This window comes from Hippopotamus amphibius, chromosome X (assembly GCF_030028045.1).
Source record: "Hippopotamus amphibius kiboko isolate mHipAmp2 chromosome X, mHipAmp2.hap2, whole genome shotgun sequence".
Taxonomy (NCBI): Eukaryota; Metazoa; Chordata; class Mammalia; order Artiodactyla; family Hippopotamidae; genus Hippopotamus; species Hippopotamus amphibius.
The window spans coordinates 52,293,127-52,365,215 of record NC_080203.1 but is presented as its reverse complement, the minus strand read 5'-3'; positions in this window follow the sequence as shown (position 1 = coordinate 52,365,215).

Below are 72,089 nucleotides of genomic sequence, written 5' to 3'. Positions count from 1 at the left end.
TTCAATATTCCCTGATGTATAGAAAATAATATCTTGCTCATAGAAGGAGTATATTCTTTCTTAACTTCTCCCTTTCCACCCTCTATATGCCCTTTTTAAAAATCTCCCTTTTTATCTCCCTCTATCCTACCAAAGTGCCAAGTCCCAAATGCAAACTCCGGTCCCAGATTACATATTCATCACATCCAGTGCTCTCCATAGCCTAATACAATAAAATCAATGCAACAATGTCACTTGTCAGTCTCTTTGTGCATAAGATAAAATGATGCCATCTGTGAGACAAAGTAATGTAGGGTAATGACTCATCTCCAGCTCCTGTAAAATAGCCTAGTCAGTCTGGGCTTGCAGAGAAAATGATGAAGAGAGGGCAATCAGAGAATCAGTGCAGTAGTGATTCATTTCTTAATTTATAGAAATGTGAAGTTCTTTTAAGCTGATATGAGCATATCAACTGACAAACCTGCTATGCACATCTGCACTTTTATTATACTTTTATTATACCTGCTAAGCACACCTGCATTTTTATGATAGCGTTTGCCTGAGGCCATCAGAGCAGCAGGGCCAGGAATACATTAGTAAAATTAGAAGAAATATCATCAGGCAACTTCCGTTGCATGTAAACAATTAACAGCTCATTAAGGAGAATTTCGCTCTTCTGGGAGTCTATTCTTTCCTTGACCGAATTCAAGTTGGCTAATGAATTGAGGCCTCCATCGTGAGGGTCAAGAGGCTGTGTCACTGTCTGACTCAGTTATCTTTTAGCATACTTATTGTAGGATAATCATCTACTGAGTTATCCATATTTATTATGGCAGGCCAACCAGAAAAAATTTACTTTTCTAAATTCTTTTCACAGTCCTGCTTCTGTAATAGCCTGATCTCATCCTGGGGTATACGTTAAATATACTGGATGTAGACATATTTTAGCCTCTGGAAAGAGTTTTAGCAGAAGTGTTAGTGGTAAAACTGACAAGCAAAAGGGATGATGAAGCAGTAAACTGGATGCCTATTAAAAGCAATTAACCCCCTTCCTCCCCTCCCCAAAAGAAAGATAATCATGGTGGAAATTTTTCAAACCCATCACCACAGTCCCAATCAAGTTTAGATTTAGCAACATCACAATCTGCTGAATACATTCGCTGAAGACACTCGGGATTTATTTGGCATTTTAAAGCTTTGCTCCCAAACCAACAATTAAGTGAACTTGAGTCTCTAATGCAAAGTTGCTGATTTTCTAAATATCCTTAAATATTTTTTGATTTATAGATTTCTAACTGAGCTTCAAACGCATACTTTGAAACTGAGCATAGAGTTAAAAAGAAAGGAACTTACGACGTTTTGTTCTATAATAAAACAGTACCATTGGACATACAGGAAGAAGAGGACGTAATTGAGATAAAGAGGTCTTGTGGTTCTGCACTATTGTGGAAAAAAGGCTGGCTCAGGATATAATTTTAAGCTGGACTATAATTTTAAGCAGTAGGATCTATTTAGTCTTCCGGCTAACATTTATTGAACCCTTATCGTGTGCCAAGCACTGGGCTGGGGATACAAGGCTGGGATGAATGAGTGTCTCTCCAAGCGCTCTCATTCTACTCGCAGAGACAGATGTATAAATGGCTAATTACACCGATATCAGTAAGCGTCATAAATTAAGCATGACTTGAGTGTTGTGAGGGCCCAAATAAAGAAGCAGCCCATTGAGGGTCACTTCACCAAGGCCTGTAGCAGCAACTGGCTGGTGTCTCTAGGTACAGTGGAGAATACACAGAACACACAAAGGACACACATCATGTTATTCTCATAGCACCTCTTCTTTTTCTTTGGAACAGTTAGGTTAATAGATAGTTCTGCATATGATTATTACATTAATGTCTGTCTCTCAGCCTCAACCATGAGGACCTTGAAGAGAGGGATTTGTCTGTTTTGGTTCACCATCTCCAGGGTCTATTAGGTTGCTGCCACACAAGAGATGGTCAGTTATTATTCGGTAAATAATGAATAAATGTTTTCAAGCTACAGGAAGAGATTTATTATGAGCAGTTTCACACAAGTCCCTAGAACTTGGCCCTTCTGACAAGCTACTTCTTAGGTTTTCATTCAAATAGTTCACCAGGGAACCCTCTTACACTGTTGGTAGGAATGTAAATTGGTGGAGCCACTATTGAAAACAGTATGAAGTTTCTTCAAACAACTAAAAATAGAGTTTGTTTGGTTCAGCAACACCCCAATGTTCATAGCAGCACTATTTACCATAAGCAAGACATGGAAAAAACGTAAATGTCCATTAACAGATGAATGGATAAAGATGTGGTACATATATGCAATGGAATACTACTCAGTCATAAAAAAGAATTAAATAATGCCATTTGCAGCAACATGGATGGACCTAGAGATTAGCATACTAGGCGAAGTAAGAAAGACAGACACCATATGATATCATTCATATGTGGAACCTAAAATATGACACAAATGAACCTACCTAAAAAAACAGAAATACACTTGCAGACAGAGAGAACTGACTGGTGATTGCCAAGGGGGAGGCTGGGGTGGGTGAGGGGTGGACTGAGAGTTTGGGATTAGCAGATGCAAACTATTAAATATAGGATGGATAAACAACAAGGTCCTACTGTATAGCACAGGGGACTATATTCAATATCCTGTGATAAACCATAATGGAAAAGAACATGAGAAAGTAACAGAGTCACTTTGCTGTATAGCAGAAATTAACACTGTAAATCAACCATACTTCAATAAAATATATCAACAATAGTTCACCCATTCCCAACACAGCCAGCCATCCTCTGACCTAAGTAGATAAAACTAACAAAAGCATTGCCAGATACACGTCTCCACCACATAGGTTACACAACATATATCATAAACATACTATACCATGTCGCTACATGCAACCCAGCTCTTTTTTGAACACCATATGTGCTAGCACAGTACATGTATCCTATCCACAGCTTATCCCATAAGCACACCAATGTGTCCTTACTCATCCTGACCCCATGTTCTCTTTTCCTTAGTACTTTTTATTTCCAGCCTGTGACAGTCAGTGAAAGTTTCACAGAATATGTTACGTATGTTTGAATCTTGGATTGATTGGACTCCCATGAAACCAAAGCTTAGATAATTTGGTATTTTCATCAGAACCTCCTGCTTTGGAAGCATCTAATTCCCTAGCAAATCACATCACAAGGAAATCAGCCCACTCAAAATAATCCATTTAAAACTTTCATGAGGTGTTCTTAAAACTGAAGTTAACTTACTGAAATTCAAATACATATGCCTCTTACTTTACATGGAAATGCATAAAAATTGGCCGTTATTTGTTAGGGAGAATATAGGACAAAAACTCACCAAACTTTGGTACAGATATTTTTAAAATGGGTTTCAGTGGAATGATTCAATGCCTATATTTGGCACACAATTGAGATAAACTGATCTCAACACGGTTACTGAAGTAGCCACATACAATGCAGCTTTGGGGCCTTTTTTTCACATTACCCTCTCTCATCTTCATGTGTCTAAGAACCAGTGCAAGAATGACTTCATCCATTAAACCCTGCCCAATCACTTGGCCCTCAATTAATATTCCCTCTCTGAACTCCTATAACCCTCATTGCCTGAGTTACTTACTAGGCACTTAATGTATACAATATCATATTATTATTTAACATTTTATGCATGTAGAAAGGCCAGCATCCAGGAGATTAAAACCATGACTTTGCACAGAATGAATTTCCGAGAAATCTAAGGATGTTTATCTTGGAGAAGAGAAGCTATTGCAAGAGGCGATAGGCTAATTATTTTTGACTAAGTACTCCTGTACAGTGAGCAAATAGAATGGTTCTATAAGGCTCCAAAAGACAGAACCAGGGCCAATGGTCAAAAACTTCTGGAGATCACTTTCAACTCAAGTTGAAAAAGAAATTTCTAGTAGTCAGAACTGATTAACACAAAATCAGCTGCTACCTCAGGAGATAATGAAGTCCCTGCTATTGGAAATATTGAGTAAGAGATGGTGTGACTATTTTATGGGGTTGTAGAGAGGACTTAAGGATCAGGTAAGCAAAATAAACATAACGGACTATTATGAGCTAAATGTTTGTGTCCCTTGAAAATGCATATGTTGAAGGCCTATCCCCCAATGTGATGGTATTCGGTGGGGCCTTTGGGAATGTAATGAAGATTAGATTAGGCCATGAGGGTAGGAGCCTCATGATGGGGTGAGTACCCGTAAAAGAAGAGGAAGACAGGTCTCTCTCTCTCCCTCTCTCCTTCCCCCCCACCCCACCATGAGCACATGCCTAGGAAAGACCCTGTTGGCCCCCAGTGAGAAGGCTGGCTGTCCACAGACCAGGAAGTAGGCCATCTCCTGACACCAAATCTGCAGGCTCTTGGTCTTGGACTTCCCAGCTTCCAGAACTCTGAGAAATAAATGTAGGTTGTTTAATCACTCACTCTGTGGTATTTTATTAAAGTAACTTGTATACAAGACAGGGACTTTTTCCACCCAGGGATTTTCTGAATTTTAATGTGCTTTGTCTTCCCAACTAGACTACAAGTTCCTCAAAGGCCTAAAGTTTCATATAACCACATACCATTGGTATCTAGCTCTGGACCTTAAACATAGTAGATGCTCAATAAACATTTATCGATCAAGACTGACCATAAAATTTATACTAGAATAAAACCGTTAATGTTTGAAACAATTTTCAGAAAAAAGTAACTACATTCACAATATGATTAAAATCAACACTTTGAGTTTTTCACACCATAAGGTATCATGCATTATTAACAATAACATTACAGGCATACCTCAGAAATATTGCAGACTTAGTTCCAGACCACCACAATAAAGCAAATATCTCAATAAAGTAAGTCACATGAATTTTTTGGTTTCTCAGTGTATATAAAAGCTCGGTTTACACTATACTGCAATCTATTGTGTGGAATAGCACAATGTATAAAAAATGTTCGTACCTTAATTAAAAAATAGGTTATTGCTAAAAAATGCTGTCATTTGAGCCTTCAGCAAGTCATAATCTTTTTCCAACAGTAACATCAAAGATCACTGATCACAGATCACCACAACAAGTATAATAATAATGAAAAGTTTGAAATATTGTGAGAATTAGCAAAATGTGACACAGACACAAAGTGAGCACATGCTGTTGGAAAAATGGCACTGACAGACTTGTGATAGACACAGGGTTGCCACAAACCTTCAATCTGCAAACACTGCAGTATCTGTGAATCACGATAAAGCGAAGCACAATAAAACAAGGCATGCCTGTATATTAATTATAGTGTTCATGATTAGCAATAATGCAATAGCAATTGCATTAGTATTGATAGTATTAGTGATGTTTACACTGGTGATTTATTAAGCCTTGATAAATTTTGAACAGATACACCATAATAATTGTAAATTGAATGATAACTTATAACAATCAGAAATAAAATGAAACTGAGTGAGTTATATGTGTAAGTGACTATGGAAAATGAAAAATGTGACTTTGAGTTTGCCAGAAAATAGGACAAGTGTGTGAAAAGTTTTAACACTACTTACAGGAATAAGTCAAAGAGAGCTAAGAAAAATGAGTCCACCTAGCCATTCTGGACCTAATGAATACCCAACTGATGAGATTTCAGAACCATTCACAGAAGGTTAAATGTCAAAGTAGAAACCAGACATTCAACCCTAAGAAAAAAAGTATAGTTTTTTTTTTTTTTTTATCTGTATTGGAGTATAGTTGCTTTACAATGTTGTGTTACTTTCTGTTGTACAGAAAAGTGAATCAGCTATATGCATACATATATCCTCTCTCCTTCCTTTTTTGGATTTCCTTCCCATTTCGGTCACCACAGACCACTGAGTAGAGTTCCCTGAGCTATACAGTAGGTTCTCATTAGTTATCTATTTTATACATAGTAGTGTATACATGTCAATCCCCATCTCCCAATTCATCCCACCCCACATCCCCCCGTGGTATCCATGGTTTGTTCTCTACGTCTGTGTCTCTATTTCTGCTTTGCAAATAAGTTCATCTGTACCATTTTTCTAGATTCCACATATATGCATTAATATATGATATTTGTTTTTCTCTTTCTGACTCACTTCACTTTGTATGACAGTCTCTAGGTCCATCCACATCTCTGCATATGGCACAATTTCATTCCTTTTTATGGCTGAGTAATATTCCATTGTATATATGCACCACATCTTCTTTACCCATTCCTCTGTTGATGGATGTTTAGGTTGCTCCTTTTCCTGGCTATTGTAAATAGTGCTGCAATGAACATTGGGGTACATGTGTCTTTTGGAATTATGGTGTTCTCTGGGTATATGCCCAGGAGTGGGATTGCTGGGTCATATGGTAGTTCTATTTTTAGTTTTTCAAGGAACCTCCATACCCTTCTCCACAGAGGCTGTATCAATTTTCATTCCCACCAACAGTGCAGGAGGGTCCCCTTTTCTCCACACCCACTCCAGAATTTACTGCTTGTAGATTTTTTTAACTACTAGAGCTAATCAATGAATTTGGTAAAGTTGCAGGATACAAAATTAATACATAGAAATCTCTTGCATTCCTATACACTAACAATGAAAAATCAGAAAAAGGAATTAAGGAAACAATCCATTGCAACAAAAAGAATAACACACCTAGGAATAAACCTCCTTAAGGAGGCAAAAGACCTGTATGCAGAAAACTATAAGATACTGATGAAAGAAATCAAAGACAACGCAAGCAGATAAAGAAATATACCATGTTCTTGGATTGGAAGAATCAATATTGTGAAAATGACTATACTACTCAAAGCAATCTACAGATTCAATGCAATCCCTATCAAATTACCAATGGCTTTTTTTACAGAAAAAAAGTACAGTTTTAACTCAGAACACCTCGACATGTGAAGGGTACCTGCGAACTAACCCTGTATTGTATAAAATCTATCCAAGGAAATGGAACTCCTAGGAAACAAACACCAACACACAAGGCTGGAATTCCCCTACCCTTCCTCTCTACTGAGTGTGTCATTCTAGTATAATATAAACAGGATGCATGATGGAATAATTTTGTGGATGTGCAGGGCATTTTGTGTGGGGATCTCTATGTGCAACCAGAGACTAAAATATTTGACTAATAAATCTGTTCAAATTCATTCCAATATTTTTATTGGCAGGTCTAAAGCAATCTGGTTCTCTCTCCAAGGACTGGGGTAAACCCAAGGACTGTCATAGGATTAGCCTGAGTTAGAACTGCGGTGTTTTGGGGATTGCAAGGAAGCTTAAGGCAACTTAGCTGGAGGGAGCATTCCAATTCTTATCCAAAACAAAGAAACAAAACCAAAACCAAAATGATGTGAGGTTATAACCAAGAAAATAAGAAGTCTATGAAGTCCAAAAGGTTAGGTGCTAATTGTATGGTCAGGCCACTCAAGATAGTTGTTCCCTTGCTCTCTGTACATCCCCTGCTGATCAGTGCCTGCTTCACCTACACCCTACTCACATGATCGACCTTCCTACATATTGCCTCAGGTCCCAGCTAATGATTGTTCTTATCAAAGGGGTGATGAGGGGCATGTCCCTCTACTGGTTTCCCCGGTAACTAATGAGTCCACATGAGCTCAATTCGCCTATAAGTGCTAATCTCCCTCCCACCACTATTTATTGAATTTCTCCCATGTGTCATGTGCTTTTCAAGCGTTATTTTGTTTTTGGAATCCTCCCAGTTTTTAGCCCCATTTTACAGACGATGAAATCCAAGAGTTAAAGTAATCACAGACTTGAAGTAACTTGCACATGATCAATGATCTCGGCTAAGTTTTGTGGGTTTTTTGGCTTTTGAGATCTTTTTGGTTTTTTGGTCTTTTTTTGCCTCTGAGGTCTGGGCTCTTGCCTCAATGACCTTGCTACGGAAATATTCCGGATCTGCACTTTAACACGATTCCCAGGTGTTTCACTTGCACATTAAATTGGAGAAACACTGCATTAGGCTACACATCATGCTGCTTTCCTTCTGTTTCTCTCATTAGTCAAACAAACACACACAGAATAGGGGATGGGGGAGAGGAAGCAATGTAAGTAACTACTAAAAAAGTCAGAAGTAGCAATACACCTTTCTTTTCTAACAACCTATGTAAATATTGGATGCATTTGTAAACTGGGATCTTTAACATTGCGTATATATTCTATCACCTATTTGGATTCTTAAGTGTTTACTAAATAAAATATTGGGGAAATATTTGGAAAAAATGAAATATATTACATTTGGTAACAGCTTACAGACGAGCATAAAAAGAGAAAGAATAGAGGCATAAATCATACAAAAAAAACCGGAGTCTGGACTTGCTGTGCTTCACACTTTGGTAATAAGTACATGAGCAATTACAAATGATTCTTGAATGGCCGTGGCGTTAGAAAAACTCACCAGCTGTAATAATTACAATCCAAGCTTTTGTACAAGCTATTTTCCCTGAAACTGCAGAAAGGAGGGCACCGTGGGAATTCCTGACATTTACATAAGTTGACCATTACTTTTGGTTGGCAGCAAACTTTATTTCCAGGTGCTGAACCACTGCAATCCAAAGGGATGTTAGTGAGAAAGAAAGCCAACTGAGAAATAAGTTGCATTTGGTTTCATTTTCCCTCCTTAATAAATCTTCTCTACTATAGATTCTTTAATTTCCTTTACCTATACATCATATGCATAGGTAACATGTAAATTAAGTAGAGTGACTCAGTTTGAAAATTCTACTTGCAGTAGAGTCTATCTGAATGCGATATCTCAGATAGGAATTTAACATTTTAGCATGGATGATTCTCTTTCCTAAGGCTAATGAGACTCATGCACTACGTCAATACTTCTCCAAAAGTTTTGTGCACAGACATTACCTGGGCATCTCGTAAAATTAAAGATTCTGATTCAGTAGGACTTGGGTGCATTTCTAACAGTCCTAGTGATGTCGTTGCTACTGGTCCAAGACCACACTACACTAGAGAAGGCACTGCATCTAATTTAGCAATAGCGAAATGTGTACCTTTTCAGTGCCCTTTTTCATTAAGTAACCTAAGGCATCTTATAAAATTATATCGTAAAAGTAACACCTAGTCATACATTTTTATTATAGATAACTTGGAAAACCAGACAAGTAGAGATTAAATTAACATAATCTGACCATCCAAACACAGCTATTACTCACATCTGGCTATATTTCCTTCCAGTCTTTTTTGAGTGCACATACATCTACTTTTACAAAATGGATATCTTATCATCCATTTCATTTTGATGTAACAGCCAAATCTAGACCAATTCACACTGTTGCAACTCAGTTTTCTATCAAATCTTCAAATAATGTATTTCAACCCAGATATACCCATCATGCAGAACTTTGAGTATAATACCAGCTATCGGCCACACAGCAAACTCACAGCTGGTTATCTATACACTGTAATACAGAACAGTGACAATTCTATAAAACCTTGAAATGTGGTATACCACAAGTATTATAATGATGTTACAGCTACATATGCAGTGGGAACAGAGGCAGGATCTCCTCTCCTCAAAAATACATTTCCTGTCTTCAGAGTGCTACACTTCTTTTTAAACCCACTCTCCAGAGATAGCTCTCGGGCCTTTTTACAGTCATTCTCTCATATCCAGTGGGACCAGCTTACTTAGAGGAGCATAAGTTGCGTCCTCTTTTTAATCTTTTTTCTTTCTTACAAAGCTTGCTTGCCCTTCTTGCCCTTTTCGTGGCAGGTTGTAGATCACAGCTGTTTCAACTGACGGGGCAAGAGGCGGAGACGCTGCTCTGCCCAGGTGTTCCTTTTCATTAACACTGGGTCTATTCGGGCTGTCAGACATGCTGTTATACCCGTGACAACTAAACAGCTGGTAGACAACAGATACAGGTGGGCTACCAGTGACTTGCATATGATTTGAAAGGGCTATACTTGTCACTCATCTGTAACGGTAAATGGTACGAAAGAAATGGGCTATGTGCAATATTCTACATTATTTAATGTTGATGAAATGCATGTGACAAATTGGAAAAACCAAAACTGTACTTCGGACGAAAGTTTAAATGAAAGTACTTGGCCAAAATGTAAACATGACAATAGATGTGTTTTCCTATGAAAGCACTGATGATACAAAATAATTTTTCATAATGTTTAGCTTAAGTAATGAACAAGGTTCGGAAAACGGAGTGAAATCCTTTAGTGTCAGCAACACAAACACGGGTCTGGTTAAGCTAATAAGCTGATATTAGCCATTTCTGGGTACATTGCCTAGACTTGTGGTTCTCAGGTTAGTGTGCATGAGATTCATCCAGCGGGCTTGCTAAAACAGATTGCCTAGCCCCACCTCTAGAGTTTCACATCCAGTGGGTCTGGAATAACACCCAAGAATGTGCGTTTCCTAATGCCATTTGCAGCAACATGGATGGACCTAGAGATGAGCATACTAAGCGAAGTAAGTCAGACAAAGACAAATACCATATAGTATCACTTATATGTGGAATCTAAAATACAACACAAATGAACATATCTACGAAACAGAAACAAACTCAGACATAGAGAACAGATTTGTGGTTGCCAAGGGGGAGGGGTGGAGGAGGGAAGGATTGGGAGTTTGAGATTAACAGATGCAAACTATTATATATAGGCTGGATAAACAACACGGTCCTACTGTATAGCACAGGGAACTATATTCAATATCCCGTGATAAACCATAATGGGAAAGAATATAAAAAAGAATACATATAACTGAATTACTTTGCTGTACAAAAGAAATTAACACATCATTGGAAATCAACTACACTTCAATAAAATTAAAAAAAAACAAAAACAAAAAAATAATGTGCATTTCTAAGTTCCCCGGTGATACTAATGCAGCTGGTGAGATGAAAACTGCTTAAGCAGTGTTCTCCAATCTCAGCATAAGAATCACTTCAGGTGGGGGCAGGGGGATTTAATAAAATGTAGATTCCATGGCCTCAACTTCTAGAGCTTCAGTAAATGATTTTGCTGCAGGTGATCCTGGTCAACCACATTCTGATAAACACTGCTCTTAAAGAAACTGGTTTCCACATCTGGAAGATCATCAGAATTACTTAAGCCAGAGCGTCCCAAACTTTCAAGTGCATGTGCATCTTCTGGGGATCTTGTAAAAATGCAGATTCTGATTCAGCAGATCTGGGGTGAGGCCTAAGATTCTGCATTTCTAATAAGCTCCCAGGTGATGCTACAAAGGGTATTAAATGATAGATTCACAAGTCCCACCCCAGAGATTCTTATATTTCCAATTTAAAAGAATGCATCTATAATACACTCAATATATCTACATTCTTTTGGTCACTCTCTGTTTCTAAATTTTTTGAGATTGATTTTTGTAGGATTGATATAGTTACCATTGATATTGTATAGTGCATCTTTAGAGAACAGCTTTTCTGGAATATTTCGGTAAAATTAAAGAGGAAATCGTTGTAAATGGTGAGAAAGGTAAAGGGTCTAAGGCAGATGCGTGGTTCCTTGAAATGAAAAAGACTTGGTGAGATAGACTGTATTTTCCCAAAATGGCTGCAACAATAATTCCCATTCCACCTGCTTTTCTACAAAATAAACTTGATTCTCCTCCTATTGAGAGGTGGAGTCTATGAACACTTCCCTTGAATCTAGGTGGGCTTTTGACTTCCTTGTAATCAAAAGAATGTTGCAGAAGAGGAGCTGCGTGACTTCCTGACTTCTGAGGCGAGGTCAGAAAAGGCAGTGCAGCCTCCGCCTTATTCTCGGAAGATTCCTGCCTGGAGTCCAGGGCCACCATAGATAAAGTCTGACTACCCAGAGTCCTCCACGCTGGGAGGAAACCAACCCACACAGACAGGCCACACATAGGTGCTCCCATTGACCATCTCAGTCTTCCAAGCTCTCCACATCAGTGCAGGACATGTGAGTGAATAGCCCTCAAATGATTCCAGTCCCCAATGTCAAGTCATAGCCAGCCTGTCAGTCTCCCCACTTGAGGTCCAGTATATTATACAGCAGAGACAAGCTGTTTTCCCTGTGTCCTTTCCTAATTCCTGCCCCACCAGTGTCCATGAACATAAAATGCTTATTGTTTTAAATCATTAAGTTTGAGGCAGGTTGTTACTCAGCAAACAGGAGCACTGAGATGATACAACTTAAGAAGACCATATAGCTCTTCATAGGAGATCAATGAGGAGCCTGGAGACAAAGAGCACTTATTTTAGGCCCACTGTATAAGAGCCGAAAAGAAATCTAGTTGCTGAAGATCCATAATAATATCAATAGCTGACGTACTCAAGTGCTTATTATGTGCCAAATCCTTTATGGATATATCAGGGAAAAACATCAAAATGCCTCTTAGGGTTTTTCTGACAGAGGGAAATCAGTGTCTACTCTCTCCCCGTTCTTCCACTTGCAAACTATTGGTACAGAAGATTTGATGTCTAAAATAATGATCTGTGAACAGCTACGCAAACATTGTATTTTTGTAACTGTTTATTTTTATATAATGTCACACTTAAAGAAAAGCATTGAACATAGTGTTAGGAATTCCTGTATATTCTTTATCCAGATTCACTGAGTGTTTACAATCTCTCTTTCTCTTTCTCTCCCCTCCTACACACACACACACACACACACACACACACACACTTCTTTATGTATTTCTTTATTTAATTTTTTAACTGTTAGAGAGCAAGTTGGAGTCATTATGGATATGGTGTACCACTTTGTCCCTAAATATTTTAGTATGTTTTTCCTAAAAACACATTCTTGTCCGTAACTATAGTATATTATGTCAATTGTCCCAGTGCAGGAACACATATATTTATATCTATTTTTCCTGGTCCAGGATCCAACTAAGATCAAACATTATATTTATTTGCCATGTATCCTTTTATCTAAAACAGTCTCACAGCGTTTCTTTACCTTTGTTGACCCTGACATTTTTCAATAGAATGGGACAATTATTTCATAGGATATTCCTAAATTGGGGTGTGTCAGATGTGTTCTCATGAATATATTCAAGTTATGTACTTTGGAAGAAATACTGCAGAGGCAATACACCTTTCGCAGCACATCAGGTCAGGAGGTACACGATGTTGATATGCTCCGTAATTGGTGATAATAACTTTGATCACCTTGTTAACTTAATGAATGCCAAGTTTCTGCGCTATAAATTTACTATTCTTTCACTTAGAATTAATGATTTGTGGAGAGATGTGTTGAAATTATGCAAATATCCTGTTCTTCATCAAAACTTTTGCCCAATAATTTTAGCATTTATTGATGATTTCCTCAATCATTCTTTCTAATGGCATTCTACTGTAAGAAAGAGCTTCTCCTTCTCACTCACTGGCTTATTAAATAATTTTTAATTTTTATCAGTATTTATTCATAGATTCTTGTTTTATTAAATAGGATAGAAACTAATAATTTCATTATGAGTTTTGATTTTCAAATCATTCTAGATTCGGCCAGTGAAAACACTTCCAGCTAGCTTCAGTGTCATTTTGAACTGTCTCCATCATTCTTGGGGTACTTCCTTACTTTACAGAACAATGAGATCTTTCGGGTCATCTTGTACCTTCTGGAATTTATAAATAAAGATCTGGGCCCTAGCTGTGCTCATTGCTATTGGTGTGGAATTGCTTCCAGGCCCATAGAGGTAACAGAGATATATATACACTAATATGTAGAAACCCAATCAAAAACTACAAGGTATGTCCTAATATCCCCCCTTTGCATATTAGTACCTCTGTTCTCTACTGTGAAAACACTGGTTCCATTATGTTCAAAATATCTATTCATTAGCTCAAGTCGAAAATATACCACCAACAATGCAAAATTACTAACTTAATCTATACTTATTTTTGAATGTGTGTAAAATTTACATCTACGTAACCTACTCTTTAACAAGATACTGAATATTTCTATATTCAGAGGGTGTTTCCTTATGCCCCTTCTATGTCAATCCCACTATCCCACCTTCACTTAAAGACAACCCTATGTCATTTTTTACATTTTTTTTAACCTGTTTTAGAACTACATATGAATCATATAGTATGGATACATCTGAATTCAGCTTTTTCCCCAACATACTATCTATGTGATTTGTTGATGTTGTTCCAAGCATCAGAAGTCGTTTTCTTTTCATTGTTGAGTAGTATTCCATTATATGAATATACCATAATCTCTTTATCCATTCTCCTGCTGATAGATATTTGAGTTGTTTCCAATTTTTGGCTATTGTTAATAAAGCTGTGAACATTCTAGAAGAACCATTCTTTTTGTAAAAACTAAGATTTTTGTGAGCATATACATAGTTTTTATTTTGAAATATAGATTTATAGGACTTTTCAAACAAATGCATGAAGCTGAGTACACTTCTCCCAGTTTCCCCCGGTAGTGACATCTTGCATAATGATAGCAGGATAATATCAAAACCAGGAAAGTGACATTGGTATTATCCACAGAGCTTATTAAGATATCACCAGTTTTACGTGCACTTGTGCATGTGTGTAGTTCTATGCAGGTTTATCACATGTGTTGATTCATGCAACCATAAACTCCGTCAACATCGAAAACAGTTCCATCACCATAAGGCTCCCTTGTGCTACCCCTTTATAGCCATACTTATCCTCCTGTCCATAATATTTATTTTCCAATTGTTTTCTGCTACTATAAAGAGATAAACTTTTTCAATTTTGATTTGTATGCTGTGAGATTGCTAATTTCACTCTATTTCAATATCCATAGGATTTTAAAGAACATTCATCCAAATTTTGGAAATGGGCAAAAGAGATTACTAGGTGTCTTTTCAATGGAGTTCTGTGTAATGTCCTGTGCAGGGGTCAGCAATTTTTTTCTGTAAAAGGTAAAATAGTAAATATTTTAGGTTTGGGGCCATACAATCTCTGTGACAACTACTAAACTATGCCACTATATTCCAAAAGCAACTATGGACAACACAGACTATGGCTGTGTAACAATAAAATTTACTTCTAAAAACAGATTTGGCCAAAGGGCTAGAGTTTGCAGATTCCTGGTCTAGCAGAACCTCTGCGGATTATCTGGTTTTTTTTTTCAATATAAGTTTATTTATTTATTGGCTGCGTTGGGTCTTCATTGCTGTGCACAGGCTTTCTCCAGTTGCAGCGAGCGGCGAGCAGGGGCTACTCATCATTGTGGTGTGCGGGCTTCTCATTGTTGCAGTGGCTTTTCTTGTTGCAGAGTACAAACTCTAGGTGCACAGGCTTCAGCAGTTGTGGCACGTGGGCTCAATAGTTGTGGCTCACAGGCTCAGTAGTTGTGGTGCATGGGTTTAGTTGCTCCGCGGCATGTGGGATCTTCCCAGACCAGGGCTCGAACCAGTGTCCCCTGCATTGGCAGGCGGATTCTTAACCACTGTGCCACCAGGAAAGTCCCTGGATTATCTGTTTAAGGTGTGAGTGTACAGGCAGACTTCAGAGATACTGCAGATTCAGCTCCAGACATCAGTAATACAGTGAATATCTCAATAAAACAAGTCACATGAATTTTTTGGTTTCCCAGTGCATGTAAAAGTTATGTTTACACTATAACATATCTATTAACATGTGCAATAGCATTATGTCTAAAAAAGTACACATTAATTAAAAAATAATCTATTAAAAAATGCTGACCATAATCTGAGCCTCCAGTGAGTTGTAATTTTTTCGTTGGTGGAGGGTCTTGCCTCCATGCTGATGGCTACTGACTGATCAGGGTGGTGGTTGCTGAAGGTTACGGTGGCTGGGGCAAATTATTTATATAAGACAACAATAAAGTTTGCCACATCAATTGACTCTTCTTTTCATGAAAGACTCCTCTGTAGCATGCAGTGCTACTGACAGCACTTTACCCACAGAAGAACTGCTTTCAAAATCGGAGTCCACCCTCTCAAACCCTGCTACTGCTTTATCAACTAAGTTTAAGTGATATTCGAAATCCTTTGCTGTCATTCAAAAATCTCCACAGCACTTTCACCACGATTGGTTCCATCTCAAGAAACCTTTTTTTGCTCATCCATATGAAGCAACTCCTTATCCTTTCAAGTTTTATCCTGAGACTGCAGCAATTCAGTCACATCTTCAGGCTCCACTTCTAATTCTAGTCCTCTTGCTATTTCCACCACATCTGCAGTTACTTCCTCCACTGAAGTCTTGAACCCCTGAAAGTCATCCATGAGGATTGGAATCAAGTTCTTCCAAACTCCTATGAACATTGATATGTTGACCTCTTCCCATGAATCACAAATGTTCTTAATGGCATCTAGGATGGTGAATCCTTTCCAGAAAGTTTTCAATTTACTTTGCCCAGATCCATCACAGGAATCACTATCTATGGCAGCTATAGCCTTATGAGATGTATTTCTTAAATAATAAGACTTTAAAGTCAAAATTACTTCTTGATCCATAGGCTGCAGAATGGCTATTGTGTTAGCAGGCATGAAAACAACATTAATCTCCTATTCATTCCCATCAGAGATCTTGGAAGACCACATGTATTGTCAATGAGCAGTAATACTTTGAAAGGAATCTTTTTTGTCTGAGCAGTAAATCTCAACTGTGGGCTTAAAATAGTTAGTAAACCATGTTATAAACAGATGTGCTGTCATCCAGGCTCTGTTGTTCCATTTATAGAGTACAGGCAGAGCAGCAGATTTAGTACAATTTTTAAAGGCCCTAGGATTTTCAAAATGGTAAATGAACACTGGCTTCAACTAAAGTCACCAGGTGCATTATCCCCTAACAAGAGAGTCAAGTCAGCCTGTCCTCTGAAGCTCTGAAGCCAGGCATTGACTTGTCCTCTCTAGCTATGAAAGTCCTAGATGACATCTACTTCCAATAGAAGGCTCTTTGTCTACATTGAAAATCTGTTGTGTAGTGTAGTCACCTTCACTAGATCTTAGCTAGATCTTCCGGAAAACTTGCTGCATCTTCAACATCAGGATTTGTTACTTCTCCTTGTACTGTCATGTTATGGAGACAGCTTCTTTCTTTAAATCCCATGAACCAATGTCTACCAGCTTCAAACTTTTATTCTGCAGTTTCCTCACCTCTCTCAGCCTTCATAGAATTGAAGAGAGTTAGGGCCTTGCTCTGGATTAGGCTTTGGCTTAAGGGAATGTTGTGGCTGGTTTGATCTTCTGTCCAGACCACTAAAACTTTCTCCATATCGGCAATAAGCCCGTTTCACTTTCTTATCATTCCTGTGTTCACTAGAGCAGCATTTTAAATTTCCTTCAAGAACTTTTCCTTTTCATTCACAACTTGGCTAACCTATCCTGGCTTTTTACATGCCTTCCTCACTAAGCTTAATCATTCTAGCTTTAGATTTAAAGTGACAGACATGTGACTCTTCCTTTCACTTGAGCACTTAAAGGCCATTGTGCGGTTATTAACTGGCCTAATTTTAATATTGTTGTGTCTCAGGGAGTAGGGAGGCCTGAGGAGAGGGAGAGAAATGGGGGAATGGCCAGTTGGTGGAGCAGTCACAACACACATATTTATCAATTAAGTTTGCCATCTTAGATGAGGACAGTTTATGACACCCCAAAATAATTATTATACATAACATAACATATAAATATATATTATATTATATATAACATTATATTGGGTTGGTCAAAAGGTGTGTTTGGGTTTTTCATCTTACGGAAAACCCAATATTATATTATACATTATATTAACATATTAATATAATGATTGAAATATCGCAAGAATTACCAAAATGTGACATTGAGATATGAAATGAGCAAAGAAGTTGGAAAAACGGCACCGATAGACTTATTTGACTGCATACAGGGTTGCCAGAAAACTTCAGTTTGTAAAAAACGCAGTATTTGTGAATCACAATAAAGTAAAGCACAAATGAGGTATGCCTGTACCTCTGATTGATTCTGTTAATTGAGTCATTTTATATCTCTGTAGAGGTAGAAGTTACCTTGTAGAAAAAATAATAACAATGAAAATAATTTGTGTCAGAGGGCAACACAAATGATTCCTGTTCATGGTATGCACATAAATTTTATCCAGCCAGATGCAATTGATTTCTATCCAGTAGAAAAGATAAACACAGTTTATTTTTATGTAGGATATTAACTATTTTGCATTTATTAGCAAATTTGTCTTACCAGGACTTTGACTATATAAATCTTTTAAATCTTTGTTCTTCAATTTTCCTTTTGCACCACTGTTAACATCTTATTGGATCCCTCTTTAATTAATGAGTTGAATAAATGTTTGACTTGTATTTATTATTTACATGAGTCATGTTTTTAACTTTAAACATTATATTTTAATAGAACTTTTACATTAAAAACTCATAATGTCTGTTAATAGTTTTACTCTTTCCTTTCACATCTTTATACTTTGTAATACTTATCCTTGCCTTATTATACTGGTTTGGTCCTCTAGTACAAAAATTTATCTCTTTGTTTTTTTCCAGTACTTTTTGAATGTGTTGGAGATTTGGGGCTGCATATATTCAGATTGGATTGTACATTTTGCTTTAAGAAAACTTCAAGATTGGCCCTTTTAGTTGAAACCTAAGCCATTCCTGACCCAGGTTGTTCCTCTGACAATAATCTGAGAGTTTTGAGACACAGACAAATATATAGTCTGTGCACTGCAGAACAATAATTTGGGATTTGTTATCAGAAAGTTGAAAGTGAAATTCAAAGAATATCAGAGAAATAATCAAAGAAAGAGGTGAGAGGTGGCTTTGGGGGTCTAGCAAAATGTCAGCAGACTTGTACCTAAGGATAGATACATTACATTTCCCAGTTGAAGGAAACTACAAATAAAATTTTTGGAACGCTGATATCTAAGTTTCATTAGAAATTTTGTCTTCTGGGCCAAAATTACCTATCATTTCTTCAAATCATCCCATACATTTTGGTAATACACAACAGCTTTTTATAAACTCATTTTGCAGGATAAAGAAGAGATTAATTAGATTAATTTCCATAATTAGAATGATATAGACCAGACACTGTAGCAGAAACAGGAGGCAAAATAACACCAGGAATCTGGAAACAAACTTTCATTAATAATTTGGAAAGATTAACAGGAGAACAGAACACTATTCCACATACACAGACCTCACATACACACACACACAGACATACACACACACATATGCACTCTTCTCAGGAATCTTTAGAAATATTGTGGCACTTGATGATAGTCCATATAAGAAATGTGAGAATAAAGTCAATTTGCTTGAGCAGGAGAGAAAAGGAAAAAAAAAGAGTGAATCCATAAAACTGGAGAACCGTAAATATTTGTTATATATATATCATCTCATACAGAACTGATATAACCTTTTAAGTAAGAGAACATAACTCTAAATTCCATACTTATAAAATGTATGCTAACAGGAATTTTATAGAATGGGAAATATCAATAGCCAGGTAACATGAGTTCAATCTGATTATTAATGATGTGAACGCGAACTAAGATGCCATATTATACTCCTCAGGTTCATAATGAATGCAAAACACCAACTACTGAGGATGTGGAAGAAGAGGAATTATCATACTCTACTTCAAGTAGTGTAAATTGTATACCTTTTGGGGGAGAAATTTGGGAATATCTACTATATTTGAAGACATATAGTGTGTGACTCTGCAAGTCTACTTTTTGGTGTATAACATAGAGAACTGTCACAAATGTGAACCATTCTCATTGTAATAACGTTTGTAATAGTGACAGAAAACAACCTAAATGCCCATCAACAGGAAAATGGTTGAATAAACAGTAGCATATTCATATAATGGAATACTGTGAAACAATAAAAAAATCAATGAACTAGAGCTATATATTTTACATGGATAAATCTCAAAATCATTATGTGTTTAAAACACAAGTTTCAGAAGGATATTTTTGTGTGTGATACACCATTTATGTAAAATGCAAAATAAAAAATAATACTTATAATAAATATTTATATATACATACATATATACATATATGATGTGTAAATACAAGGTGACATCAGCAAATTGGTGGGCTCAGAAGCTACAGGCTTCACAACCTTTACAAACATTGTAACTGATGGCATACAAATAAAAAAGATCAAAAGGAACTATTAGTAATTGTATGCCAACAAATTGGACAACTTAGAAATAAATTGATAAATTCCTAGACATATATAACCTACAAAGATTGAATCAAGAAGGAACAGAAAGCAAAAACAGACCAATAAAATATAAAAAGCTTGAATCAGTAATCAAAAATCTCCCAACAAAGAAAATCCCAGGACTGGATGCCTTCACAGGTGAATTCTACCAAATAGTCAAATAATTGATTCCAATCCTTCTTACATTCTTCCAAAAAACAGAAGATGAGGGAACACTTCCAAACTCATTTATGAGGCCAGCATCACCCTAATACCAGACCAGGCAGAGATACCACAAGAAAACTAGACCAATATCTCTGATGAACATGGATGCAAAAATCTTCAACAAAATACTAGCAAACCAAATTGAACAGCGAATTAAAAGGATCATACACCATGACCAAAAGGGATTTATCCTGGGATTTAAGGATGTTTCAACATACACAAATCAATTAATATGATATTTTATCTATTGTTAACAGGACAATAGATAAAATCATATGATCATCTCAATAGATGCAGAAAAAGCATCTGACAAAATTTAACATCCTTTCATGACAAAAACTGTCAACAAATTAAGTATGCAAGGAACGTACCTCAACACAATAAACGCAATATATGAAAATCCCACAGCTAATATACTCAACAGTGAGAAACTTAAAGATTTCCTTTTAGATCTGGAACAAGGCAAGGATGCTCACTCTTGCTGCTTCTGTTGAACATAGTACTTACTGGTAGTCTTAGCCAGAGTGAGTAGGCAAGAAAAGAAATAAAAGGCATCCAAATCTGAAAAGAAGTAAAATAATCCCTGTTTGTAGATGACATGATCTTATAAGTAGAAAACCGTAAAGACTCCACAAAAAACAGAACTAATAAACAACTTCAGCATAGTTGTATGATACAAAATCAACATATGAAAATCAGTTATGTTTCTGCACACTATCAATTAACCATCCAAAAAAGAAATTAAGAAAATTCTATTCACAAAAGCATCAAAAAATAAATAAAATACTTAGGAATAAATATAACCAAGGGGGTGAAAGACTAGTACACCGAAAACCTCAAAGCAATGCAGAAAGAAATTAAAGAAGACAAAAATAAATAGAAAAATATCTCATGTTCATGGATTGGAAGAAATAATGTTAAAATATCCATACTACTCAAAGTAATGTACAGATTCAATGCAATCCTTATCAATATCCCAATGGCATTTTTTACAGAAATTTTAAAAAATCTCAAAATTAATATGGAGTCTCAAGGGACTCCAAATAGCCAAAATAATTTGAAAAACAATAACAAAGTTGGAAAACTCATACTTCTTGATTTCAAAATATATTACTAAACTATAGTCATCAAAACAGTGTGCTGCTGAAATAAAGACAGATAAAGCAACCAATGGAATAGAATAGAAAGGCCAGAAATAAACCCTAATTTATATGGTCAAATGATCTCACCAAGGATGTCAAGACCACTCAATGGAGGAAAAGACAGTCTCTCCAACAAGTAATGTTGGGAAAACTGAACATTCACATACAAAAGTAAGAGTTGGAAGCTTTTCTTATGTGATAAAATGGGTAAAGAGTTTCAGATCTGCAAGACGAAAAATTTTAGAAATCCGTTTCATAACAATGTGGATATACTTAACACTACTAAACTATACAATTTAAAAAGTTTAAGATGGGAGGAAAAAGATGGCAGCGAAGTAGAAGGATGTGGAGTACATCTCTCTCCACAGATGCATCAGGAATACATCAAAAGATGCAATAATTCACACAGAAAACAGGCTGAACACTAGCAGAAGACCTTGGACACCAGAAAAGACTGCAAAGATCCAGACATAACTGGGTAGGATGTAGGGGGAAAAAAAAGGGAGAAAGAGGAGGAGAAGAAAGGAAAGGGATAAGTCTAACACCCTGGGGTGGAGGTAGCTGTAACAGAGGAGAGATTGACGAATTTGGAGAAACCCCCCTTATCTGATGGGGAAACCCACGCTCCAACAGGGAATTTGATTGGATCAGAAGGGAGGCATTTGGGACTGTCCAAAGAAGGTGAAGTGGCCGATCTGTGGCAGATGGGAAAGAGTGAGAAACACACAGAGGGTCCATACCACAGCTCTGCATGTCTCGGACTGAGACGTGGGTTCACAGCAGTACAGGGGGTCTGGGAGCTGGAACATGGGAACTGGAGACCTGGTTCAGGGTGAGAAACATTGTTGGCTGTGGGGAGACAGACTGAGGGGACAGGAGGGAAGAAATCCATAGTGGGGAATGCCTACCGCAGAAAGCTGGGCTGCCATGGTGGTGGCACACTACTGCTGAGTCACAAGCGGGGGGATGAGCTACTTTTGTAGCCTCTCTTTCCCCACCTGCAACGAACAAAGGGAGGCCTCCTCTGGGCCTGGCTGTTGCAGTCAACAAGGGATGGAAAAAGCCCGCTGGGGGTGGGGGGGTGCTGGCCTGATGTGCCTGCTGCCGAGAGCCAGAAGAAGTCCGCACAGTGGCCCAGCTCTGGAGACACTCTGCTTCTACCCGAGCCAGCTGGCTTCCCTGTGCGATAGGCACTGCTGCTGCTGCCAAGGCTCCTGCAACCCAGGCAGGGTGCTACTGCTCACTCACACAAAGGGGAAAGAGCCACTATCAAAGCCTCTCTCTCCCCACACACCTGCATTTGCAGATGAACAATAAAGGAAACCCTCACTGAGGCAGACCCAAACAGCTCCAAGGCAGCCTCAGGACCAGCCTTTGGTGGTTAGACCACATACAGAAGCAGGGACAAAACCAAAGCTGAACACCAGGGACAGGGGGACCAAGGAAGAGGTTCTAAAACCTTTCTATCAGATATACATGCTGCAGACTAAATCCCCTAAATCCCCTAGGTAGACCCTATGTCTTTGGAATATATGAGTAGACAACGAATTTTTCCACAAATGAAAAAGGTCTAGCTCTGGCAGCTGTGGACTTTGGGAGCAAGCACACACAGGAATTGGGACAGATCAGAACCTAAGTGGACCCCATAGGACCCACAGCAGGTCCAGAGTCCAACCCAGAGGCAGAAGACGGCCTCTTGGGGAGGTGAAGGTGGCCTGAGGCTCAAGTCATGTACAAGGACACTTACAGCTGAGACCCCAAGGAAATAGAATTATTATTATTAATTCTATTGATCTGATCCATTCTGTGGTCAGTTCTAGCTATTTTTTTTGTAATTATGAGCATAGTCCTAAGGAATCTTCACGTTTTATAACATTTTTATTCTATTTTTTATGTTTATTTTTATTTTTAGCCGTTTTACATATTTCTATTTCTAGCTAGCTTTTTTTGTAGTGCTGAGTTTAACCCCGTATCTTCTTTTCTTCATCTTTAATACATTTCTATTTTATTTTTTCCTTTTTTTTTTCTATTTCCAGTCATACGACACTCTTCTGTTGCTCTGTGTTCTATCCCTTTTTATTTTATTTTATCTATTACACTTTTAATCAATATTATTGGTCTGCTCTGTTTCCTTCCTTTATTCTTCAGGTGACACACTACTTTGGTTTTTGTTATTAGGTTTTGTCTTTATATTACTTGTAATTATAATTGTTTGATTTCATTTTGGGGATCTTCAGTCTGTCTGGTTGTTCTCTTGCTCTTTGTTATATTTGTTCCCCGTTTCTATTTACTCCCTGTTATATTTAGTCCTCATTTTCACAATTTCCCTGGTTTTGTTTTGTTTTGTTTTTTGTTTTGAATTTTTGTTGGTTTTCTCTTTGTCTGATTCCGTTCTGCAGTTTTTCTGTCAGGTTGTTCTAGTGCTTTATGTTCTGTTGGGTTCTGTATTTGTGTTTCTTCTGCATGTACATGTTTCCTTCATTCAGTATTTGTTTCTTTGACTTAACCTTATACCATTAGTCTGAGGCTTGGAGAGTCTTTTTTAATTCCCTTTATTGCTGGGATGAGTGACCTGTGGACGGTGGATTCATCACAAAATCTGGAAACAACAAATGTTGGAGAGGGTGTGGAGAAAAGGGAACTCTCCTGCGCTGTTGGTGGGAATGTAAATTGGTGCAGACACTATGGAAAACAGTTTGGAGGTTTCTCAAAAAACTAAAAATTGAGTTACCATATGATCCTACAATCCCACTCCTAGGCATATATCTGGAGAAAACTCTAATTCAAAAAGATACATGTACCCCAATGTTCATAGCAGTGCTATTTACAACAGCCAACACATGGAAGCAACCTATGTGTCTATCACCAGATTAATGGATAAAGAAGATGTGGTATATATACACAATGGAATATTAGCCATAAAAAAGAATGAAATAATGTCACTTGAAGCAACATGGATGGACCTAGAGGTTATCATATTGTCATGTAAGTCAGACAAAGACAAATATCATATGATATCACTTATATGTCAAGTCTAAAATAAATGGTATAAATGAATTTATTTACAAAATAGACTCACAGACATAGAAAACAAACATGGTTACCAAAGGGGATAGCAGAGCCTGGGAGGGAGAGATAAATTAGGAGTTTGGGGTTAACATATACACACCACTATATATAAATTAGGTAAACAACAGGACCTACTGTATAGCACAAGGAACTGTATCCAATATCTTATAATAACCTATGGTGGAAAAGAATCTAAAAATGAAAAAGAGTATATGTGTGTGTGTGTGTGTGTGCATATGTGTGTGTGTGTATGCTGTACACCTGAAACTAACACAACATTGTAAATTAACTATACTTCAATTTTAAAAATGGTTAGATTTTTTTGAAGTTATTTAATACTCTAATGCAAACACGTAAAACAAGCTGTTTACAATTAAGTATCTTTGATGTGTATTTTTTGTATGAATCACTAGGAAAGTAAAAGTACATAATGATGGGGAGATAGGTGGGAGTAAAAAGGGAAAAAAGAGAGGGTAGAGATCTTTGTTAGAAGTGAAACTAAATTAGGTATAGAGTCGAAGCAATTAGATGTATAATTCAGGCAAAAATAATTTCTCTTGATTCATTCAAGTAGTTCAGGCAGAAGTAGGATTTTAAGGCTGTTATCTGAATTATCGTGCTAGTCACTTAAATTCCCCATCTCACTTTGATACAAGATTTTAAGGGATAGTAAGTTCATTCTGAAAATGAACTACTGTCTATGTACAGCAAGTCCCAGAGCCCTATAGCACTATTCTTTGACCCTGATACCAGGGTCAATCCACAAAGGTCAAATTACAACACAGATCTCAAGGAAAAGATGTAATTATCTTCTGTTATGCCAACCAGGCCTTGAAAAACAGCTAGAGTATGGGGAAAGAAAGGAGAGGTCAGAGGTAAGCTATTAAGAGAACAAAAGCCAGCATTTACTGAAAAGCTATCTACTAACTCTAAAGTAGAAGAGGGGGCCATTGCAAGCGTGCACGTGTCTAACACTCAATATCTTTTTTTCTTTTTTTTTTCAAATGAACTCTCAAAACCTTACCCAATTATCTAAATTCTGGCATTCATACAGTTTTCCCATTGGCCTCTAGCGATGGGTTTTTGTTTTGACATGTTGCAATCAGGAGAAAAATGTGTTCCCATGACACGGGTGTTGATTGCAGCTGTTTGATGACTGTTACAAGTTCATCCCAATGTTCTCTCACAAATGTATGCAATGCTGCCAGCTCTGCAGCCCTGGTGTTCAATATACCCGATTGGTGTTTGAATGTTCCTCCATCTGACAGGGTAGTGCTGATGAAATCTGTTAGAAATGGTGACCACTCTGCCAAGTATTTGTCAGATTTCTCTGAGAAACTTCCAGGATATCCATCCAGCCTGAAATGACATCCAAGGCAGTCATGTTGCCAGTGCCTTCATCAAGCTGAAGAAGTGTGGATTTCTGACAGCACGATGATCCATAGCAGATTTCTTCTGACCAGAGAAGCCCCTCAAATAGAGATAATCAAGGTACTCTGTTGAATTAGGCCAAATCTCCAACAACGGAGGAAGAGAAAATCAAGGCAAGAACATCATTTGAAAAGAAGCTTAGGAACCTGTCCCATGTCTGAGACCTAGATATCCTAAAATAAATGATACTCAAAGTTCTAAACTTAACAAGAAAATAAGTAAACAAGATAATGTTTTCTGTGTGTTTTGAGAAATTATTCTGGCGTAATACATTTCAAATAAAAAGGATTTTCATTCTTATCTCATAAAAACTGATTCCGAAAACCTCCTTTTCTACTGTCATTTCACAAAACACACTTTTATATACAATTCTGTCTATATGTGTGTTTATGTGGCAGGGGTGCGGGTGTAGGGCATGCGCGCAGGTAGGCTTCAGATGCAAACAGATGATTGTTGCTTTTAATGTATATAAACTATGGCTTTGAAAAAGACGTGCATTTAAAAAATGCCACTATAGGAAGGAATCAATTCTTTAGAAAATGAACAAAAATGATTTAGAAATAAACCTTTTTTCATTAAATGTTAAATCTAAATATTCAGACTCTACCCCCCTTAATAAGAATCAGGACTGAAAACACAGTGACATCTCTTATCTTTGCCTCCTGGCTTTAAGTTAGCAAATCCTATGTTTCTGAGTTTTAATTGTCCATCAATGATATGTTTCCAAATTTAATCTACTTCTTGGCAGGAGAATCAGCAAAACATTTGTTCCCTTTCTTCTGGATACAGCTGCAATCAATTGGATGCACAAATGGCATGAAGGATGCTACAGGGAATCTCTGCCCCTTCATGAAATGAAACAGAAATTTGGATGATGGTAGTTTTTACACAATCAAAACAAAACAGCCAGAGCAAAATAGATAATCAAGCCAACACTCTCCAAGTACTCAATTGGAAAGGCATATCTCCCCCTAATTGTTAATGCTTTCAATATTCTCAGATATTCATAAACTCTGTTTAAGGACACGCCAAAGGGAAAGTTGCTAGTATTATGACCATTGATTAAATGAGTAGGGGAGTAGGAGCATTCAGAGGGTTTTTACATGGTCATTTATCCATTGAACACTTTCACAAAATCTGCAAGCTATTAGGATGGTAGCTGAGAGAATCATTTTGCTTAAAATTCAGATATGTAGACTTGTGATAGCTCAGACTTACTAACTATCCCAAATACTATTAGTATATCAGCCCTGGAACTAGATGAAATTCCCTTGTGTGGAATTTAAAACATGTACTCTTCACTAAGTAACACCATTTCTTTCATTAAATTAGAAAGAATTACCTCATGATCAGGAAATAGAAGATTTACTTATTTTAGAGGCCTTGGGAATTGAGTAAAAGTTTATCCAAGTTGGGTCTAAATGGCTAAACCAAATCAAATATCTCACTTGAACTGGCTGGCCAATTCAAAGAAACAGGTAAACTAATTTTTATTCTGAATTCCTCATAGTGACTGAGAAAGGATGGAAAGTAAAAAGACAAGCAAATAATACAAGAAAATCAAAAAAAGTTCCTAGAAAAGTATTTAGTACAATTAGAGGAGGAACTCAGTATCTACAGGTAAGAACAATGACAATAATCAAAGCAGGGAAGGTATTGTATATCTAAATGTGAGAAGTAAAACAATGAAACTTCTAAACCATAAACATACGAGATTATCTTCAAGATCTTGGGGTAGGAGAGAATTTCTTAAGCAGGAATCATAAAGGGTAGGTGGATAAATTATATTACATTACAATTAAGAATTTCTATTCATCAAAAGACACCATTAAGAGAATAAAAGGGTAAACCGACTGTGGGAAAAGATATTTACAACACATATGACTAACAAGAGACTCGTATTCAGGATATATTAAACACACAAACAATTAAAAAACACTAGAAAAATGGGTAAGAGTCTTGAACAGGTACTTTTCAAAAGAGTATATCTGAATGGCCAATGAATATTTGAAAAGGTGCCCAACCTTATTAGTCATCAGGGAACAAATTCAAGCTATAACAAACACATTTGCTTGGCAAAAATTAAAAGATACACAATTCCAAATGATGTTGCGGAATTTTTACATATTGCTGGTGGAAGTATAAAAACCATTTTAAAATCTACACTGGCTTTGTCTATTAAAGTTGAAGATACTCATTTCCTGTGACCCATCAATTCCCCTCCTGCAACAGGTACATGTAAAATAAAGTTAAGAGAAGCAATGTCTGAAATAGCCAAAAATTGAAAAATTTCAAATGTCCGTGAAAAGTAGAATGGATACATTACCTGTGGACTATTCATCCAACTGAATGCTATTTAGTGATGAAAATGAACTAACTACAGCTATTTGCAACATGGATGACTTTCATAAACATAATGTTGAGCAAAAAAAAAAAAGTGACACGAGCACATGTGATAACTTTCATATAAAATTTAAAACAGGCAAAACTATAAGAGCAAAGAAGTAATTGTCAGAAAAACCATAATAGTGATTACTTATTGGAGGAAGGAGGAAATTGCAACTAGGAAGGGACACATGGGAATTTTCAGGCAGAAGTGAGGTTGTTGGCAATGTTCTATTTTCTGACATTGATGGTAGTTAAAATAAAATTCACTTTATAATTGTTCATGTAACTGTGCATTGATATTTTGTGCTCTTTTAATATGTGTATCATATTTTATATTAAAATGTTTTTAAAAGATAAAAGGCAGTTTGATAAGTGGAAAAATTGCAGAGATTTAAAATGTATACCTACAAGATTATTTTTAATTGCGTTAATGTGATGCAAACAGTACTTATGCTTTGGAAAAACTGATAGCAACAAACAGATTCAGAAAGCAAAATCTCAAAACTATTTATACAGAACAGAAGAAGTGCTCTGGAGAACTTTGTTAAATGATTCAAAAAGTAGTTGTAATGATGGTAAAGACGGTTGTCAAAGATGCATATGACATACTACAATAACATTATTTCATGAAATAGAAAAAGAAACATTTTATATACTATTTTTAACATGTGACTAAACCATTATGTGTAACTGTATTAATAAATTAAATACAGTTAAAAAAAAAGTGATCAGACAACAACCAAGGAAGTTAAGAAGCAAATGGCATTATTTCATCCTTTCTTATGGCTGAGTAATATTCCACTGTATATATGTACCACATCTTCTTTATCCACACCTCTGTTGATGGATATTTAGGTTGCTTAAGGACCTACTGTATAGCCCAGGGAACTCTACTCAATACTCTGTAATGGGCTATATGGGAAAAGAATCTAAAACGAGTGGATATATGTCTATGTATAACAGATTCACTTTGCTGTACACCTGAAACTAACACAATATTGTAGATCAACTATATCCCAATAAAATTTTTTTTGAAAAAGTAGTTAAGAAGCCAGGAAACAGATTTCTGTTTTTCATCAGTCTTTCTCTCTAATCTGGTCAGACTTCACTGCAGTAAAAGCCAACTAATCTCGTTTCATTTTTATGCCATCACTACTCAATTTTTCCTTCCTGGAAATCAGCTTTAATTTTTTCACCCATTTTCCAACTTCAACTCAATTCAAACCCTGCATCCTCTACTTATTCCATTTTCTTATTTTTGCCTTTCTTTAATATTTATGTTTATATATTTTTTAGCCTTTGCTTTATATTCAGTACTGAACTTATATCCCCAACTAGGTTTTAACATGTTTTACATGATTTATTTGCTATTCTTCATGCCTTACAGGAGTTATACTCAACTCAGTTATACATAAGAAAGAAGCATCTGGGGAGTTGTATTTTTTTAAAAAAATATAGATCCCACAGTGTAAGACCCAGATTTTCTAACTGAAGAAGTCTAGGGTGGGGCTCAGGAATCCGTAGTTTTAAAATACCCCATCAGTGATTCTGATAGACAGCCAAGGTTGCAAATGATACCTTGGTTCCCAGCAGGTAGATGGAATGAATTATTATACAAGAGGCTCTAAATAAATGCTGATTGCTTGAATGATGAAGGACAGAGTATAACAGGCAGAAGTTTTATTCCTGATCAGATATAGTTCATAGAAGGAATTTATGTTTCATTTTACAGATGAGAAAACTAAGGCATGTCAAGATATTTTGTCCAGTGTCACATAATCAGTGAACGAGTGTCAAATATGGACTAGAAACTATTTTCTTAGTGCTGGTCATATGTTCTTTCTACCACAGAAGAGTCACAATGGTAATGGCAGAATTTCAGTGAAATACTGCACAAAATATTGCACTAATTCAAGAGATTCAAGAGTCTCATTTAGAAGTTTCATCACTGATCAAGTACATGAAATGTTGCTGCATTTGTTTAGAATAGTCTGTAAATTACCTAACCCCAGTCACCTATTAAACATTTTTGCTATAATTTTGTGAGACTTTGCCCTTGGAAAAATTTAATGATTAAAATTCCTCATAGAATCTTGCTACACTTGTTATAGAAGAACAGATACATAACATAAATTATACCAAATGCTCCAAAATTTAATACAGTTATCCCTCGATATTCATGGAGGATTGGTTCCAGGACCCTGTGGACACCAAAATCGACAGATGCTCAAGTCCCTTATATAAAATGACATAGTATTTGCATATAATTTATGCACATCCTCCCATATACTTTAAACCATCTCTAGATTAATTACATCACCTAATACAATGAAATGCAAATAGTTTTAAATACAACGTAAATGCTATGTAAATAGTTGCCAGCACCCGACAAATTTAAGTTTTGCTTTTTAGGACTTTCCAGAATTTTTTTCCAAATATTTTTCATCTGTGGTTGGTTGAATCCAGGGATGTAGAGCCTGTAGATATGGAGGACCAACTATACAGATTTCAAAAAATTAAAGAATATTTGAAAAATCACTTGCATTTTCTAGTTCAAGCCTTTCCATCTTGCTGAGTTCGAAGAAAAGAGGAATTCTGAATAGAGAATTTTCATTTTTATATTCATTATTACTCATTGCCCTGATACTTTGACAATCATGTTCTATTTCCTGTGCAAAACGCTCATTAATGATGCAAACTTACTACTCTGATATAACCATTCTTGAAATGAAGAAGATAATACCACAAAATTTAGATTGTGACCTAAAGCAAATTATATACCATTTTTATAAATGGAACATACATCTACCTCTCAAGATTTACATTCTCTCCTTTTATCAACTCATCCCCTACTTTAAATTCATGCCTCTCAAAATCTTCACCTTCAATAAACACTCCCCTTACCTGCTTTATAATGACCAACAAGTTGGCTTTGCCCCTAAATTGCCCAGAGAAAGTGATGCCAGAATATTTTGAGCATAGGACATAATTTCAAATAGTCCCTGATCGCTAATTAGTCAACTGAGTAAAACCAATTAAGAATAAATGCTTACAACTTCTGTAGACAAACATACTCAACTATATTTTCATGACATGAAAAACCTACATAAAAATTAAATAAGATTTTTATTTAAAACATAATTTGGTTAAATCTACTTATGTGGCAGAGAATTATGACACATCCATCTTGCTATACTTAAGAAATTTGGATTAGAACATTTGCATAAAAGATTCTCTCCAGACTGAACTTAGCTCTCAATTCATTCAGCAGCACACATTTAATGACTTTTAAAATCAAGTGGGTTGATTTCATGTTAAGAATAGGCAAGAATAAATAGTAGATTAATATATACAAAGAAGTAATCAACTAGTATGTACAAGGTACTATGCTAAGTACTATGAGGGACAAATAGCCACTTGCCTCCAAGTGGTTACATAACTAAGGAAACAATGAGAAACATTATAACGGGATGGCTGCTGCTAAGGGATTTTTACAATTATTCAGCCTTTATGTCTAGAACAGTGGTCTTCAATCAGAGCTGATTTTTGACCCTCAGGGGACATTTGGCAAAGTCTGGACACATTCTTCGTTTTCACAGCTGGAAAGTAGGTGGGTAGTACTACTACCATGTAGTGGGTAGACACCATGGGTGCCACTAAACATTCTATAATGCACAGGACAGCCTTCCTTCCAACAAAGAATTATCCAGTATAAAATGTTAATAGTGCCAAGGTTGAGAAACCCTGGCCCAGAAGACACAGAAAATAGCTTGGAATCATATTTTTGTTATTAACAAAAAAAATTCAGTTGAGCGACCTCCCTTAGTCATGTAAATATAAGGCCAGTAGGTATACAAGTAGGCTGAATATACCATGTTGCTATATCTGGAAATTTCTTTGGACCTAGTCACCACTGTAGAGGACATACTTTGGGAACAATGAAGAAACACATATGGAGGGATAAAGAGATATTATCCTGGAGTCTGAGAATAGGGCACATAACAGCACTAGCAAGCACATAGCTGAGCAGTGCTGAACTTTGAATTGGTTCTGCAGGACCAATGGACTGTGCAGTGATGTTATGTAGCTATACTTTACAGTCTACATACATTGGGGCTAGTAAAATTCCCAGTTCCATTTATGTGGCTTTTGGAAACAGGAGCCCTTTGATTAGTCCATAGTTCTGTGAATGTTTCACCAGAGAAAGAGACCTCTGGAGGGAGATGGTGAGGTTTTTTTTTAAAAAATGAAGACAAGCGAGCAACAAACAGTAAAAGTGAAAATTGAGAGAGACTATATTACCACATCAAGCTGGTGAAGCAGGCCATGCATTATTGCAAATGTTGTTATTGCCCCATTCAGATACCTTTTACCTAGCCAGTGTACCCATTCCCTGAGATGCTGTGAATGTTGACTGCTAACAGCTCATAGCTGTCTCCATTCGTGGGAGAATTGCCCTTGGCTGACAAGAGCTGCCTTTTCTCACCCTGTCCCAATATCCCTATGACTGACTGATACTAGGATATAAAACTCTAGCCCCCTTGTCTCAAAGACAGACAATTCTACAATTTGATTTATGTTCCAGACTTCCCTCTCCCAGACTCTCCACTGAGGATCAAGTCAAAGCTGGATTTTCCCTCAAACCACATCCTCACGCAGGTTCTTCCCATTACCTATCCTGGTTCTCCTTCTCCCTTTAGATTTTTCATGAAGAGCACTGACTCAATAAATTATTCTCATGCTAAATCTCTGTTTGAGACTCTGCTTTTAGGAAGCCTGACATACAACATACATGAAATCAAGAAACTAAAATAGAGTGTCGAATATGATAATATGGAAAGATACGTTCGTGTTCTAGCATCCATGCAGGAGACAGGGCTGGGGCCCAAGAGAGACAGGGAGTTAAACGTGAGATACTTATACAGAGCTGGGGCCCTCTGAGAGCTGCATCCTCAGAAAATAGGTATACTAGAAAACTACTGACATAGGGAGATAGCAGGAAGCCAGGGCTTTGGGTAACAAAAAAAAAAGTCTCTACTGATCATTGCAGCACTATTTACAATAGCCAGGACATGGAAGCAACCTAAATGTCCATCAACAGATGAATGGATAAAAAAGATGTGGTACATATATACAACGGAATATTACTCAGCTGTAAAAAGGAATGAAATTGGGACATCTGTAGAGACATGGATGGACCTAGAGACTGTCATACAGAGTGAAGTGAGTCAGAAAGAGAAAAACAAATATCATATATTAACACATACATGCGGAATATAGAAAAATGGTATTAATCAACCAGTTTGCAAGGCAGAAATAGAGACACAGATGTAGAGAACAAGCATATGGACACCAAGTGGGGAAAGCAGGGAGGGTTGGGGGGAATGAATTGGGAGATTGTGACTGCCATATATACATTACTAACAAGAAAAAAAAAAAACCAAATTGTACACTCTAAATATATGCAGTTTATTGTATGTTAACTGTATCTCAATAAAAGTTCTTAAAAAAAAAAGGTCTCTACTGACAAACCAAAACCCTAGGATTTTATGTCAGTTGGATTTAGAATCCAAATTTATATTATAGCCTAGGGACTTATCAGCTGAGAAATCAACATAGCCCAGGTTTGGGTAATACATGGCAGGTAATGATACCAGGTGGATGTAAATGCATAAAGCTCTCTGAGAGACTTTTCCTATGATGTTCCTACAGAAGAAAGTCCAAATAACAACGTGACCATAAGTAAATGAAGAAGAATAAGAAGAGGAGGAGGAAAAGGGAGTCACCTCCCCAAATATCCAAACTTACAAATGTATACAAATTTGAATTTTTTAACAATGGCCCAGAGATAGAAAAATAGAACAAAGTGGCATAATAATAAACAAAGAAACAGACTTAAGGAATCTGGCTCCAGGCCAAAAATCCTATGTGTGATTTTTCAGGTCCAACTGTAGGCACCTGCAATAGCTTTACCTGGCAGGCCTCATGAGGGAAAGCTGTCCTCCCAACCTGAGATTTGATGCACAGCCAGTGCATTAGTCTCTGAAGGAAGCTGTCCTCCATGACTCAGGACCCCTGGTCTGCCATCCCCTTACACATATCTGCATTCCTAGCCTGGGTGTCTTCATTCCAAAGATTCTTTCTAGAGGACTTTCCAGAGAGGCCTTCCTCGAGAGGTCCTTGCTGAAAGTTCTGGATGGAGGTGGGGGCACTTTTCCTCCACTTTAACACAATATCCAGTACTTTTCCATTCCTAGCTTTTTCCTCTCACCCTCCTCTGGCACCCAGGTCCAGAAAACTGCAGGAGTTTTTGTTCAGGGCTTTCTTGACAGTGAGACAAGCCCCATCTCTGTGCTGATCCACTTGACCCTCAACCAGTTCACCATTCCATGGCAAGGGAAAGAGAACAAGGAAGTTGGCACTTTCTCTGGTTTAGCCTCTTGCTTATACTATCACAGTGATTAAAGTCTTGACTGTTACTGTCACTTTGGCTTGCTGTTTTAATTGGCTACTCCAACACCTAGCAGCTCAGCTCTCTCCAGCTCAGCTAAACTGCTGACAAGATGTAGATGTGTGCATAATATACTTCTGGTGTATAACTGAGGTGGCATCACAACTCAATGAATAAAGGATGAATTGTTCATCAAATGATGCTGTGACAACTGATTCTCCATATGGGAAATAAGACAAAATTAGATCCCTACCTTCAAGTGATGTGACAGGAAATGTTTAACAACCCATTCTCTGGGATGTGGGGATCTGGAGCCTGATTTTTAGCACTTGCCAATTTCTGTGGTGTAAAGACTCCCACCATGGGTAATCCAGTTACTGCTGAGATACCATGGAATACAGAGTTGGAAAAAGAAGCACCCAATCATCTCTTGCAACCTAATTCCAGCACAACACTGCTACCCTACACAAATATTAATTCCAGATAGAGTGTAGATCTAAATGTGAAAAGCAAAACTTTAAAACTTATAGAAAAAAAAATAGATTGTATGACAAGGGGATAAGGAAGAAATTCATAGCAAAATTTGTATGGAGACACAAAAGATCCCAAATAGCCAAAGAAATCTTGAGAAAAAAAAAAAAAAAGAAATGGAGCTGGAGGAATCAGGCTCCCTGACTTCAGACTATGCTACAAAGGTAAAGTAAGCAAAACAACATGGTACTGGCACAAAACCAGAAATATAGATCAATGGAACAGGATAGAAAGCCCAGAGGTAAACCCACGCACCCATGGTCAACTAATCTATGACAAAGGAGGCAAGGGTATACAATGGAGAAAAGACAGTCTCTTCAATAAGTGGTGCTGGGAAAACTGGACAGCTACATGTAAAAGAAAGAAATTAGAATGCTCCCTAACACTAAACAAAAATAAACTCAAATGGATTAAATACCTAAATATAAGACCAGACACTATAAAACTCTTAGAGGAAAACACAGGCAGAACACTCTATGACATAAATCACAGCAAGATCCTTTTTGACCCACCTCCTAGAGTAATGGAAATAAAAACAAAAATAAACAGATGGGACCTAATGAAACTTAAAAGTTTTTGCACAGCAAAGGAAACCATAAACAAGACAAGAAGACAACCCTTAGAATGGGAGAAAATACTTGCCAAGGAAGCAACGGACAAAGGATTAATCTCAAAAACATATAGGTAGCTCATGCAGCTTAATACCAAAAAAGCAAATAAACCATCCCCAAAATAGGCGGAAGACCTAGATAGACATTGCTCCAAAGAAGACATGAAGATGGCTAACAAACACATGAAAAGATGCTCAACATCACTAATCATTAGAGAAATGCAAGTCAAAGCCACAATGAGGTATCACCTCACACCGGTCAGAATGGCCATCAACAAAAAAATCTACAAACAATAAATGTTGGAGAGGGTGTGCAGAAAAGGGAACCCTGCTGCACTGTTAGTGGGAATGTAAATTGATACAGCCACTATGGAGAACAGTATGGAGATTCCTTAAAAAACGAAAAGTAGAACTACCATATGACCCAGCAATCCCACTACTGGGCATACACTCAGAGAAAACCATAATTCAAAAAGGTACATGTACCCAATGTTCATTGCAGCACTATTTACAATAGCCAGGTCATGGAAGCAACCTAAATGCCCATCAACCGATGAATGGATAAAGCAGATGTGGCACATATATACAATGGAATATTACTCAGCCTTAAAAAGAAATGAAATTGAGTTATTTGTAGTGAGGTGGATGGACCTAGAGTCTGTCTCACAGAGTGAAGTAAGCCAGAAACAGAAAGACAAATACCGTATGCTAACACATATATATGGAATCTGGAAAAATGGTACTGATGAATCTAGTGGCAGGGCAGGAATAAAGATGCAGATGCAGAGAATGGACTTGAGGACACAGGGGCGGAAGAGGAAGCTGAGACAAAGTCAGAGAGTAGCACTGACATATATACACTACCAAATGTAAAACAGATAGCTAGTGGGAAGCTGCTGCATACCTTGGTGCCTTGTGACGACCTGGAGGGGTGGGATAGGTAAGGTTGGGGGGAGGCTCAAGAAGGAGTGGGTATGGGGATATATGTGTGTATATATATATAGCTGATTCACTTTGTTGTACAGCAGAAACTAACACAGCATTGTAAAGCAATTATACTCCAATAAGGATGAAAAAAAAAAAGACTATATGACAAGAGGATAAGGAAGAAATTCATAGCAATACCAAAAGAAATACATATTTCTTGCATACTATTAAGGCACACTGATAACAGTGAAAATTTGCTTGTGTTTTCCAGTTCTGAGTTGTTCTATATTACTTTAAATCATCAAAGGAAAATCTTAGCACTTAAAATTGTATAATGACATGAATGAATGAAGACAGAGTTTTTTATGCACAGCTTTAGCTTCACACAGGTAGGAGTAGGCTAGTGTTCAGAAGATGATCTTCAAAAGCCAAGAAAAATACCTCACTATAAAAGTCTTACTCTTGCTACATGTCATTAAATATACATTTATATCCTCAAGCTCATTTCCCATCACATTCTCAAGAACTGCAATTCATGCCCATCCTGCAATCAGCAAATGCACTTCTTAAATTTCAAATAATAGAGGAAGTGCACAGAACGAGCTACGAAAAAAAAATTTCTGTAACTAATGAAATGATAATGTTCAGTGCAGGGTGCTAATATTATTTTAAGAATTATTTCAACAATTAGCAAATTTTATACATTTAAAAAGAAGTGTTATGTATTAAATACATTTTATTATCACATTATGTGACTTTAGTTAATAAGGAAAACAAAGGGTGAGATGCATTAATAATTAATCAATTAATTATGAACATTAGTCATAATAACAACACATAACTAACATAACTGATAAACATAATAGCCCTATGAACAAAATAGTTGGGTTCTGAACTTCCTCAAAAAGGTTCCCTCTTTTGCTTTACTTACTATAAGCAATTAAACATTACTTAATTATACAATTATTACCATACATAAAGTATTTCATGGTGAGTCAGTTGGTAGTATCAATAGTTAGTCAAAGAATGAAGAAAAGGGTTGAGGTTGCTATAAGAGAGAATGGAAAATTATAAATCAGGCCATAATTTTAGATGTACTCTGTTTGTGGTTCTGTTTGATTCTCCCCTCACAGCTATATAGAGCATAACCATAAATGAGAGAAAACACTTTATCCAGTGTCTTCTTTCTTGCTTTCCTCTTGTGGTCACATACTAAGTGGATATCAGAAGTCCTGGGTCAATATAGAGTTCACTACCTTGGTTCACAAACCTGTCTGTGCATAAATATCTGGGGTACTTTAAAAAGTAGCTTCCTGGGCTCCACACAAGTAATGCATCCAGGAATATGTATTTTCAGTACATACCTCCCTCCAAAATTATTCCGATTCAGCCCGTTTGTAGGTAGACTAGCAATTGGAAATCACTGCTAAAATTTCCTAGTAAATTTGTGTTTTGAGTAGGGGAGCGAAGGCAGGATGTGTTCACGTACTCATGTCAAGAAGTGGGAGCAAAAGAGTATATGGTCACAAATGAACTTATTTACAACATAGAAACAGACTCACAGACATAGAAAACAAACTTATGGGTACCAAAGGGGAGAGTGGGGGTGGGGGAGATAAATTAGGAGTTTAGGATTAACAGATACAAACTAGTATAAATAAAATAGATAAGCAACAAGGACCTACTGTACAGCACAGGGAACTATATTCACTGCCTTGTAATAATCTATGCAAGAAAAGAATCTGAAAAAGAATATATATATACACACACACATATGAATCACATTGTTGTACGTCTGAAACCAACACAACATTGTAAATCAACTATACTTCAATTAAAAAAAAAAGAATATATAGCAGATATCCCTTGTTTTCTTGTATGGTTTGTTTCTTTGTTTTCTTCTAGGGTAGATATCGTTTTCTTGTATAGTATACATCCTTTGTTTTCTTGTAATTAGCCTTATGGGACAAAGAACAACGTTAAAGATAAATATGCTTTTGCCCTTATAGTATTCCATCCACCATCGTCCAAGGGAATGGCCTGACCATTCCATCCACCCAATCATTTAATTAGTCCTAAGTATTATCTATTTTACCTTCTAAATGAACTCTTAAACCTGTTTTTCTGAATTTCCACTCCCAATATCCCAATCCACGCCACTGTCAGCTCCTGTCTGGACTCCTGTAACAATCACCCAACTGATCTCCCTTCCCCCTACATTCTCCTTGCTCTCCTGACACAGTACAAACTCTTTCCTGTTTCTTGGTTTTTGCTTTTGGGGTTTTTTGGGATTTTTTTTTAACAAGATCCTTAAAGTGTTGGTTCACCTCCCCAACATCTTACATCTTCTCTTCTTCCTAACTGCTCTTTGTGCTCCACACATACTTAGTTTCCTTTAATTCTTCTAGTGTTCATAGCTTTCCCAGGAACACTCTCCTGAATTCCCAGCCCTATATATCTATTCACCTGGTGATTTCTGCTCATCCCTCAGGTCAACTTTTCATGTGTGTACTAATACCTGCATATTTTCTATTTCAAAACTTCTGGATGAAGGTTTTAGCGTTTAACATTTTTATGTAGATAAGGGGTTGATAAGTAAATAGTTCAGAGGAAAAGAAGACTGCTCAGAAACAGCAGGCTTGTTGCTAATGCCCAATTATTCATGTCCTAAACTCCTCTCAAAGGCCTGGTCCCAATAATACCCAAGTCAGATTAAAAAAAAATTCTTATTCTGAATAACTTTTCTTCTTATATGTCATAACACGTCAAAAACACATTTTGAAAAATTAAACTGTATTCTTTCAGACTACTTTATGTTATTGTATCTGCAAAATGTCTTCTCTATAATGTGGAATTCAACCCAAGGAGTTAATATCTACCTCTATGGTATTTTCTTATCTCTCAAGACCTTTGTGTGTGTGTGTGTGTGTGTGTGTGTGTGAGAGACAGCAGAAAAAAGTATGCCATATCAGAAAGTAATGTCTTTCCTTTTTAGCCAAGGTAAAACTACACATCTATCTCGGACAGTTTGAAATTTGCTAACCCATCTGTTCAAGTAGAAAATTTCAACAAAGCTATTTTTAAATAAAATCAATCTATAAAATGACTTACACTAGTATCAACAGAAAACTTCAACATCCAATATGGATATATTGGCATCCTGTAAACTCAGCATGGAAAAATATATATATAAGTACTATGATAATTGTTGAAAATCAGCATCACCATATTGAAATATTGTGATGACTGGGGTGATTGATCCTGATTATCAATGGGAAATAGAATTGCTGCTTCTTAAAACAGAGATGTCTGGAAACTAGAGGATTTTATAGAGTGCTTCTTAGTACTTCCATGCCCAGTGGGATAAGTTAATGGAAGATGCCCCAAAATCCAGTACCAGTAGCACCACTAAGTGCTGAGACTTCTCAGGAATGAAGTCTTAGCTTACAGTACCACCAAGTAACCATGGCCAGCAAAAGATTTTGCTGACTACAAATGACCAAAAAATGGGTACTAAAGAAATTCTTAATTTGAACTATTGCAGAAATGAGGGGTGCGGTAGACAGTCTCACCCTTGCTTTCTTTGTAAATATATATTTGTGTAATTGACAAACATCGGTCTTTTATTTTGTCTCTCTCCTTCCCCTATTAAATGAAGAAGTATTAGTGGTGTTAACCTTATAGTTTAGTCTTTAGGCTACAGGATATCAAAAGTGCCATGTGGCTCCTCTAGAAGAGGAGTTAACACCCTGCAGAAACGGATTCATTGACCAATAGGGCTTTGGGTCTCCCTTTGTTTGTATGAGGGATAGCTACAATTGCTTAGGTGGAATGGATGCTTGCTATCCTTGGTGCTTAAGAATTTAAACAAAAACGTGTACATGGATGCTATTGCTAAAGGAGAGGACTGTGATGGATATTGTATGATGATTTGTGGCAACCTTTCCATTATCTTCTATGCTATCCCCTCCATTGCAAGAGCTTGAAACACTGCAACATTTCCCAGATTACCAACCCTTCACCTTTTTCTATTATCTAATCTATATTTTATAAATGAGATGCTTTCACATGAAATTTGGAAGAATAGAAGCAAAAACCATCTTATTCCACTGACAGCAGTGGCAGGCATGTGTTTGGGCTTCCCAGATTTGAGTTTTTGAAGTTATTTCTGTGTTCTCTGCCTATTCACCCTTCTCAAGATTGAAGAGGAGCTGTGAGGTATTCAGAGGATTCCTTTAGGTTCCTAATTCTGCACAGTAGCAACTCTCTGATTCCCTGCGGCAATGAGCCTGAACACTAGTAACATCACCCCTGACATTCAGTTCACCACCTTTCTGACGATTTTGTAAGCACCTCATTTCTTGTGCTAAATCACTTTCTGCTTGATATAACTAGTGTGATTTCCTTCTTTCCAGATTGAATACTGACTAATTTTTTTTCCAGCTCTTTACTGGAGTATAATTGCTTTATACTGTTGTGCCAGTTTCTGCTGTACAACAAAGGGAATCAGCTGTATTTGTACATATATCCCCATATCCCCTCCCTCTCGCGACTCCCTCCTACCCTCCCTGTCCTGGCCCTCTAAGGCATCACCCATCATCGAGTTGATCTCCCTTTGTTATTCAGCAACTTCCCACTAGCTATCTATTTTACAGTTGGTAGTGTATATATGTCTATGCTACTCTCTCACTTCGTTCATCAATAAGAAAGCACAAAATAATAGGCAATATTTGACATTATTAATGACACCAACCTAATGAGGTGTGAATGATGAAAATATCAAAGCAGAGATTAAAACATATCTTTTGTGGAAATAGTCAACTAAAATATGTCAAAACTTTCTGGTTCCAGGGACTTCCCTGGTGGTCCAATGGTAAAGAATCCATCCTGCAATGCAGGGGATGTGGGTTCAATCCCTCGTCGGGGAACTAAGATCCCACATGCCATGAGGCAACTAAGCCCGCACAGCACAACTACTGAGTCCACGCCTCTCAACTAGAGAGCCCGCATACTGCAAACTACAGAGCTCACGTGCTCTGGAACCCGCGTGCCACAACTATAGAGCCCGCTCACCCTGGAGCCTGCACGACAACTAGAGAGAAGCCCTCACGCCACAACGAAAGATGCCACTACTAAGACCTGATGCAGCCAAAAATAAAAATAAACAAACAAGTGAACAAACAGAACAAACAAACAAACCTTTCTGGTTCCATAATGACATCATAAGTAAAAAACTTACATCCCAAGAAAATCTATTTTATCTGCTGTGGATTTTCAACAGTCATATAATGACCAGGGCACAACCACTGTCAATAATATGAGTTTCTCCTTTCCTTCCACCAGTTTGGAATTAATGTTATGATCCTGTACATAGTCCTCTTGAGTCCCACGTTCTTTCTTTTCCTATGTTAAGAAAATTCATAAACCTTCGGGATGCTTAAGAGATGCTGGACAAAGAGTAATGGCATTTTTTAAAAAGTTGAAAATAACTGCACTGAGCATAATACTCTAGTTCTCATTTGAGTTGTTCCCAAATTATCAGGTGGGAGTTGAAAAGTTATTACAGCATAATATTTCTTTTGTCTAGTACCATACTTCTATTTAATCATTTATTTTGTAATTAAGGTTCTCTAGGGTACAATTTCATGGTGAATGGTAGTTATAACATACTATACAACAGATTTAAATAAATCTAACTGCATAACTTTACCTCGAATCTTTAGACCCTTATTGTACGGATGCTTACACTGTTATTTAATTGATGACTGCCATATTCACAGTCTTATTACTTCATTAAATGTGAGTAATGTTGTGCCTTGTCAACAACATACACATAATGCACAACTATGACCTTTTCCCTTATTTTCTTTTTCACATAATTTCTGTTTCAGGATAAATATAAATCCTAGCAGGCAACAGATTTTTAAAGATCACTAGGCTACTCTTGGGAGGTTTAAGGCACTGAGCCTTTAGTTTCCTTTCACCAACAACCTAGCTGGGGTTCAAAGAACTAAACTGATGGGTTTGTCATTACCATACAAAGTCTCTCCAAATTGGTAATTTTCCACAGCCATTCTCAGCAAACAAATTTTTTTAAATTATATGTAAAAGAATTAAATAGCCATGGAATTCGAGTAACAACTACAATTTACTAGCCTCTACTTCGTACAGAATTCTAGGTAGGTGTATATCTTCATTATCTTACTTATTTCTCCCCAAAATCCTTTGAAGACACCTAATGATTTACATTTTAGAAATGAAAAAATTGAGGTGAAATCTAGTTAAATTACTATTTAAGTAATCAGGTCTAGAATCTAGATCTATCTAAAATCAAGATGCCTTAGAGGACTGGGAGGGGGAGGATGGGGGGGACTCGAGGGAGGGTGGTGGGGGAGTAGAGGGAGGGAGGAAATATGGGGATATGGGTATAAAAACAGATGATTGAACTTGGTGTACCCCCCCAAAAAAATAATAAATAAATTTAAAAAAAAGCTATACAGTTAAAAAAAATCATCAACAGACAGAGAGACGCAAAAAATAAAAAATAAAATAAAAAATAAAGAAAAAAAAATTCTGCCCCTTTTAATATATAATAATGCTTTAAAATGTCAATTTATAGTAGTATAAGCTATGCTGATGGAATCAAGACAATATAATCAGTTGCAGAGACGACTTAAATGAAAATATAAATGACAATTTCATATCATTACTTGATTGTAAATACTATATTATTAGCATCAAAATTTTCCGGTTTGGGGAATCTAGATCCATGAAAATATATGGGAAATACTAGCTGACTTTCCTTAAATCAGTTTCTCTAACTATAAAATGACTACTTGCATCAGATTTGCCTGAGTGTGAGGTCTGGAATTTTAAAAGCTCCATAGGTGATTCTCAGGAGTTTGAAAACCCTTGATCCAGACGCATATATGCAGGAGCTTATATGCCATTTCTGAGTGCCTTAAGTTATTTGTTAAAATAGTTTGTAATGATTGTTGCTGTTTGATCTCACAAAAGATAGAAGTGAAAGGACTAAAATCTAGCAAGAGGATGTAGTGGTAGCTGTGCCAACTCTAACAGAGGGTCACAAAATAGGTGATACTTTCTATTGGGGGAGGAGGGTTAGGGTTAGAGTTAGGGATTCTCTCTTAAAAATCTGATTTCATGTTTCAAAAGCATTTCTAGTCTTCTATTCCTGCTTTTCTTTCTAATTTATCCCTCCAGTCATTTGTGGTAAAGGTGGTGTTGCTCTGATGATGTGCAAATGACCCCAGAATGCTTCTTTATGAAATAATGATACAGTTTTTCTTAAAACTGGACTTAAGCTTCAGTTGTTCCCATACCCAACCATCAAGAAAATTATCATTCACCACTTCATAAGGTTTATACCTTCTGAATCAGGTAGGACTCTATGTTGTAAGCAATAGAAAACATAATTCAAACTAAACAAATAAGGGGATTTATTGACTCATGTAATTGAAAGTTCAAAGGTAGGATAGGCTTCAGGTATGATTTGATCAGCGCTTCTCTCAGCTCTGCCCTTTTAAAGTGTGCTTTGTCATCAGGCTGGCCTACTTCATAGTGGTGAAACGACTACTGCAATTCCAGGCCTCACAATGCATACCATATTTTCCAGACCAAAAAAAAAAATTCTTCTGTCACAGCATTTCCCCCTGCTTGAGCCAGCTTAGGTTATATGACCTAAAACAAGGATTCTGGACAGAGGTTAGAAAATTTCTGATAGGTATAAAGTGGAAATGGGATTTGCTTTACTGAAAGCAGAAAGATTTCATGGGGGAGGAATTTTGTGCCAGAAATCTGGATTCTGAGTCTGGCATTATTGATTCCAATTGGGTGTCTGTATTTCATACTAATGTGTTCAACTATCTACTTGAGCTATCTGGTATCAAAAATCAACCTCATATGGGATGCTAGTTTCATATAGGTCCTTCTTCTTGATTCCATCCATATTCAGCTCTTTGATCTATGATTATAACTTCCTAGGTCTGTACTAGGATCTATCTGCTATTGTAATGATCTGTCTCAAGAATCAAAAATCCTCCTCCAACCGAGAAATCAAAGTCAAAACTCTAATTTTTGTTTCTAGAAACAACTGTTCTCTGGATCCTTTCTGCAATAGCAATGTAAAAAAAAACCAAAAAAACAACACAAGGTTTTGACTGCAAGGTAATTATTGCATTTGGTATATTTGTTTTAAAAATAATGTGAAAGATAGCTTTCATAAGAGTGCTTTGTAATAGCACTGCCTTTTCTATTTATTTTTAAATAGTATTTGTTGCTTTTTAAACTTAATTTTAACAACAGATGTATTTTCTATGATCACGATGTAGATAAAATAATATGCACCTACATCCTTCTTTTTAACTGCAATATTAGAATCCATTTTAAAACTGGGCCAGTTTATTTTAAAGTATCTGAAATGTGATTAGAGTATAGGCAGCAAGATAATCTAATGTAAATTCAACACTCTGGTTTAGGGATATAGAATAACTAATTTGCATTATACAAGGGGCCTTAAAGAATAACTAGTAGGGATGAAAATAAACAAGGAGGATAAGTAAACAAGAGCGTTATTATGCAGACATTTATGAACCATTAAGCATAATCATAACTAGGGAAATAGCTTTCTGTTTGCTAGAGATAACCACTCTAAACTCTGAAACATAATACTTTCAATGACAAATACAAGACTGCTTATATTACAAGCAGAATGAAATGCAATATCTATGCACAACATGATATGAGAAGCAAAAGAATAACAATGTCCACTGCTAATGTACTTCTGATCAATCAAAGGAAAAATGATTGAGTAATAATCTTGTTACAAGGATGTACATGGTAAAATATATTTGAAAGACGTAGTTTTTCATAGAAAAATTTCCTCAGATGTCACTCTTGTATACTTCAGAAGACAAAACTGAAGGTTCTAGTTGAATCAAATGATCACAGTTTATAGACTGTCATCATTTCATACACCAAACACCCACTGACTTCAATCAGAAGCATCATAGTCAAAACCACAGCAGGATATGACCCTCATCCCTTTTTTTTTAACTGACACTAGATTTAATGACTATTGACTCAAAGGCAATAAATAAAATCATACTTTTATGTAGCTATGTCATATAGACAATTTATAAAGATATGTCAATTTTAAAATGAATTTGCATCCTTTCATCTCTATACATAAGAATGTGCAAATATTTTTAAAATTCAACATTAAATATAACTGTGAATGGATTTATTTTCTAGACCTAGCAGGGCCTCAGTAGCACTACCCTTTAAGAGAATAACTTGCTAAAAGAACTATATTCAGATTCAAAATTTAATAAGTATAATTGACTTACTTTTTTTCTTTTTTGATAATGAGCTATTTCTAGACAATAAGGAGATTTCAATGGTATTTCTTAATTAAGATTATTCCCAAAAAGAGCATCCTGAATAACATACAGTAAATTTTTCCTTGCTTAATGGGAATTTAACCAAGTAAATAAGAAAATGTAAACCATAGCTCAGAAATGTAATTGTTATTCAAGTTCACATAAAGTACATAATGATCATTTCCACTCTTACCTCTCAGCCAACCACACAAATGAGAATACATTAAAGACAGTCACCTTGTTGATTTGGTGCCAGAGAAAATTCTGCCATTTTTTATAACAAATTCTATCTGCCTCAGGCAAAATGCTGTTCATTGGCACAAATACAGGTTTTGAATTGATGAACCTGCTTATGTTTTACCAGTACCTTTTACCAGGTATACTTATCAAATATCTGGTCTCACCAGAGAAACAGTCTGGGATTTTTTTTAGGATACCTTTAGTTTACTGTGTCTTAAAAATCCCATTACTCTAAAAACTAATCATTAACCTAACATAAAGCAGAATACTCAACAAAACTTATAATGTAAGACAGTGACCTAAAACGGATATCTTATATCAACAGCCATTTTTAGGGCAAATCATTGACCGAATGGTGTTTATTGACCGAATGGTATTTATGGAATACTTGATAGACACCAGGTGGTATTAATGATACACAGCTATCATCATCATCACTGTTATCACCATCAATAGTTATTAAGCCCTTATATGTACAAACACTTTGCAAAGGCGTAATCTTGTTGTTATTATTTATGGGTTTTTTTAAATTTAATCCCCATAAACACCTTATGAGCTAGGTATTATTATTATCACCTTTTATATATATATGTAGAAGAGAACCAAGTCTTAGAATGATTAAGTAACTCGCTCAAGGCCATATAGTAAACGTTGAAGCCTGATTTTAAATCCAGGAAATTAGATTCCAAAACACGGAATTTTATTTTTTTTTCTTTTTACAATTTTTATTGCAGTATAGTTGATTTATAATGTTGTGTTAGTTTCAGGTGTATAGCAAAGTGAATCAGTTATACATATACATATATCCACTCTTTTTCTAGATTCTTTTCCCATATAGGTCATTACGGAGTATTGAGTAGAGCTCCCTGTGCTATACAGCAGGTCCTTATTAGTTATCTACTTTATATATAGTAGTGTGCATATGTCAATCCCAACCTCCCGATTTATCCCTTCCCCCCTTCCCCCCTCATAACCCAAAGTTTGCAAAACATGAAATTTTAACCACTACACTATAACTGCTTGCTATCAAAGATCCTACAGTGTCGATGAGGAGATAATATATGCACACACCCAGTTGCTTGAACTAAATGTATTCAAGGTAATGTTTCCCTTTTCTCTCCTATGACACATGCACTTTCAAGCACAGTTGCTGCCACCTAAAAGTATATCTCACATCTGTCTGCATCTGTGCATCCCCACTACCGTCACCCTGGCAAGGTGAACTTTACCTGGTCTGTTGCCATAGCTTTATCACTGGTCTCTTTGCTTCCACCTGTGCTTTTTTAGCCTTAAAGCCAGCATCTTATTTAATAAGGAAACACTACAACCATTTTGACTACAATCAAGAATAACACAAAGATGCCCACTACTTCCTCTGTTATTCAGCAATGTACAGAGGTATCACTCAATGCAACAAGAAAGGAGAAATGAATTAGAGGTTATAATAACTGAAATATAAAAACTTCTCAAGGGGATCAAAAGGTACAAACTTCCAGGTACAAAATAAATAAGTCCTGGGGATGTAATGTATAGATGACTATAGTTAATAATACTGCATTGCATATGTGAAAGTTGCTAAAAGAGTCAATCTTAAAAGTTCTTATTACAAGAAAAAAAACTGTAACTGTGCAGTGATGGATGTTACCTAGATATATTGTGGTGATCACTTTGCAATATATACAGATATCAAATAATTATGTTGTACACCTGAAACTACTAGAATGTATGTCAATTATACCTCAATTAAAAAAAAATAAGGAACCACTACCTGTATTTGCAGATGATAGGCTAGCATATCTGGAAAAATCTAGAGATTCAACATCAAAACTAACTTAGATAGCCAGTGAGCAGTTGCTGCATAACAAAGGGAGAGCAACTGGATGATGGGTGATGCCTTAGAGGGCTGGGACGGGGAGGGTGTGGGGGAGTCGCGGGAGGGAGGGAATATGGGGATATGTGTATAAATACAGCTGATTGACTTTGGTGTACCCCAAAAACTGGTACAAGAGTGTAAAGCAATTATATTCCAATAAAGAGCCTAAAAAAAAAAAAACTAACTTAAATCAATAAAATAATCCAGTAAAGTAACAAGATACAAAATCATCATATAGAAATCAATAGCCTTTACAAACACAAATAACAGCTAGAAAATATAATGGTAGAGAAATTCTCATTCACAAGAAAAACAAAAAGATGAAATACAAATAAAATTAACAAAAAATGTGCAGACCTCTATGAGGAAAATTTTAAAACACTCCTGAAAGCTTCAACAAAGTACACTCAAGCAAATGAAAATTTTTCTTGGTTAGAACATCTCTACAACATAAAGACATCGGTTCTCTCTGTTAATTTATAAATTAAGAACAATCCTAATAAAAAATACCAGAAAGCTTTTTTCTTTCCTGGAGCCAAGTTGATACTAAAATTCATATGGAAAAATAAAACCCAAAATTAGAGAGTAAACACTGAAAAGCAAAACCTAAAAGGGAGGATTAGGGGGACCACAAATTGAAACATACCACAGACTTCTATTATGAAAACAGTGCAGTACTTGTGCATGAATAGAGCGACAGCCTGATGGAATAGAATAGAAAGTCCAGAAATAGATTCAAGCACACATGGAAATTTAGTACATGATAATGATGGCATCTCAAATCACTGGCACAGAGATAGACTTATTTTTTTAAATGGTGCTGGAACAACCAGTTAGCCATTTTAGGAAAAGATTAAAAGAGAGACTATACACCATATATGAGAATAAACCCCAAATAGGTCAGAGGTCTAAATGTAAAAAATGAAACCATGTAAGTACAAAAAAAAAATCTGGGTGTAGGGAAAAACTTTCTACCTGTGGCACAAATCCAGATTTAATATAATAAAAAGATTGATAAATCTGACTATATAAAAAATTTTAAAGGCATCACAAAAATTCCAAAAGCAAAATCAAAATATAATTCACAATCTGGGAGAAATAGTCTAACGTATATCACAGTTAAGTGACTAATATCTCTATCTTTATAACAACTCCAAAAAGTTGAGGAGAAAAGACCAAAAATCCAATAGAAAATGGGCAAAGTTACGAGTAGACTATTATATATATCATATAGATCATGATATATGTATCCCTTAAACATATGAAAATATGTTCAAACATTCATCACAATAGAAATGTAAACTGAGAGTACATTGAGATACTATATTTCATCTATCAAATTGGCAAAAATTATGACAATGCATTCTGTTGGTGTAGCTGTGGCAAGACTGGACTCTCACTCATTGTGGGTGGGAACGCAAATACATGCAACAGTTATGGTGGGGAATTCGGTAATATCTAACAAACATTACAAATACATTTACCTTTCGACACGGCAATCCCAATTCTAGGACTTTACCGTAAAGATATAATTCCACAAACAGGAAAATATGCATGCATAAGGTTATTCATTACAGTGTTGTATGCAATTGCAAAATATTAGAAGCAATCTAAATGTTCATACATGGGGAAGTGGTTGAATAAACTATGTAAAGTGAAAAGACTATCTGTAGTATGCTAACTTTTGTTTAAGGGATAAGGGGAAACGACAATATATAGTCATCTACTCAGTTGTGCAAAAAGGAAACACAGGAAGGATAAATCAGAAACAAATGATATTTGTTACTTCCAGGGAATGCACAGGTGTTGGGTAGAAAGAATTGGTGATGATGATGGGATAGAGGGTTTGGAGTAACACTTCTCACAATACATCTTTGTTCATAGTTTTGGTATCATGTCAATACTGGAGATGTTAAACAAAAATAAAACCAACCACGATAGAGAAAATAAAAACTAAAGTGGTATACAAACAGAAAAAACCTAATGGTACTGTAAATAAATTACATCTCAACACTGAAGGAGGAGAATAACCCAACTAACTTATTAACACAATATTTTGATTACATACCCTCAGGCTTCTGTCCAAAAAAAACCCCACTCTAAACAAATACTGAATTCTAGGCAGAAGGTGTATTTTTCCAAGTGCTATGAGCTAGCAATTATGAAATATTCGTGGGTGTGTATATGCTAGGATTCAGCAATGAGTATAGCATATTGTAAAGAAAGGGAGACAGATTTATTATTTCCTGAGAAGGGAGTACCAAATCTGAAAAGAGTGGAGATTAGAATGAATTTTGTGGTTTTAAATCAGAATTATAGTTAACAGTATGAACTCATGGTTTTTCAGACAGATGATAGATAGGTATGAAGATAAAAAGTAGATATGTATATATGTGTATGTCTATGTACATATATTCACATATCTGTATATACACACATACATATATGATGTGTGTATGTATATACGTAGATACACATGTATACATATACATATGTACATAAGTGTATAGACACACACACACACAAACATATTCTTGCTTTGTCTAGTAAAAGGATCTAAAGCAATAACAATGGCATCCCAGAAGTAATGAGCACCTAGTGTCCAGATCATGGTCTCTGCATATTAATCTCCAGCAAAAGTAACCAGGACTTCCCAGAGAAATGACAGATTCCAGAAATGACTGGTACATGGGACTTCCCAGAGAAATGACAGATTCCAGAAATGACTGGTACATGGAAAGAACAAGATTCTTGAGCATCTTGTTGTGTCAGAAAGTAATGATGAGGTCACATCAAAATGATATAAAAAGCAGCTTGAAGGCGTCCCAAATGCCCAAATCTGGGACAAACTGAGCATCAAAGAAATAATGACAATAATGGTTAATAATCCATTGAATAAAATAAAAATGCATAAGTTCATACCGATATACATATGAATAAATGGAGGAGTAAGGAAAGCTCTTCTTTGTAGTAAAATGGCAACTAGTAAACATAAAAGGAATTAAAGAATTTTAAAATTACCATTTGTCATCATAGGAAGTAATAATTCAGGCAAGAATCATCAGTGAATGCTAAATCTCGTGGGTGCAAATTTGGTGAAAATGGTATATTAAATCATCTCAAAGTATCTTGCCAAAATATACATATTGATTACAAAAGAAAACATACTAATTTTCAAATTGGGAGACATAACATACCATCTTAACCAAACGACCAAGTTAACACCATGTTTAATGGTATCTTCTGATAGGCTGCTTTGAAAGATACAATATCACCTCTATGGTGTTCCTGCCAAATATGCTAAACTGAATATAATTATGGGGAAACAACAGCCAAATCTAAACAGAGGGACAAAATAACCAGCCAACATTCTTCAAAAATATCAAGGTCACGGGACTTCCCTTGGCTCCCAATGCAGGGCGCCTGGGTTCGATCCCTGGTCAGGGAATTAGATCCCACATGCCGCAACTAAGAGCCTGAATGCTGCAACTAAAAGATCCTACATGCCACAACCAAAGATCCCACCCACATGCCACGAAGTTCCCGCACACCGCAACAAAGATCCTGCGTGCTGCAACTAAGACCTGGTGCAACCAAAATAAAAATAAATTTTTTTTTAAAAAAACATATCAAAATATATCAAATAAATATTTTTAAATATATAAAAAATAAATAAAAATAAAAAATATATCAAGGTCATAAAAAAACCTAAGACAAAGGGTCTTCAAAGGACTGAAGAACAGTTTTAGATTAAAGAGGACTAAAGAGACATAACTAAATGCAATGTGTGATGCTGGATTTGTCCTAGAGAGATTTCTTTCCTTCTGCTATAAAAGTCATCACTGGGAAAATGACAAAATTTGAATCAAGTCTATAGATTTGACACTAGGATTATACCAGCATTAATTTCTTGATTTTGCCAAATCTACTGTGGTTACGTAAGTAAATACCCTTGTTTTTAAGAAATAGGCACTTAAGTATTTAGAAGTCAGGGAGACCTCATGTCAATAATTTATCATCAAACAATTTAGAAAAGATAATACATATCTAAAGAGAGAGTGATAGAGCAAATCTGATAATATGCTGACATCTGGAAAATTTGAGTGAAGGGTATTCAGGCATTCTTTGTACTAGTCTTGCAACTTTTCTATAAATTTGAAATTATTTCAAAATTAAAAGTTAAAAAGGAAAATACATGTTATTTAAAATGGGGGAACAGACATAGTAACAGTGGCCAAATATTGACATTAGTTCACAATGGGTGATAGTTTCATGGCAGATCACTAGACTGCTCTCTCTACTTTCTTATGCATTCGAAATTTTAAATAATAAAAAATTATAAAAGCCTATAACTAATTTGATTCAGAAGTTTCAACTCACCAAAGTATAGAGGAACAGGTAGAACTTTTTAGCAACTATTACCTACTTTTCTCTGTGGCACCTACCTCCTCTTGGGTAATGGGAAATAACTTAAGCAAATTTCATAAATTATCAGTTACTTTTGATTATTAAATGATTCTATTTTCAGGTAAGTGTTTAATAATGTTAGATATTATCATTTATCACCAGCTGGTTCAACTTCCCCTTCCTTCTAGATGCTTAGATCTCTCTACAACTGAGTTAGTCAGAATGTTGAGAGCATGTGGTCTATTCTTTCATCTCTCTTCCTCCCCATCCCTCCCCTATGCTTTGTCCAGTATGGAATCAGTGGCTATGGAAAAGGGATATATTTGCTTAGAAAACTATCTGTATCTAGGGATCATCAAAAGTATTTCAAAGTTACAACTAAGACTTCTTTGAATTTTAGATCCAGAACAGAAAGTAAATGGTGAAACATTAACAATGTAAAAATAATGGTCATTTAAATAACAAATTACTAGTTAGGATGAAGCAAAATTAGAAGTAGCCAAAAGAAATGGCCTAAGAATGAAACTGATCAAATTAACAACAACAACAAAACCCCTCACACTTAAATCCTTTCAAAATCATTTTTCTTCTTTAGAGGATAAGTATTAATCTCTCTTGCAACGAAGAAATGTTTATCTGAAGTAAATCAATTCTTTCGGTTGTATTTCTGTTCCTCTTTGTTAAACTCAAGCAAAAGAAGCATAAAACTTTTAAAATTATATACATAAGGAGTGACATCAGCAAGGTGGTCAAATAAGATGTCCTTTGCTCATTCTCCCCTCCTCAACAATAATTTGGCATCCATTGAGGACAAAAGTGCTTTGTTAACAGCTTTGGGACCCATGTAGGGATTGTGAAACCTCAGTGGGGTCCAAGACCAAGGACAACCATTTTGAGAAAGCAGGCTTGCTCCCAGGTGGCTGAGTCACTGATTATGGTCCTATCTATAGACCCATAAACAGGTCCATATCCTTGAGAACTCAGCTACAGCCCTGTTTGCTTTGCGTCTGTCACCAGTTCCATATGTCAAGGAACCTGAGTGGAGTCACATTCAACCATGTGTCAGCTTAGAGGCACAAAGACTTCAGACCCAGCTGTGGACCCTGAAGTGGCCCATGAACCAGCTGCAGACCCCCTGAGCCACAGTCCAGGAAACCCTGGATGTAAGACCACCAAACTCAGTCAGGCTATAGATTCTGAAAGGGCCCCGTAACTGGGCTCAGGCTGGATGCAGCTTCAGTCCATAAGCAGTCAAGCTGGCACAGGGACCCAGCAGAAGATATTCCCTGCTATACCCCTGGAGATCCTGAAGAGCCCTATACTCAACTCCAGTCCCTTATAGCCACAGTCCATGAGAAGTACTTCTGGTCCAGGGAACCAGTGGGAGATACTCATGTTTGCATCTCAGAAGATTATGAGATGGCTCAATACTTGGCTCCAGCCCTGCCAGCCACAGTCAGGGAGCAGCCCAGCTTACTCAGGGACCTGACAGGAGTCACGCCTCCAGGGCCAGGTTTGTAGACCTCAATCTTTACTATAGAAATGGAAACAAGTTTAGGTTTCATCCTGTAGTTCTATCGCCTTTTGGCCACATTCCAGGGCCAGTCCTGCTTACTCAGGGACCTATCAACTGACCAGGCAGTTAACTCTCCCACGACCTGGCAGGTGACATACCTGTCCATACACCTATAATAGGCCTGCTATCTGAGGACCCAAATGTGGATCCAGTGCCACCCTACTGAACAAGGTACTGGATGCAGTCCCATCCACACAGGGACCAAAGAAGATCCAAGTTCATCAAGCCCCTCATAACAAGCCTGCCAAGCAGGAATTCTGCTGCAGACCGAGCAACAGCCTTGCAACAAGCTCCAACCAAGCATAACAGCAATTCAGGAGGTAATCCCATCAGCCCAGGGAACACATAGGAGAAGATCTTTACCTACTGTAATCAGGCTATAACAACTGGAAGAAGTGTTTGCTTCAAATGCACAGACACTGATGTAAGGCTACATGGATTATGAAGAATCAGGCAAATATGACACCACCAAAGAAAACTAACAAATCTCGAATAACTGACCCTGAATAAATGGAGATCTATGATTTCTCTGATAAAAAAAATTAAAAATAATCACCTGAAAGAAACTCAATGAAATGCAAAAGAACACAGACAACTAAACAAAACCAGGAAAATAATGCATGCACAAAATGAGAATTTTAAGAAAGACTAGAAACCATAAAAAACAAACAGAAATCCTGGAGCTGAAGAATATAATCACAGAAGTAAAAAATTCAATAGAGAGCCTCAACAACAGACTTTATCACACAGAAGAAAGAATCAGCAAACTAGAAGAGAGATCATTTGAAATTACCCAGTTAGAGGAACAACAACAAAAACAAAGAGTGAATAAAGCCTACATGAAGTATGGAACACCATCACAGAAGCTAACCTTTGTATCATGGGAGTTCCAGAAAAGGAGAGAAAGAGAATGAGATAGAAAGCATAGTTAAAGATGTAATAGCTGAAAACTTCCCAAATCCAGGGAGAAAGATGGACATTCAGGTACAAGCAGTTCAAACGACATCAAGTAAAATAAACCCACAGATTACTCTAAGATACATTATAACCAAAATATTAAAAATCAAAGACAAAGAGAGAATTTTGAAAGCAGCAAAGCAAAATTGCTCATCATATAGAAGAGAATCCCCATAAGGATACTGGTGGTATTCTCTGCAGAAATCTTGCAGGCCTGGAGGGAGTCAGATGATATATTCACACTGCTGAAATTTTAAAAATGCCAATTAAGAATACTATACTTAGCAAGAATGTCCTTCAGAAATGAAGGAGAAATAAGGACATTCCCACACAAACAAAAGCTATGGGAGTTCATCACCACTAGACCTACCTTACAAAAAAATGCTAAAAGGAGTTCACGTTAAATGAAAGGACACTAAGTAATGACATAAAAACATGTAAGTATAAAACTCACTGGTAAAGGTAAGTATATAGTCAAATTCATAATATGCTAATACTATGATGATGCTCTGTAAATCACTTCTATCTCTAAATAAAAGTTAAAAAACAGTAATATTAAAATTACAAGAGCTACAATAATTTGTTAATAAGCACACAATATTAAAAGATGTAAAGTGTGACATCAGTAGCATAAAATGTGGGGGAGAAGAAGTAAAAGTATAGAATTTACATATACAATTGAAGCTACATTGTTATCAGATCAAAATAAAGTGTTACATCTGTAACATGTTTCATGTACGTCTCATGGTAACCACAAAGCAAAAATCTATAGTAGATACACAAAAGATAAAAAGATAGGAATTAGGAGGGCTTCCTAGGTGGCACAGTGGTTAAGAACCTGCCTGCCAATGCAGGGGACATGGGTTCGATCCCTGCTCCAGGAAGATCCCACATGCCATGGAGCAACTAAGCCCGTGTGCCACAACTGTTGAGCCTGTGCTTTAGAGCCCGTGAGCCACAACTATTGAGCCCATCTGCTGCAACTACTGAAGCCCACGCACCTGGAGCCTGTGCTCCGCAACAAGAGAAGCCACAGCAACGAGGAGCCCGCACACCACAACTAAGAGGAGCCCCCACTCACCGCAACTAAAAAGAAAGCCTGCACACAGCAAAAAAGACCCAACAGAGCCAATAAAATAAATAAATAAATAAATTTTTTTAAAGAAGATAGGAATTAAAGCATATCACTACAAAAAATATATCACAAAGGAAGACAGCAAGAGAGGAAGAAAAGGAAAAAGGAATGAAAAAAACAGAAAACAATTAACAAAACAGCAAAAGTAAGTCCTAAATTATCAATAATTACTTGAAATCTAAATGGACTAAATTCTCCAATCAATGTAAATGGACTAAGTTCCCTGTCTCTTGTGAATGATTTTGTCTGAAAGTCTATTTTATCTGATATAACTATAGCCACTCCTGCTCTCTTTCAGCTAGCATTTATAGCTTTAATGATAAAAGCTCTCAATAAATTGGTTATAGAAGGAATGTACCCCGACATATTAAAGACCATACATGACAAACGAACAGATAACATCATATGCAAAGGTGAAAAGCTGAAAGCTATTCCTCTAAAATCAAGAGTGAGACAAGGGTGCCTGCTCTAATCATTCCTACTCAACTTAGTACTAGAAGTCCTTACCAGAGCATTAGCCAAGTAAAAGAAATAAAAGGCATACAAATTGGGGGAAAAAATAAAATTATTTCTGCAGATTACATGATCTCATATACAGAAAACTAGAGACTCCACCAAAAAACTGTTAGATCTAAGCCACAAAGTCAATAAAGTTGCAGATACAAAATCTACATACACAAATCAGTTGCATTTCTATATACTAACAATAAAATATCTGAAAAAGAAATTAAGAAAAAATCTCATTCACAATAGCATCAAATACATTAAAATACTTCAAAATAAATTTAACCAAGAAGGTGACAGATCTGAACACTGAAAACTATAAGACACTGCTGAAAGAAACTGAAAAAGACATATAATAAATGGAAAGATATCCTATGTTTGTGGATGGGAACAACTGAAAGTGTTAAAGTGTTCTTACTACTCAAAGCCATCTATAGATTGTGTGCAATCCCTAACAAGATTTTAATGGCATTTCTTACAGAAATAGAAAAACAATCCTGAGATTCATATGGAACCACAGAAGACCCCAAATAGCCAAAGCAATCTTGAGAGTGGAACAAAACTGGAGCTATCACACTTGCTAATTTTAAACTATATACTACAAAGCTATAGTAATGAAAACAGTATGATGCTGACATAAAAAAGACACATAGACCAATGGAATAGAATTGAGAGCTCAGAAATAAACCTATGCATATATGGTCAACTAATATTTGATAAGGGAGCCAACAATACTCAGTGGGGAAAAGACAGTCTTTTCAATAAGTGGTGCTGGGAAAACCAGATATTCACATGCAAAAGAATGAAACTGGACCTCTACCTTACACCGCTCACAAAACTTAACTCAAAATGAATTAAAGACTTAAATGTAAGATGTGAAACAGTAAAACACTGAGAAGGAAATGTAGGAAAAAGTCTCCTTGAAATTGTTCTTGGCAAAGAGTTTTTGGATATGATACCAAAAGCACAAAAAACAAACAAAAACAAACAAGTGGGACTACATCAAACTAAAAATCTTATGAACAGCAGAAAACAATCAACAAAATGAAGAGGCAACCTACAGAATGAGAGAAAATATTTGCAAACCATTTATCAGATAAGGGGTTAATATCTAAAATATATAAGAAACTCATAAAAGTCAATAACAAAAAAGTAAATAATACAATTTAAATTTGGGCAGAGGACCTGAATAGAGATTTTCCAAAGAAGACATACAAACAGCCAAGAGGTACATAAAAAGATGCTCAAAAGCACCAATCATCAGGAAAATGTAAATCAAAACCACAATGAGATATCACTTCACATCTGTTCAAATGGCTATTATAAAAAAGACAAGAGGTAGCAATTGTTGGCAAGGATGCCGAGAAAGGGGGACATTTGTGCACTCTTGGTGGGAATGTAAATTGGTGTAGCCATCATGGAAAACAATGCAGAAGTTCCTCAAAAAAATTTAAAAATAGAACTAGTATATGACCAAGCAATTCCACTTTGGGGATATATATCCTAGGAAACAAAATCACTATTTCTAAGAGACATCTGCATCCCCATATCCATCACATTATTCACAATAGACAAGACATGGAAACAATCTGAGTCCACCAATAAATAAAGAAAGTGTGGTGTATACATACAATGGAATATTATTCAACCATAAAAAAGAAGGATATCCTGCCATTTGCTACCACACGGATGGACCTTGAGGGCATTATGTTAAGTGAAATAAGTCAGACAGAGAAAGACAAATACTGTATGAACTTACTTATATGCATAATTTTAAAAAGTAAACTCAGAGAACAGAGATTAGAATGGTGGTTGCCAGGGACAGAGGAGCAGGGGAAATGGGGAGATGTTGGTCAAAAGGTACAAACCTTTAGTTTTAATATGAATAAGTTCTGAGGATCTTATATTCAGCATAGTGATTATAGTTAACAACAGTATATTATATACTTGAAATTTGCTAAGAAAGTAAATTATAAATGTTCTCGTGACAAAAAAAATTGTAATTATGTGAGGTGATAGATGTGCTAATTAACTCTATTGTGGTAACATTTAGCAGCATATGGTGTATCAAATCATTGTCTTACATCTTAAATCTACACAATATTATGTGTTAATTATATCTCAATAAAGCTGGAAAAAATAAGTAAAATTATATATTTATAACTTTATAGATATAAATACTAATTCTTATATCCTTCCATATTTATCCCCATGTAGATTTTTATCTTTTTACTTTTCAATCTGTATATTGCATAGATGAGATGTAGGTCTGAAACATTTTTCATCAACTGAATAATAGTTATTAATAAATGATGGAGTTTTGTGAAAAAAAAGTTTGTTTTCTTCATATTCTTCTGTATTTCTTGAATTTAAAATAATTGCCATACACCATTCAAAAAAATGAAGTCATTATTACTTTTCAAAACAATCAATTTATACTATAATGTGATAGCACTTTGCAGGTAGTTTGAAACCCACTTTAAATCACAATTCTAATTCCATGATGGCTTCTACCCAAACTCATAGAATAAAGGCACAGGCTCTGTAACAAAGCAATATACCATTATAATAGCCTTAATTTAAAGTACCTAAAATGTTGAGTATAATATATTTAACTATATAATTGTAATGGATTTTAATTAGAATTCCTGAATTTGCTACTTATGGGTTATGCCAAAATATTAGCTGAGAGAAACTGAAGCCCTTCGCTATCATAAACAATTCTCTTCCAGGAGTGTTAAGTGTAAGGGGGACAGGAGTGGAAGAGTCCTAATTAGCAAGAAGAGCTCCAGTAAAGTCCACTTTGCTGCAAATTTAATAATACAGCAAGCTAGGACTAGTACCACTAATGAGAAAGTGTATACCAAAATACTGTAAACAACACCACTAGCTGAGAGGAAACAGTCTCAAATACAGCAGAGAGGAAAGCAAAAATCAAGTCCCTGAGGATACCTGTAAACAGTTCATACATGATACTAACAAGCTTTCTATTAGGGCAAAGACTCAAAATTTAACTTATTCAGAATTCAAAAAGTACACTAACATTCTAGGGTAAAAGAAAAGTGATTAACAGCAATAGTAAGTCTATGGTTTGAAATATTACTAATAAGTGTAGATATTTATCTCCAAATTGCATTATTAATGGATGTTTAGACTTCTTACATATTTGACCTCTCAGACACCACCATAATGGCCTAGAATGCATCCAGTGAAATATGGTAATGTCACCATAGGCCATCATGTAATGTCATGAGAATTATACTAAAGAAAACCAAAAATGCATGAAAATTAAAACATTTGCTAAATGTGTCTTGAGTCAAGAAACGAATACACATTTCTCTAATAATTAGTGATGTTGAGCATCTTTCCATGTGCCTCTTGGCCATCTGTGTGTCTTCTTTGGAGGAATATCTATTTAGGTCTTCAGCCCATTTTTGGATTGGGTTCTTTATTTATTTATTTTTTTTTTTTTGATATTGACCTGCATGAGCTGCTTGTTTATTTTACAGATTAATCCTTTGTCAGTTGCTTCATTGGCAAATATTTTCTCCCATTCTGAGGGTTGCCTTTCCACCTTGTTTATGGTTTCCTTTGCTGTGTAAAAGCTTTTAAGTTTCATTAGGTCCCATTTGTTTATTTTTGATTTTATTTCCATGATTCTAGGAGGTGAGTCAAAAAGGATCTTGCTTTGATGTATGTCATAGAGTGTTTTGCCTATGTTTTCCTCTAAGAATTTTGTAGTGTCTGGCTTTACATTTAGGTCTTTCATCGATTTTGAGTTTATTTTCATCTATGGTGTTAGGTAGTGTTCTAATTTCATTCTTTTACATGTAGCTGTCCAATTTTCCCAGCACCACTTATTGAAGAGGCTGTCTTTTGTCCATTGTATATTCTTGCCTCCTTTGTCAAAGATAAGGTGACCATATGTGTGTGGGTTTATCTCTGGACTTTGTATTCTGTTCCATTGATCTATATTTCTGTTTTTGTGCCAGTACCATACTGTCTTGATTACTGTAGCTTTGTAGTATAGTCTGAAGTCAGGGAACCTGATTCCTCCAGCTCCATTTTTCTTTCTCAAGATTGCTTTAGCTATTTGGGATCTTTTGTGTTTCCATAGAAATTGTAAAACTTTTTGTTCTAATTCTGTGAAAAATGCACTTGGTAATTTGATAGGGGTTGCGTTGAATCTGTAGATTGCTTTGGATAGTACAATCATTTTCACAATGTTGATTCAAAAATTACAATGAGGTATCCCCTCACACCAGTCATAATGGCCATCACCAAAAAATCTACAAACAATAAATGCTGGAGAGGCTATGGAGAAAAGCGAACCCTCCTGCACTGTTGGGAATGTCAATTGGTACAACCACTATGGAAAACAGTATAGAGAGTTCTTACAAAACTAAAAATAGAATTATCATATGACCCAGCAATCCCACTAGTGGGCAACTGAGAAAACCATAATTCAAAAAGATACATGTACCAAAATGTTCATTGCAGCACCATTGACAATAGCCAGGACATGGAAGCAACCCATGTGCCCATCAACAGATGAATGGATAAAGAAGATGTGGCACATATATACAATGGAATATTACTCAGCCATGAAAAGGAATGAAATTGAGTTATTGGTAGTGAGGTAGTGAGTTATTGGTAGTGAGACTATATGTACCTAGAGTCTGTCACACAGAGTGAAGTAAGTCAGAAAAACAAATACTGTATGCTAACACATATATATGGAATCTAAAAAAATGGTACTGATGAACCCAGTGGCAGGGCAAGAATAAAGATGCAGATGTAGAGAACAGACTTGAGGACATGGTGGTAGTAGGAGAAGGGGAAGCTAGGACAAAGTAAGAGAGTAGCATTGACATATATAAACTACCAAATGTAAAATAGATGGCTAGTGGGAAGCTGCTGCATAGCACAGGGAGATCAACTAGATGATGGGCGATGACTTAGAGGGTTGGGATAGGGAGGAGGGGAGGGAAGCACAAGAGGGAGGGGGTATGGGGATATATGTGTAAATACAGCCAATTCACTTTGTTGTACAGCAGAAACTAACACAACATTGTAAAGCAATTATACTGCAATAAATATGTATATAAAAAAAGAATATGCTATTGAAATAAATGTGCCAGTTTCCAGCAAACACTGGATACCAATTTTCAAGATGATTGCACATAAACTCAAAGACTTAACAAAAATTTTATAGACCCCTTGTAAAGAATAAAAATCAATGTTAGTATAAACATACCTATCAACTTAAAATGTGTTTCTTTTATTGTTTCTGATCCTTTTATCCTATCTGTCCACTCTCCCATTTTATTTTTCTTCTTCTAGTAGTTACCTGTTTCTTTCATTGCATTTCATATGTACCATGTTATGTACCCTCTCAAATCTAATAGATTTTATATACACACTTGCTATTTTTAACCTCAAATTATTATTGAACCTGTGTTTTCTCTTCTAGTGTAAGATGAAAAACTTACATGCCTACTTAATTCTCTTAACCCCCCTATCAACCACACCATATTTATGTCAGAAAATTGGGGATTTCCCATCTTTTAAATAATTATTATTAATACTTAAATTTACAAATTATGTTTTTATTTTCATGAAATGATATTCATAAAATTAGGTTGTGCTGTATTATATTTATCTGTTTTCAGTGCTCACCACTCATTCTATTATACCATGACTTTCCCTTTCTGGAGACACTGATGTTTATTCATTTTTTTATTTTTCCCATGGCCTCTAAATAATGATTTGTGCTTTTTGCCTTTTCTACTACACACTTTTTAGTCCTAACTCTGCAAAAGATAATATTCCAATCCCTTTGCTCTGCTTAGACCCTATCTTGGATTTTTGTTAACAGTAGAAGTTTATAGTTTGTGATTAAGCTCTTCCAGTTGAATCAATGGCCACAACATTGAATCAATGGCCAGTTGAATCAATGACCACAACTAGGTCATGCCTAAATTTTTGGTACTAAATTGACTATATGTACTTGAAATATACTTCTGACACAATTTTATCCATGAAAAATTAAGTTCCCATCAAATTCACTTTATATTTTGGCACAATTTTGCTACTGTATTTGACTATTTCATTACCTTCCTCCCATCCAACATCTGCACTTTGTCTCTTAAAAGGTGGAACAAACTAGTAAGTCTCACTGACAGTTTACCTCTTCCACATGCAAAATTGAAATGCACATGGTGGAAATACTTGAAGACATTCATAAGCTAAATCATTAAACTGATTTTTTTTAAATAATGAGAGGAATCCATTCCCAGTCCTCTTATCAACATTTTTCAGGGAACAAGTCAATAACAATTTAATGGAATTTTTGACCAGTTTTATGTGTTTATTTTTATAGGAAGAGGAAATTAGATGTAATTCTTTAAGTTCATATGAAATTTAATATTATAATTTTGCCTGGAATATTAACTGCCTTTCTTTGCGACTTTCAGGGATTAGATTTGGTAATCCAAGGGTCCTAGCTAAATTCAAAAAATAAAATTTGGAAATTAAATAATTAGTATAGAGTCCCATCTAAATAATCACAAAACACATTGTCTCAATATATACAGCTCAACAGATCAAAAATTAAACAAAAGTGAGAGAGTAGCATAGACATATATACACTACCAACTGTAAAATAGATAGCTAGTGGGAAGTTGCTGTATAACACAGGGAGATCAACTCGATGGGTGATGCCTTAGAGGGCCAGGACAGGGAGAGCGGGAGGGAGTCGTGGGAGGGAGGGGATATGGGGATATATGTATAAATACAGCTAATTCACTTTGGTGTACCTCAAAAGCTGGTACAAGAATGTAAAGCAATTGCATTCTAATAAAGAGCTAAAAAAAAAAATTAAACAAGACAATATTTCTGAAAAGTGCTATATTGAGAAACATTAAGTATGACACAACAGAATGTGATCAATGTAAATGTATCAAATATTGTATTAAAATAACAAGTATGCAGGGCTATATTTCTGTAATAAAATGTCCAGTGAGTGTGAACCATAAATATTAGGAAAGAAAATATAATGACCAATACCAAAATATAAGAAAGCAGCTCTTATCTCTATGACGCCCTCCACAGGCATTGATCACATACATATTTCCATTTACTATACTTACCAACACACCAGAAAAAAAAATTCAGCATTACCATGATTGCATTGATTCCTAAATAGTAGTTTTATGATAAAAAATAAAAATAATTTTGATTATTTTTTTAGTTTGAGCTTATTTAAAAAATGGATAATAACACAAACAGATTGAAAGATATACTATGTTCTTGAATCAGAAAGAAAAATAAATATTGTTAAAATGACCATATTACCCAAGGCAATCTATAGATTTAACACAACCCCTATCAAATTAGCAATGGCATTTTTCACAGAACTAGAACAAAAAATTTTAAAATTTGTATGGAAACACAAAAGACCCCAAATAACCAAAGAAATCTTGAGAAAAAAAAGCATGGAGCCAGAGGAATCACACTCCCTGACTTCAGACTACACTACAAAGCTACAATCATCAAAACTATGGTACTGGCATAAAACCAGACATATAGATCAATGGAACAGGATAGAAAGCCCAGAGATAAACCCATGCACTTATGGTCAATTAATCTATGACAAAGGAGGCAAGAATATACAATAAGAAAAGACAGTTCCTCCAATAAGTGATGCTGGGATAACTGGACAGCTACATGTAAAAGAATGAAATTAGAACATTCTCTAACACAATATACAAAACAAAAAACAAAAAACAAAAAAACCCTCAAAATGGATTAAAGAACTCAGTGGAAGACCAGACACTATAAAACTCCTAAAGGAAAGTATACGAAGAACACACTGACGTAACCGCAGCAATATTTTTTTGGATCCATCTCCTAGAGTAATGGAAATAAAAACAAAAATAAACAAATGGGGCCTAATGAAAATTAAAAGCTTTTGCACCACAAAGGAAACCATAAATGAAATGAAAAGACAACCTACAGACTGGAAGAAAATATTTGCAAATGATGAGACTAAGAAGGGATTAATTTCCAAAATATACAAACAGCTTATATAGCTTAATATCATAAAAACAAATGACCCAATCAAAAAATAGGCAGAAGACCTATATAGACATTTGTTCAAAGAAGACATATAGATGGGCAACAGGCACATGAAAAGATGCTCAATATTGCTAATTATTAGAGAAATGCAAATCAAAACTACAGTGAGATGTCACCTCACACCAGTCAGAATGGCCATCATTAAAAAGTCTACAAATAATAAATGCTGGAAAGGGTGTGGATAAAAAGGAACCCTCCTACACTATTGGTGGGAATGCAAATTGGTGCAACCACTATGGAGAACAGTATGGAGGTTTCTTAAAAAACTAAAAATAGAGCTACCATATGATCCTGCAATCTCAATCCTGGGCATCTATCTGGGACAGATACCTGAACCCCAATATTCAGAGCAGCACTATTTACAATAGCCAAGACATGAAAGCAACTTAAATGTCCATCCGTGTATATGTATATATGCATATATTTATATATATGTGTGTGTTTATATATATATAATTGAATATTAACCATAACAAAGAATGGAATAATGCCATTTGCAGCAACATAGATGGACCTAGAGATTATCATATTAAGTGAAGTAAGTCAGACAAGACAAATATCATATGATATCACCTACATGTGGAATCTAAAAAATGATACAAATGAACTTATTTCCAAAACAGAAACAGACCCACACACATAGAAAACAAACTTATGGTTACCAAAGGGGATAGCAGAGGGTGGGGGGAGAGATGAACTAGGAGTTAGGGATTAACATATACACACTACTATATATATAAAAATAGGTAAACAACAAGGACCTATTGTATAACACAGGGACCTATATTCTATATCTTATAATAAGCTATAATAGAAAATATGAAAAAGAACATGTATATATGTATATATAATTAAATCACTTCGCTATACACCTGAAACTAACACAACATTGTAAAGTAACTATACTTCAACAACAACAACAAAAAATGGTTAAATGACAGAAAAAATAGTGTGGTGGCAACTCTTAAAAAAGATGGATAATAATACTTAACCTCCACTGCGTATTGCCTTTGTGTCAGGGACTCTTTTAAGCACTTTGTGTGGATTATGTTATTAAATTATCCTAACAACCTTAACAGGTATATAGTCAAAATATTGTGTTAATAACACAAAACTATTATTACCATACTACTGATGTGAAAATGAAGGTCCAATTAAGTAACTTACACATGGAAAAATAACTAAGAAGTAACCCAGTTGGGAATACAACACAGGTAGACTGGTTTGACTTTATGTTCTTAAGCACAAAAAATACTGCTTTACATTCTTTGTATGTTTGTTAAAATGTTTTTCAAAACTCATTCTGAATTCTTGAAAATTCAGATACGTCTGAAAATATCTTCTTTTTCCTCCTAATTGCTATTTTATCTAGGTAGAATTCCATAGAATTCCAAGTTCAAAATCATTTTCCTTCAAAACTCCAATACATTGTTTCATTCTCTTCTGCTTTTCTAGTTCTAATAAGAACTCTGATGCTAAAATGATTTATAATCCTTTGTAAATGATATATTGTTTCTCTTGGTATTCATTTAAGATACTGTCTTCATTCTTTTTTTTTTTTTTTTGATGGTTTATGTAATAATTCCCTTTTAAAAAAAATTATTTATTTATTGGCTGTGTTGGGTCTTCGTTGCTGCATGGGCTTTCTCTAGTTGCAGAGAGCGGGGGGCTACTCTTTGTTGCAGTGCACAGGCTTCTCTTTGCAGTGCCCTCTCTTGTTGCGGAGCATGGGCTCCAGGCGCGCAGGCTTCAGCAGTTGTGGCAAACGGGTTTAGTTGCTCCAAGGCATGTGGGGTCCTCCCGGACCAGGGCTCGAACCTGTGTCCCCTGCATTGGCAGGCGGATTCTCAACCACTGTGCCACCAGGGAAGTCCCACTGTTTTCATTCTTGATGTTTGACTTTAATCTTTGCTTTGTCGTTTCTTCCAACCTGCAAACTTAGGTCTTACTTTAATTTATTTAGGATCAGTTCTTCCAAAAAATGTTTTTATCATTTATTTGATTGTTAACCTCTGTTTGTTTTAGCTGTTTTCTCCGGAATTCCAAATAAAGGTTTGAACACTTGCACTGATTTTTTAACTTTTTCTCATACTTTCCATCTCTGACATTTTGTTCCATTTTTTCTGTGCCTCCTTTTTTTTTTTTTTGCTTCTACCTCTTTTAAAGAGTTTTTTTTTAGTTTGGCAATTATAAATTTAAATTTCTAACACATCTTTTTGTTTTGTATTTACTCTTTTTCCATAGCTGCCTGCTCTTGTTTTATGGGCTGTATTATTTCTCAAATATTTCTTTTTTATGAGGACAGAAATATTTGTTCTTTAGATTTTATGTGATTCCACTAAGATCAATTATTCCATTTGTCTCTTTTTTTTTTTAAGAAATTTTGATATGGACAAAAGTCTTTATTGAATTTGTTACAATATTGCTTCTGTTTTATGTTTTGTTTTTTTTGCCCCTGTGGCATGTGGGATCTTAGCTCCCTGACCAGAGATTGGACCTGCACCCCCTGCACTGGAACGCGAAGTCTTAACCACTGGACTGTCAGGGAAGTCGCTATTCCATTTGTTTCTATTGGTCCTACCGAAAACAGGAAAATGATCTTTCTCAAATATGTACTGATCCTTAGTTGTTTATTTATATATATGAATGGATGAGTAGGTAGCATAGATATCCTCTGTTTACATATGTCTGTTTCCCCAAAAGTTTTCTCCTCGGAGTGATAGAGGTCACTACCAGCTCTATGTATGCAGGGAGAGTATATAATGGGCAGACTGTCTTTGCTTTACATTTTGTGGCTGTAAAGTGAGCAAGCATTCCAACCCCCCTTTACAAAATTAGGAAGGCTTTACTGTGAGATTCCAGTATCCATGTTAAGAGAACTAGATATTTTCAGGCAGATTTTTTTTTTAATATAATTTAGATCTCTGATTTTAACCCAAGATTAAATTTCATAACTTCACATACGGAGGGACTGACTGGTTTTAGTGTAACAAAATAATCATTTTAACAGTCACCCAACTTGCCTTGCCACTCCTTGTACCTGCTTTTCCTGAATTTGCAGCTTTTTTTTAATCACCCTACCATCTGTTCTGTGTAGCATGTCTATATTGGGCAGTAGCTCTTGATGTAGTTTATCTATCAATAAGATTTATCTGTCTTCCACAATCCAGAACTGTACATACTTCAAATGTGTTCATGTCTACTCCTCTCATCTTTGATGCTGTTATGAATTTATTCCACGTTGTACTCCTTTACTGACATTTCCAATGAGGCATCAGGACGAAGGGAAGAAAAACACATATGCTCAGTAAAAACCAATAAACTTTATTTTTCAAAAAAATCAATTCCTAGTTATCTACTTATTTTCTTAGAAGACCTGTATTACTGCAAGGTCTGCCAAGTACCGATTATGAATGCTAGTGAGTTCACTGAAAGCTGACACATCTCAAGGATAAAGACAAAGGCAACCGAGTTGATAACTGTTTTGTTATGCTACCTTGGGCATGTATATGCAATTATATACTCCTGTAAGGAAGCAGAGAGAAATATCTCTATATTTGGACTACACATTTTATTAAATGTGAGCCAAATGTAACTGTTTATCCATATTTACAGGCTAGCTACATTGCTACCGCTGACAATCCTGCTTTTGGAAACCATCTAGTCTCTTTTGTAGCTGGTATCCATGCACTCATTCATTCAACAAATACTAATTCAGTGCCTGTAATGGGGCATGATTATACATGCTAAGGATACAACAGTGAACAAGAGAGATCTCTGATCTTATGGAATTTGCAGACCATGGTAGAGATACACAATAAACATGTAAGCAAACAAATAAATAATGATAAACTTTATGAAGGTACATGAACAAAACAAGTTATATATATGAAGAAAGCAAAAAGGTTCCTGAGATAGAAAATACAGACTGTTATAAGAATAAAAATGACTCAATTTCCTACCACCCATGGTAGTAGAAAGTGAAGAATTGAAAAAATATTACTAAAATGACCTTTCCCACTGTCTAGAAGTTGCTCACCAAGCTTTACGTACCAGGATTTGTGTACCAGGTTGCAATTCAGCATACGTCTAGATGCTAATATTACATCTAGTTATTTATCTTGAAGCCAGTGTTAAATCTATATATCTCTCATCAAAATAAATACATGATGAGTAGTGAATAAAACAATTTTCACTTTCCAAAAACGGGCCAGAGCAAATGATGGAGAGAGACTCTGCAAGCATACATTACTACAGAAACAGTAATGAGCTTTAAAGTGACACACTGTGAGCTGACCCTGAGAAACTGGGCATCTGCCAGTCACAGTAATACCCCGTGTACTAAATGGCATATCTAAGGGTCAGAAAAAAGTTTCCATTAAAGTAGTCAATATTTGATTATTACTTTTGGTTTTATCCCTTAATTTTTCAAAGGTTTTCTTAAGCATGTTCTCATCAATCAGACTTAAGGTGTCTTGCTAGAATGCGTAAAGACTGCAGACTAATCATAAATTACAATTTCATAACACTGTCTAGTTTTAAAACATTCTCAGCTCAAATATAAATTCAGCACAAATTCATTCTTCCTTCCCCCTTATCCCTATCCCTACCCCCTCCCCATCCAAACACACATACACTTGTTGGCCCTAACTCTTTAGCTCTAAAACTGTGGCTATTTTATAGGAGCACACCAGGAATTTTATGTATTCTACAACTATGAAGTAAAGAGATTTTGATACTTTAGTTACTTATATTTTCCCTTTCATAATTTCTACATAAATCTTGACTGTGAAAAAAGGGTCAATGTGTTTTTTCATAACAAGAGCTATTCCGAAGAATAATCTCTGGGAATGTAAAGCTTTTAAGTAGCTTTGTGATTATCATTTTAAAATACTTACATTTTTTTTTACCATGCAAGAAGCAAGGAGAGAGGGGAAGGTGACTGTAAAATTGAACTTTTCATTTTTTAAATTTAATCTGGAGACAAATTCTTGAACTGTGCTAGAGTTTTGATGTATGTTTATCTGGCTATCTTTTGAATTTCACATTATTATTAAAATGCCTTAAATGGCTGCATTAAAATTTGACTCTTGTACATGAATTTTGTTAATGTAAACAAGCTACTTATTTTAGATCTCATTTTATTTTCCAGTTGGTAGGACATACTAATTTGTTAAAAGTGAAATATATATTTATCCTATATATGTGCTAAATATCCATTGAAGGCACACTAAAAATCCTGTTGTAATTATATTTTGTCTATACACATATAATTTATTTTAATAGAAAAGATGCGTATATTCAGTAGAGTGTCATGCCTAATGGTGAAAATTTCTCCTTGCTGTAGTTTCATTTAAACAAGCCTTTAAAAAAAAAACTTTTAATTTTTGTAATAATCAGCATAAAAACTAAAATAAAAATAAAAATTCTGTCACATAACATAAAAAAAGTTCATACTTAAAACTATGTTCAAAACCTTTTCGAATCTCTGAGCTATTCTGCTTAGTAAATCTGCATCTAGGATTCTTCCTTTTACACAAAATTCTCATAATGTTTAGCAAATACTAAATCAATTTACATCTGAATGAAATTTTAAGTACCAAAACTATATGTAATGTCAACATGACAGTTGAAGAAAATTGTTTTCTAGTGCATCTTAAAAATAAGAGACTATGATACCTAGAGATTACCAATGCAATTGTACCTTAGTTCATTTTTGTTGTGGAAAACTTGCAAGAAATACTTATTTATAAACTGAAAACTGAAACTGAAGTATAAACTAAATACTTATTTATAAACTGAAATATTTATAAACTTATTTATAAACTGGAAACCAATGGTTTTCAAACCATTGGTATGACTATAAGATTAAGTGATTTATTATTCTTGATTAAATGTAATTAATTCTAGTAATATCTCTGGTGTGAGAATACAAAATGCTAAAATGATTTCTATGAGTGACCCCTTTTTGTTTTACCAAGACTGGACTTGAGGGTTTTCACAGAGCTGTTTCTACAATAATTATATCATAACACAAGCTGCAGGAGTCTGACATGCCTAGACTTCCTGGAAGGTAGGATCTAGTGATGGTAACATTGACAGCTTTTCTTTCTACCCCCGTCTTCCTCAGATACTGGTTTATTTATATTTTTAATTCCCATAAGAAAGTTTCATATTATACATTATGCACCATTAGAAATTGCAGGTCAATCAAAATACTAGAACATGAGGCAATGAATAGAAGTGCTTAAAAACACTAGCCTTAGAATGAGATTTATCTGGTTTTTCATCCTATTCAAGGACTCCTTAACTCTGAGAACTTAGATAAATTTCTTAACCTCTCTGTTTTTTTCACTTGCTTCATCTCTAAAAATGGTTATTATACTTGCGACACCTGTTAGTTGGACAATTAAATAAAGTAACAAATGTAAAATGCTTAAAATAATGCCTGCTACAGAGTAAATCCTTTATAACTTATAGATACTATTGTTATTATTCGAATATTATTAGCTAACTCATGGATACATATCAGTCTGTAGTGTGGCAATAGTTAAAAATGTGGATCATTGAATCAGAAAGAATGCTCCGCCAGTTACTAGCACTACAATCTTGGGCAACTCACTGAAATTTTCTGTGCCTCAGTTTCTTTGTATACAAAATGGAAATAATAATACTAATTACCTCATAGGACTGGTGTGAGAATTCAAATGATGTAATTCATATAAACTGTTAATATAGCACCTAGGACATAGTGAACACTCAATGATTTGTTCGTGTGTGTGTGTGTGTGTGTGTGTGTGTGTATTTTAATTCTTACTAACTTTCAGACTCTACGTAGCCAAGTAACATGGAAAAATTCTTATTATGGTGAATCAAACTGTTAACATTTTTAAGAAAA